At 35.5% G+C, this 72,089-nt stretch overlaps 1 pseudogene; it reads left to right on the plus strand.

The window, feature by feature from the left end:
• Window positions 1–27,757: 27,757 nt before the first annotated feature.
• On the plus strand, window positions 27,758–46,710 carry LOC116568734 (annotated as a pseudogene).
• The last annotated feature ends 25,379 nt before the right edge of the window (window positions 46,711–72,089 follow it).

Raw genomic sequence — 72,089 nt, forward strand, 5'->3', positions numbered from 1 at the left:
CTATATTTTACTTTTTAGTTATAGCTAAATGCTACCTATAGAGATAATTTCTCACTATCTGTTATGTTTATGTTTTGCTTAGGAATGAGCTCCCTATTTCTCAAAATAATTCATATCTATATGTACACACACATATATAAATTGTGTAGTTCTCTCCCAACAATGACCCAATATTCCTTTCCAAGACTGTATCTTTAATGACTATCAGGAATCCCTTTTCCAATACATATTAATCCCAGGATAATTTAAATATGACAATGGACGTACAGTAAAATTCAGAAGATTATTTGGACAGTAGGAAAGATAATGATTATACTCTCACAAGCCTCTTAATTTTACTTTGCTCCAATCATCACGTTGAACTCAAAGACATGTAGTTGGTATTATATTGTTGTTTGGTGACTTTGTACACCTTCATCTTTGAAGAGGACTTTGCCAAAAGTTTACTGAGCGGATGACTGGGTGTTGTAGAATTTGTGATGGGCACAATGAAGTCAATTTAAAGCAGTCTATTGATTAAACAGATACTCATCATTCACCAAATATTGGTCATCCAAATTACCTTGCAGGTTGGACTTTGATAAAGGGTGTAAAACAAGATTTCTGCTTTAATTTTTATTTGTTTTTAAAGATTTTTATTCGTAAGAGTAAGTGAGCAAAAATAAGCAGGTAGGGGAACAGCAGAGACTGAGGGAGAAGCAGGCACCACGCTGAGCATGGAGATCCATGAAGGGCTTGATCCCAGGACCTTGAGATCATGATCTGCGTGGAAGGCAGACACTTAATGACTGAGCCATCCAGATACCCCAGTTTCTGCTTTTATTTTAAAATGTATAAACATCAGGCATTTATATGTTAATTAGTTCTTCTCACTATATGGTAAATGCCTTTGAAATTACTTTATCTGCAAATGACTTATGCCTAAACTTTAATAGAAAATATTGTCATTCATATTTACAAATCGCACATAAGTGTTCACATTTTTCAAATATGAGGATATTAATTTATTCTTGTCCCGAAAAAAATATTAAAATATAAAGCTTGCCAAATCTATATAACACAGATCTAAAATATTCACCTACCCACACACATGCCATGTTAACTCTTTAAAAATACTTCACAGTTAATATTAAGCTAATTCTGATGTCTGGATATTTTTCTCAGAAATAATAGGTCACATATAGGGTATAAATATTCTATGTGCAGATTTAAGAAATGTTTTGTAGTAAGTGTGAACTCTGTTTAAATAACCACCTAATGTTCAGTTTAATTTACTTAAAATTCTTACTAATATATCCTTATTGAATGCCTCTTAAATGTTATCACTTAGCCAAGTGAGTCTAACCTTGGGTCAGTCGTGTCTCCTTGTGAAGTGTTTGGTTTTGTCTGGAGACATTTTTGATTATCATGTTTGTGTGGCTGCTATTGGCATCTAGCAATGAAAGAGTCAGGCGTGCTATTAAACTCTTTATAATATATAGGAAAATCCCCAGAGCAAACAATTATTCAAACCCAAATGTCAATATGGCCAGCCAGGTTTGTGAAATCCTTATTTGGCATTATAAAAAGGAAAATGTTCTTTGAGGACTGAGGAAAGCTATTTTTCTCTCTTTTTATTTAGTTATCAAAGTGATACACTTTTATATCATAACAGTGCATTTCAAAATATGACACAGATCAATGACTATGCAGCATCAGAAAATGTGCTATTTACAAGTTAGTAAATAAAAATCTAGTATTTTAATATTGGGGATTTTCTTTTTAACATTAGTTAAAATAATCCAATTGAAATATTAAACTTGGCTTGATGATACTTCTTAGCCACCAAAAAAAAAAAAAAAAGAAAGAAAGAAATCTTGCCATTTGCAACAATGTGGATGGAACTAGAGGGTATTAAGCTAAGCTAAATAAGTCAGAGAAAGACAATCACCATATGATCTCACTCATATGTGAAATTTAAGAAACAAAACAGGATTGTAGGGGAAGAGAGGAAAAAATAAAACAAGATGAAACCAGAGAAGGAGACAAACCATAGAGACTCTAAGTCATAGGAAACAAACTGAGGGTTGCTGGAGGGGAGGGGGTTGGAAGGATGGGGTAACTAGGTGATGGGCATTAAGGAAGGCATGTGATGTAATGAGGACTGGGTATTATATAATGATGAATCACTGAACTCTACTTCTGAAACTATTAATACATTCTATATTAATAATCGAATTTAAATTTTTTAAAATTGGCTTAATAAGATTTTCCTAATAAAAATTCCCCATGTTGGGGCACCTGGGTTGCCCAGTAGGTTAAGCATCTGCCTTAGGCTCGGATCATGATCCTGGAGTCCTGGGATTGAGCCCTAAATGGGGCTCCCTGCTCTGCCGGGAGTCTGGTTCTCCCTCTCCATCGGCCCCTACCCCACTCCACTCATTCTCTCTCATTCTCTCAAATACATAAAATCTTTTTTTTTAAAGATTTTATTTATTTATTTGACAGATGGAGATCACAAGCAGGCAGAGAAGCAGGCAGAGAGAGAGGAGGAAGCAGGCTCCCTGCTGAGCAGAAAGCCCGATGTGGGGCTTGATCCCAGGACCCTGGGATCATGACCTGAGCCGAAGGCAGAGGCTTTAACCCACTGAGCCACCCAGGTGCCCCAAATAAATAAAATCTAAAAAAAAAAATTCCCCATTTGTTTTCATCAAATATTTTTCTCTCTTTCTCCAAACTATTTTTTAAATGTGCATAGCTAGTATTATTTTACTCCTGGGCTATACTCATCAACTGGTAAAGTAAAATGCTTTAAAGAGAGAGCTTTAAAAACTGAGCAAATGGTTTATAAAAAGAAGTGAGCAGACCAAAGGGATAATAAGTACAATATAGAAATTACTAAGTGCCATTGATTAATCAAATCATCAATATTTGAGACAGGATAGCCAGATGCTAGAAACAACCTCAAATTCACTAAGAATTACATTTCATATAAATTTTATACTCTTTATACTTTATACATGCAGTACACATTAAACATAGGATTGAACGATTTAGTTCAAGTTATTATACCTGTGTTCTAATCTTTCTTTGCTCATTAACATTTAGCATATTTATTTTTTAATTTTATCAAAGAATGATTTTTCCCTTTCACAAGAAATCTTGACATTACCAGCCAGTGGTCAAAATGACACATCTGTCCCTTAGGCTGCCATTTCTAATTCTGCTTTCGAAACCCTGTAGCGTTATGGCTTCAACTGAAGTACACGTTCTTTTCAACATGTAAATTGCACCCTCGTGGACAACATTCTGTACGGTATCACTTGCATGAGTTGATTGTGATCTGTAGCTACAGTGATTTTCACAGAGGTGAAGGTCTTATAATGGCCTTTCAAATGTCAGAACTTAACCCGTGGCCGTGTGTTGTTGACTAATGATCCTGGAAGAAAAAAAAAAAAAAAGTTAAAAATCAGAGACAAGAGAGCAGTTTTTCACTTGAAAAAAACAAAAAACAAAAAACCTTCCACTTATGTGAAATCTGTGATTGATCACAAACCAAATAGTATACTTTATGCTTCTCCTTCTTTCTCTTTTTAAAATTAAAGCATCAGAAACCTATTTCTGACATAGCTCACGTCGCGTATAGATCAGCACTACAGCATCGAGGTAGGTGATAACCAGTTAACTCACTAAGGAAGCTTTCTACACAGATTCTACTTTACAGATTCTACTTTACAGATTCTTTACAGACTCTACTGATGGCAGTATTCCTAATTTTCTTGGCTGTACAACATTCCAGAGGAAAGGCCCTCTCAAGTCCCGAATGTCGGGTAATTGCTACTTACATGGACCTTTTGGTGTCCTGTATATTTTAGTCAGATATTTTCAAGCAGGTTAAATCATTCTGAAGTTTCTGCTGCAATGCGTTCGTTATCATCAGACTGTTTTACCTGAGTGTAAAGAAATGCCCCAGATCAGAAGATGTCTGTGAAAAATGCTAACGAACACAAAGCATTTTTTGATTGTTCCCTGGAAACCCCATGTAACGACTTAGCTATGTAGTTTTTATTTTTTCATTTCCTCCATCCTTTTATTATCTTTAGAGGATATATGTTGACATCAAACAAATAGTGAACAACCCAGTCTGCTGGGTGGCACTTCAAAGAATCTGATTTTGTAAAGTGAAACACTCCAGAAATTATTTTCTCTGAGGCACTGTGCTTGCGACTTGAATAATCCATTTCTTACTGACAGTGGCTCATCAAAACAAAACCACTGCCCAGGTAGCTACATCTGTGTGAGCTGCCTCCCCGGTCCGCGAGACACAGCACTTCTGCACTTTGTCATACCTCCATTTTGTCAATGGGATATTGACAGAGTGACACTTTGTCAATTTGGCAGAGGCATTAAGAGTTTTCACATGCTCCTGCTTATCTGCTTGGACTTGTGTGACCTATAAAGAGAAAACCCTGCTTTAATTAGCTGCTGCTCCCAGGAGACTGTGGAAACCCGTGGGAACCCAAACTAGAAGCCTGCATCCAAGACGAAATGCAGCCTACATGAAAGCCACTCAGACCACACACAGTGTTGGAGGTAATCCATTTGCTGTTTCAAGTTACTGAGTTTGGAAGAGGTTTGGTTGTGTGATAACTGGAACAATAGGTGACTAAGACGTGCCCGTTAAACCAGTCTGTTTTAAGTATAAAATGTACAATGTCCTAGCAGCTTTGAATTACAAATTTTAAAAACAATTTATCTTGATTAAATTTACCCTGATAATAAGGAAACTCATTATCATGGAACTCACTTACCATTAATGTACTTAATTTGAAAGAAAATGATGTATCTTATTTATATGCTCTCTCTTTAGTAGGTGTTACCTTCTAAAAGTGTATGTTCAGTCTCACCCAAAAGATCCTAAATTTGAGAGTAGGATTTATTTTGTCCATAACTAATGACAGGCTTTATAAACAAAATAAATATAACAGATGTTCCTGAACAATTAATTTAAATATATATAAAGGATATTGATCATATAAAATGATCTCCTATTTAAAATTGTAGAGGCAGCTGGGTGGCTCATTCTGTTAAGCATCTGCCTTCGGCCTAGTTCATGATCTCAGAGTCCTGGGATCCAGTTCCACATCAGGCTCTCTGCTTGGTGAAGAGCCTGCTTCTCCCTCTCCCCCTGCTAGTGCCTGCTCACTCACACATGCGCATACTCCCTTCTTGCCAAATAAATAAAATCTTTTAAAAAAATGAATAAATGTAGATTTTAATAATTTTTTAAAGTTAAATTTTAAAGATAAATATTTACAAGCAGGGACATATTTTAATATGCTACTATTTTTCTCAATAGCTTTGGTTGAATTGCATCATAATCACTAATATACAGGTACAATCATAGTAATATGTAATTACCATATATGTGTGTGTATATATATATGTATATATATATATATATGCACACATATCTTGAGTGTTTTGGAAAACTACATGATTTAAATTCAGATCAGCATAATTTGATTAAAAAGTATTTTCAAAATTATAGCATTTGTAAATAAGCATTTGTTTATCAATGCTATCTGACAAATGCAAATGCATCACTAAATCCTTAAAATTGTATTTCCAAATTTAAACTTTCATTCTTCAACGTTAAACTGCAAATTTTCAGTGGTTTTAGAAATATAAAATTTGTCATTTTGCCAATTTTTTTGCTATCTGAGAAAAACATTATTTTTAGAGCTGCATTTTATTTTACAATAAAACATTTGAGCTGTGACTTTAATAGAAGCATTCTTCATATGTGTAATTTGATGTGAACCTATCTTACAGACAAAAATAAACAAGAAACCTGAGATCTAGATGAATGACACGTTGGAATAAAACATATATTTACATTGCTTACTCTCCTGGGAGCAAGCAGAAAAGCAATCATAGGTACTTGTCTAGGTTACTTTAATAATATTTTGACCCCGATGAGGAAAAAAATTTTTCTTTTGAGTAATGTGATCTGTAGCAATTCTTTACTTCAGTTATCTAAGATGAAAGTCAGAGTCTTATGTACTGTAATAGAAAAAGCTTAGAAAATCTATTTCATGTTCTCAAACAGACAATCCACAGATAATCACAGTTCAGTGTCAGAAATATTACTTTAACCCACGTTTCCTATATAATATCTTAGTACTATCAAAAATGATACTCTGTAGCAGTCAGGTCTCCAATGATTGTGGTCAGCTACAGGAAGGAAAATGTCTACATGCATTGTCAAAAAAAGAAAAAAAAAACAAAGTGAGACTTTGGAAACAATGTTAAACGATTTCAACAAATGTATAATGTTACAAATCAAGTTTAGCTATAAAGAAAATTGTGCATGTAATGGTTGAAAAAATGTTTAAAGATTTTTCTGTTTATCAGAGAAATAAAATACCAGAAATACAAGTGAGCTATTGACAGAAAATAAACACTAAAAACCTTGTGGAATCAAATGCTGAAAAAATCCAAAGTAAAGAGATTAAAAAGTGATCAGTTTAAGCTAAGTGAGAATCACTATGAGTTAGGACAGAATAAATTCATTATGAATTAATTAATAAATATTTTCCATGGATGGAAACTTCATTACAATGAATGTTTTAGAACAAGTATTTTCTAGGTGGGACGGTTTTATTTTTTCTTGCTAGGTAGAAGGATTTCAGTTTCTCTACTATGCAAGATCACATATTAAGAAAGGTATCCTGCTACAAATATATGTACATCCTAACAAATGGGAAAAAAAAACCTTGTAATTTAAGTCAAAAGGTATTTTATAAAGCAAAGAATGAAGAGAAGAAAGAGAACACGAGGAAAAGGAAAAGAAATAAAGCAAGAAAAAGAGGTGGAGGGAAGGAGGAAAAGAAATCTAAATTTCTAAATTTAATCTCTTGGTGAACAAAAGTAGCAGTGTCCTTAATTGCACTGACCCTAGAGCCATGCACATAGGAAGTAAACTAAAAGAATTGAAGTAAACCAGGTGTACCATCATACATAGATGTAATCCCAGAAGAAAAGATAAATGCAGGACAATATTTTCAAAGCAAATGAGATTATAAGAATGACTTATTTGATAGCTTTCTTCAAGTCCATTCAACTCCACTCTCTTGTGCGAATTCTCTCCTCTTCCACAATTAGTAGTGCACCCCGTTTTGTAATTTATTTGGCAATTAGCCAGTCTTTTTAGAATTGCCATTATTCAAATATGTAAGTACTGGAAATACTTGAGTAGTATATGCAGACATTCTCTCAGGAACTATCTGATATAATTGTCTTTCCCTATGCCTATACCATACATTGCAGACTGATCATTTATTGACAGAAACTTCTTTGGCATGGGGGAATAACTTGTGACCACTATTTTTTATGAGATTGTGTTAGTTTGCTAAAGAGAGATGACCAGCATCTTCAAAAATTTTCTACTTGGAATATGGTTTACTATAGCTAATGGAAATATTTAAAGGTTTATTTCATTCATCCTTCAATGGAGCATGGCTTCCTTTGCACATGTTCAAAGGAAGGAGCCTCGGGGCCCCTGGGTGGCTCAGTTGGTTAAGCATTTGCCTTCTGCTCAGGTCATGATCTCTGGGTCCTGGGATTCAGCCCTGCATCAGGCTTCCTGCTCAGCAGAGAATCTACTTCTCTCTCACCATCACTTATGCTCTCTCTCAAAGTAAAAAAAAAAAAAAAAAAAAAAAAAATTAACAAAGGTGGAGCCTTGGTAAACCTTCCAAGATGTCTGGAAGAAGAGAAGGAAAGAAATGGCTGAGGGAAATTTCAGTGTGTGGTGTTTGTGTATATGTATGCATATAAACAATATCCAATTGGGAGACACAAATATGTTCAAACTGATGTTAATGATCTGGTTGATATTTGGGAAAGCAATTGGTGAGAATAACTTGCACTTATTAAGAGTGGACCGTGCATAGTGCCTTTCCTCTAAGGAGCATAACATGGAAGGGGAGTAAAATAGAGAAACTTCACAGTGAAGAAACTGATACACACTACATCAGCCTGGGGTTCAAAATCAGCATCAACATCGTTAAGTCATGTTGATAATAGACATCTTTGATGTGATGTGATGAAAATGACATTTTGACTCTGTGATCTTCGTCCCCCAAGCCCATAACCCACCACTTTCATCATGAGAAAAAAACATGAGCCAAATTCCTCTGAGAGACATTCTATAATTATTACACCTGACCTGTACTCCTCAATACTGTCAAGGTCGTTGAAAAGAGCAGTGTGAGAAAGTGTCATAACAAGTGAAGCCTAAGGAGAAATGATGAGTAAATGTAACGTATTGTGGATATTAAACAGATACTGACATTTCACTTTTTCCTTTTGAGGTAGAGCTGACATCAACCTAAAAATGAGACTGGATAAAAATTTTATTATAACGTTGAATTTGAGAACAAGAATGCTTGTGCAATGTAAAAATGCTTGACAAATTTAACAAAGTAATAGGCTATATGGGATAATCTGAAGTTGCTAGCCGTAAAAGTAGGGTGCCTGTTGTACTAAATTATGTAGATATGCAGGCCATGGAACAGTCTTGAGACATGTGGGAGGCCATATAAGTTTTGGATGTGTGAGTTGTATGAGATTAGAATTTAGTGTTTTGCAAGAGTAATATCAATATGATGGAACCAGAATAAGAGAAAAATGTTTTTAGTCTAACATATATTGCTATCCATCCATATCAACAATGTATATTCCTAAATTCAGTGAATGTTATTGAATACTTCTCCATGCATTCAGCAGCACTGAGCTGTAGGTTTATTTTTGGTACTTTGCTAATCCTAGGTACCATAGTCTTTAGTTTGCTTTATCTTGGTTACTGATAAAGTAGCCAAGATCTCCATCCCTTCTAAGACCTACTAGTATCTCTTTTTCAAAGTTTTGAGATCTATTATTCAAATTTTGATAAGGTCTCTTCTAAATTTTCCATGTAAATCATAATTGGGATTTTAGGTGATTTGGTGTTCCATCAGCCCTTCCTCAGTCAAATTCATCTGCACTAGAGTATACATTATTCAGAGTGTTTTTGGCATGTGGCTATCATTCTATGTTTTGTTTAGTCATTTTACAGGTAATTTGTCACATCAAAGAAGTGGACTAAAAAAATATCCTACACAAGTTTCTGTTTTCCAGATTTCACAATAAAACATCATTTTGAAAGTTCTGACCAGTGTTATATATCAAGTGTAATTATGAGAAAGTGGGAGATACAGTTATCAAACTTGTACTTGATAACATTTGAATCCAAAAGTTTTATTGGAATTAATTAAAATATTCAGTTAGGTATGAAGTAAACCTAAGCACATTCATAGATTATTAAAAAATTGATAAGAATAAATTCATATACCTGGAGGGCCATGGGACATAATCTGTGTGTAAATGGAGTAGTAAATCCCGAGTATTTTGCATAAGCACGTTTCAGAGCAGATGAGTCACAGATTATGTGACAATGTCAAATTCTGTGATCGAAAGCTATATAACCACTGGGAGTTAATACAGAAATGTTTTAAGATATAATTTGTAGTCCAAGGAAGATTCAACAGCAAGCATAAAATAAGGTTGTGTCAGATGATAGAGCTTATTGATCATGTTGAAGATTATTAGGAAAAAACTGCTAAAAAACAAAACCCAAAGGATTTAATAATGCAGAAACGCATATTTCTTGGTGGGCACACTGAATATAGTTAAGATGTAAATTTTTTTTTGGAAAATAATCAGGTTTAGGAGATTTTGATACTTTTTGAGAAGTTTTGTAAAAATGTTGGATTCTTCCGGGAATGCATTAACACAAAGTTACTTTTTATTATAAAGTAATCAAGATATAAAAGCAACTGTAATATATTGCAAATAGAGGATAATTAAAATAATTGGATTATCCTCAAACATACAGAGTGATAAATATAACTGAACCAATAAAACACCTTAAAAGTAATGAATGTGCTATTATGTTGAAAGGATTTGTTATTCAACAACTGATAAGAATTAGGTAATTGTATTTTTTTATCTAAACCATTATGAAAATATATTTAAAAGGATTTGAAAGTTACCTATTAGTTGTGTTTTGTGTTTGGCTCTCACCCATTATTTAAGGTGAGGGATCCTTTCCTCAGGAGTGAATAAAGGATTCAAACATACACCAACTTTTATAATGCTTCACCAGTAAAAACGGAAAGGGATATAAAAGTATGTGTTAATAAAGATATTTGAGGGGCACCTGGGTGGCTCAGTCATTAAGCACCTGCCTTCGGCTCGGGTCATGATCCCAAGGTCCTAGGATGGAGGCCCGCATTGGGCTCCCTGCTTGGGGGGAAGCCTGCTTCTCCTTCCTCTGCTTGTGTTCCCTCTCTTGCTGTGTCTCTGTCAAATAAATAAATAAAATCTTAAAAAAATATATTTGAAATGGAATGAAACTTAAAGTTTTCAATAGGCGTCATGCTGTATCTTAGACCAAACTAATTACATCAGGCAACAATGGAAACTGAAGATATTTTGATCATTTTAAATTCAAACACCATGAGTGGCTATTAATAAGCTTGATACAATTTACACTATTTCTTCTGCTTATTTTCAGTTAAAATTAATATAGGTGGATTCTTCATATGATGCTGAAAAAAATATACTCTGAAAATTTGATTTCAGAGAATAAATAAAATGTAATTCTACAAGATTAGTTTTAAAATTGTTATGTGATTCTCGTGCCTGGGGGGGTGCTCAAAGTGTCTGCCTTTGGCTCAGGTCATGATCTTGGGGTCCTGGGATGGAGCCCTGCTTTGGGCTCCCTGCTCAGCAGGGAGTCTGCTTCTCCCTCTGCCAGTCCCCCCCACTCGACTGCCTCTTGCTCTCTAGTGTGTGTATGCACATTCTCTCTTTCCCTCAAACAGAAAAATAGTTATGTGATTCTATATTTCATACAAAAATTTAAATTCAGTTTTAGTTACTAAACATTTCTTCATAAAATTGGATTTCAGAAACAAGTGAACAATGAAATGAATCAATTTTTACTTGGTTTTTTCTTTTTAAATTTCCAGTACAGTTAAATTTTAGAGTATACTCATTTCAGATATGATTTGGTGATTCAACAATTTTGTACCTTACTTAGTGTTCATCATGACAAGTTTACTCATAATCTCCTTCACTTATTCACACACACATCCTCATACCCCCAGTAACCACCAATTTGTTCTTTATAGTCAGGAATCTGTTTTCTGGTTTATCTCTTTTTCCTTTGTTTTGTTTCTTAAATTCCACAAATGACTGATATCATCATATTTGTCTTTCTCTGAATAACTTATTTCCTTTAGCATCATACCTGCTGGATCCATTCATATGGTTGCAAATGGCAAGATTTCATTCTTTTTTATGGTTGAGTAATATTCCATTATATGTATATACCACTTTTTCTTTATCCGTTCATCTGTCCATGGATGCTTATATTGCTTCCACATTCAGGCTATTGTAAATGCTGCAAAAAAACATAGTGATGCATATATCTATTTGAACTAGTGTTTGCACACTCTTTGGATAAATACATAGTAGTGGAATAACTGAATCATGGGGTGATTCAATATTTTGAGGAACCTCCATGTCTTCTACAATGGCCACACCAGTTTGCATTCCCACTAACAATGCAAAAAGTTCTTATTCTCTACAACCTTGCTGATACTTGTTTCTTGTGTTGTTGACTTTAGCCATTCCGACAGGTGTGAGGGCATATCTCCTTGTGGTTTTGATTTGCATTTCCCTGATGAGGACCGATGCTGAGCATTTTCTTCACATGTCTATTGGACATCTGTGTGTCTTTGGAGAAATGCCTGTTCATATTTTTCTGCCCATTTTTTAATTGGGTCATGTGTTTTTGGGGTACTGTCTCCCAAGATTCTGGATGATTGTGTTTTCATTTTTATTTGTTTCCATGTATATTTTGATTTCCTCTTGGATTTTTTGGTTGACCCATTATTTAGAAGAATGTTATTTAACCTCCATGTATTTGTATTGCTTCAGATTCTTTTCTTGTGGTGATAGTTAATTTCTATTTTTATATCACTGGTTGGAAAAGATGCATGGTATATCTCTGATCTTTTTTAATTTGTTGAGATTTATTTTGTGACCTATCATGTGATCTGTTCTGAAAAATGTTCCATGTGCACTTGAGAAGAATATGTATTCTGTTTCTGCGTGGAATGTTCTGAATGTATCTGTTAGATCTATTTGGTGATGTATTATGTTTTCTTTGTGTCTTGTTGTAATCTTTATTTTAAAGTCTATTTAGTGTGATAGAAGTATTGCTACCCTCACATTCTTTTACTTCTATTTGTATGATAATTTTTTTTCTATCTCTGCCCTTTCAATCTACATGTGTCTGTAGGTCTGAAATGAGTCACCAGAAGGCAGCATATAGAGTGGTCTTGCTTTTTTCATTCATTTCGTCACCCTATTTTTTTTTTATTGGAGCATTTAGTCCATTTACATTCAAAGTGATTACTGATAGGTATGTATTGATTGCCATCTTGTTACTTGTGGTTACCATTAGGCTTATATGTAATATCTTCTGCATATAGCAGTCTCTATTAAGTTGATGGTTACTTACGTTTGACCCTATTCTGGGGTGCCTGGATGGCACAGTTTATTGAGTGTCCAACTCTTGGTTTTGGCTCAGGTTGTGATCTCAGGCATGAAATTAAGCCCTGGTTGGGCTCCTACTCAACACAGAGTCTTCCCATCCACCCCACACTCATGTTCTCTCTCTCTCTCTCTTTCTCTAAGAAATATTTTTTATAAAAAATTTGAACCTATCCTAAAGCACTAAATTTTTATTCCTTCCCCTCATCCACCCATGTTTTAGGTATATGGTATTATACTGTATATCCTTTTTAAAAGTCTATATTTTTTGTAAGAGAATCTCTTAGGTGATTTTTGTGAATATACTTAATTTTACTGCTTTGTGCTTCTTAATTTTCTTACTCCTTTCTACTCAGAGTTCTCTTGATCATTTCTTACAGGATTGGTTTAGTGGTCATGAATTCCTTTAACTTTTGTTTGGGAAACTTTTTAATCTCTCCCTCTATTCTGAATGAGAACCTTGCTGGATATAGTATTCCTAGATGCGGGTTTGTTTTGTTTTGTTTTTCAGCTTTATGAATATATTGTGCCATTTTCTTGTGGCCTGCAAAGTTTCTATTGAGAAATCAGCTGATTGCCTTATGAGGTTTCCCTTGTGTGTAACTGTTTTCTTTTCTCTTGCTGCTTTAAAAATTCTTGTTTTATCATTACTTTGCCATTTTAACTACTGTATCTTGATGTGGACTTCCTTGGGTTGATTTTGTTGGGGGCTCTGTGTGCTTCGTGGATCTGGATATCTGTTTCCTTCCCCAGATTAGGGAAATTTACAGCTGCTATATCCTCAAATACATTTTTTTTATCCCTTTTCTCTCTCCTTCTGGGAATTCCTATAATGCAATGTTATTACACTTAATGGTGTCACTGAGTTGCTTTAATATATTATCATTTTTATTAATATTTTTTCTTACTTCTGTTTAGCATGATTGCTTATTCTGTCCTCCAGGTTGCTCATCCATTTATGCTTGCTTTAGTCTACTATTTATTCCCTCTAATTATATCTTTTAATTATATCTCTGGTTCTTTTTATGTTTTCTGTCTCTTTTTGAGGTTCTCACTGAAGTCCTCCACTCTTAAGTCCAGTGTCTATATGACCATTATTTTATATTGTTTATCAGACATATTATTTCTGTTTCATTTAGCTCTCTTGCTGTGATTTTGTCCTGTTCTTTCATCTGGAGTGTAGTATCCTGTTTCCTCATTTTGTCTTACACTGTGTCTCTTTCTTGAAAGTAGTCACCTCATGAAGAAGAGGTCTGGTAGTGCAATGTCCCTGGTTCACCAGAACCTGGCACATCAGTGGTGTTTTCTGTGTGTACCTTACTATTGTGTCTGAGTCATGCTTGCCTTCAGTCTAGTTAACTGAAATGGTTCTGTTTGCCTGTTGCAGGCAGGGTTTGGCCCTTGTGTTGTTAATGGGACAGTCTTGGGTTGCTCTGGGCTTAAACTAAGTCAGACCAGATGTTTGCCAGGCCTGTGGTACACTGAACTGCAGGGCACTCTTCCTGTTTTGTCCCCTGAAAAGATTTCACTGGTGTGTGGGGCCTGAAATAAGACAAGATGTCTTCCCTCAGCCCACTGCTGGGACTGCAGTTAAACTGGTGTGTGTGGTCATTTTCCCCTTTCCCTGTGGCCAGAGTTATGTTAGAGTGGGGTTGGACCCTCTTGGTGTTGTCTGCACAATGCCACCCTTGTAGTATTACTTTGGATGGACTCTTGCTGAGAGCAGATTGGGAGGGGGTCAGGTCTACAGGAGAACACAGGAATGGGGCATGCAGTGTTAGCAAGATTTGCACTAGTGTACATTGGGAGAGGGTACCCATAGCTGTTTTGAATATATTCCTGCTAAGTTCACAGAAGAGTGCAGGAGTGTGGCATACATTGTTAGCAAGGTTTCTGCAGATCTGCCATGGGAGGATACCTGGCACTGATTTGGAGAGCTATTGAGGTTGGGTTGAAGGGGGCTAGTCCACAGAAGAGCAGGAGGGTGGGGTGCATTGCTAGCAAGCTAGGTGAGGAGTGGTCACTCTGTGCTGATGCTGTGTCTCCATTCTTCCTACTGTTTTTGATGTGTCCTCTCCTCTAGTTTAGCTATGGAGAGTCTGTTCTGTCAGTCTATGGGTTGTTTGTTGTTATTTATACTGATATGAGTGTTATCTAGTTGTATCTGTGGGAAGCATGAGTTTAGGATCCTTGAATTCTACCATCTTCCCTGGACTTCAGTAAAATGAATTAAGTCTAAGTTCCTAGAAGCCAAATTTAATTGGACTGCTTTGTTGGAAGCTGCTAAAATGTGTCATTATTGTGTATTATAAATATGCTATAATGTCTCTGTAAGTAATCAGAAATGTTTCCATTTATTAGTATGCTACATAGTTTAATGAGTTGCTATCTGAATTAAGATCAAGTTAATCACATATAGGCCTAAATAATCACTCAGCAGTTTTTGGTTGTTCATTTCCTGCTTTGAAAGTATACATAAATTACAAAGGATATTTCCAAACTTATACATAGCAAGTAGATATATACAAGTAAAAGCTTTCTATGTGAATCATAATGAAGCTGGTAATGAGTTCTTTACTTTTTTGTATACATTTGTATATGTATTGCTTTTCTGATATACAAAGATATTTTAAAAATGAAAGTTAATACAGAAAATAAACTAGGATAACAGCCATTAAATGGTAGGGAATAAAGGGGAAATATGTATATTTGTGAACAGTTACTTCTATCTACAAATTATTAATTTACTAGAGAAAAGTTAGTCTTACACTTTGTCATACATTTCTTGTGAAATATTAATAGCATTGTTAAACATTTCAGATTCTTAAAGCATAAAGCACAATACTTCTTTGAAGCTCACCTATATTATACACTTTAGCTGCCATTATGTACTTTCAACAGATTTTTGCAAGATATGGAACTTATATGAGACAAAAATTAAACTACTAGACTCTTTTGTAATACATTTTTAAAGGCATACTTCCCTTTCCATTTTCATTCCTAAGTTTATAAATTGCTAAAGATAAATCAGAACAAAAAAAATCTTAAAAGATAGGTTAAATTTAAGTGAGTTGATATCAAATCATTATTAAGAAATAAACCCAGTGGGGGGCACCTGGGTGGCTCAGTGGGTTAAAGCCTCTGCCTTCAGCTCAGGTCACTATCCCAGGGTCCTGGGATCGAGCCCTGCATCGGACTCTCTGCTCAGCGGGGATCCTGCTTCCCTCTCTCTCTGCCTCCCTCTCTGCCTGCTTATGATCTCTGTCCGTCAAATAAATAAATAAAGTCTTAAAAAAAAAAATCCAGTGATCTGTAGAATGAAAGGCCGAAGCATCTGAAATATTGCATAAGCAGAAAAAATCAAAGAGTACAGTGGATTGCCACATTTATATAATTGCATTAAATAAGATAATAATAAAATATTCATGCACATCTATTCTCAAGAGTAGCTATAATTGCCATACAACTGGTTTGTCATAAAGTCAACACATAAACCTAATTTTTAAAACTGTTGATTATCACATTTCACTACACTGTCTTCATAATTTCCAATACTTACTAAAGAGCTGAAGCATGTAAATCTTTCATATGAAGTACTAGCCTAGGACATTCAAGAAAAAGCTAAATGTTATATATCCTCTGCAATCTCTTTTAAGGAAAACTGAAACAGGTGGACAAAAGACATAATTTAGCATATAACTGATATGAAGAAATTTGTCTCATTTTTTATTACAGAAGACAATTCCAAAAATATTTTTAATAGCTTATTCTTTGATGTGCCAGATGCTGTGCTGAGTAGGACAGAACCACAGATGAACAACAAAGATCTAGTCTCTACTGGCCGTCACATTCCTTTAGAATCTATAGAGTTACGGAATTAAGGTATCTGGAGGTAATGGGTCCTGTTATTGCTTCAATAAAACATACCCCAGATGATCAGTTTACTGTTCTAAGTGCATCGCAGCCTAGCCATCCTTTCATTGTTCATCCTGACCCGATTCTGCTTTCTATCCCAGGTTCAATCTTGGATTTTGCTTAGGCTTTTAAGTTTAATAGTATGCATTGCATATAATATGGTATGTATAAACATGGGGGTAATTTTTCAGTGTTCTATCAGTTTGATATTTTAAAAAAATTAATTCTACTTGAAGAACCAAAGGTTACTTCACTAGGGTCTGGCCAATGTAATTTCATTACGTAGCATAACTACTTTCCTCCAAGGATCATAGCTTTAAAAGCTCCCACCTCAGAAGACTAAGAAGCAGCTCCTGTTTAAATACTCTTGAGAGTGAAAGGAAGTTTACTGCCCTCATTTCAAAGCGTCATTATCACCAAGTACTGAACAGAGTCCTGCAAAATTATGTGCTGAGTAGGTAGCAAAACAACCACAGCAAAGCATTCAGTGGAAGCCACAGCACGTTTGTGAAACTTCTAGATAAATACCTTATTTCTCTGAAAGCATAGCAGTTATACCACTACTGTGACAAATTTATCTTTTCACTTGTCTTCTGTTCAGAAGTATATTTAGTGACTGTTTACTATTGGGTTCTCCACACACATCTGTCTCTCCTTATCTCTTTGTAATGTTCATGAATATAAGTTTGGTTTACTAGGAAATACAGTGAGACCCCCCCAGAAAGAAGTTGATGTATTGTTGGCCAAACAATTAAGTCTGTAATCATGTGTCATGAGCTGCTGAACTTACCAGTTGAATGTTAGAAATAACTTGGATAGCATAAAAATTTTGAATATAGTTCTTTTTTTAAAAAGATTTTATTTATTTATTTTTCAGAGCGAGAGAGAACGCACAAGCAAGGGGAACAGCAGGCAGAGGGAGAAGCAGGCTCCTTGCTGAGCAGGGAGCCCAATGCAGGACTCGATTCCAGGACCCTGGGATCATGACCTGAGCCGAAGGCAGATGCTTAACCGACTGAGCCACCCAGGCGTCCCTTGAATATAGTTCTTGTATTTATGATTGCAACTAAACAAATGCATGTTTTTTTAAGTTTGGCATTTTGCCAGAAATTTAAATCACATATATATAATCATCATGCTATCATGGAAATCCTAAGACTTACCGTACTTTCGGGGAAGGTGCGATGGCTCATCAGTCCATATCGTAGAAGTATTCATTAGTGGCTTGTAGTCATGCTGTACTGCTCTCTTGTAAAGAGCTGAGGAATTGGGGGAGAGCGGGTGGGATAACTTATTCTCTTAAAAAAAGCAAGTCATGGAAAAGCAATATGGACACAATCTAAAATCAGCACTAGAAAAATAAATAAGTTTTTCTCTACATTTTATGAAGTGTTATAAGGCTAACAGTGTTAAAATGAAGCCTCTAAAGACAAAAATAAATATCTAAAGTTGTAACAGATTAAAGTAACTCAAAACTGAAAAAATACCATTGCTAAGAGAGTAACTTCTTTTTTCTTATTTTAAAAAAATGGGTCCAAGCACTGCACTAGCCACCATTCAGACATAGCACAGTTAATAAAATAATATTTCTTGGGGCGCCTGGGTGGCTCAGTGGATTAGGCCGCTGCCTTCGGCTCAGGTCATGATCTCAGGGTCCTGGGATCGAGTCCCACATTGGGCTCTCTGTTCGGCGGGGAGCCTGCTTCCCTCTCTCTCTCTCTCTCTCTCTGCCAGCCTCTCTACCTACCTGTGATCTCTCTCTGTCAAATAAATAAATAAAATCTTAAAAAAAAAATAACGTTTCTTTTCAGACATTCTGTTTAAGGGTAGCATTTTCTGTGAACTTGGCTTATTCACTTCAGATTTTTAAAAATTCAATATTAATTGAGACCTTGTCCTTGGTGATAAAGAGAGACTGACTAAATTTCAGCTCATGTCATCTGGAGGAAATGTTTTTTTGATGTCTGTCATGCTTTTATAAACCTCTATGTATTTCCTTGTTAGACAGTTATAATGAAGTATTAATTTGTATATCTTTTTGTTATATTTTCTTTGGGACAGGGTAGCATTGGTTGAATGAATAAAATTTAATGTGGGAAAATCACAGTAAGAATAGCCCAGTTTAGGTAGAGACTTCCAGAATATGCAAGAGAACAGAAAAAGGAAGGGCTCAGGTGGGATGAGGTAGGGTGGGTGGAGAAGCATTGTGATCAAGTTTGAAGATTTTGTTTAATACCAGAGTTTTCCAGGAAAGATGAACACCAATTAATTGTGTGTGAGGACTGAGTGTAAGGAGGTGAATGAAGGGGAGAATAATTCTGGATATGTTGCCTAGGGACCAATTATGAAGGGATTTTTGTATACCTTGGGGCGCCTGGGTGACTCAGTGGGTTAAGCCTCTGCCTTCAACTCAGGTCATGATCTCAGGGTCCTGGGATCGAGCCCCACATCAGGCTCTCTGCTCTGCAGGGAGCCTGCTTCCTCCTCTCTCTCTGCCTGCTTCTCTGCCTACTTGTGATCTCTCTGTTAAATAAATAAAATCTTTAAAAAATAAATGAATAAATAAATAAATAAATAAATAAATAAATAAATAAATAAAGGCATATTGGGAGATTAGTATAGCATTTAGGAATGCTAACGTTGCTGCAGTACTGAGACTGGACAGAAAATATTAATTGCTTAGAAAGTTATTTCAATTCTCAGGCCAGAGATTTTGAAGGTCTGCATTTAAGACCACAGACCAGACCAGAGACAGTGTATTTGTGAATTCATCTAGGTTTAGAAATTAGCTGGGGAGGTATGACAAACAAACGTTGGAACTAATTTCAGGTAGTAAGGTTGTGAAATTTATGACCTTAGGATAATGCACGGAGGACATGAGTTGAAGAGGAAACTTACAGGAAAAGTTTATAAGATAATGGATAATAACAGTGGAATAATTAGATAAAGCGATATTTTGTATCTTGATCTTCTGAGAAGGTTGCAAACGTTATTTTTGAATCTTAAATATTAAATTCTTTTCCTTTACTATAGAAGGCCACATATCACAAAGTTAATGTGTGATCAATTTGTACTGTAGCAAGCTTTTTAAAATTTTAAGTCAATAAGATCTCTTTTGGATAAGACAATATTTCAACCTGCTGGTCATTCCATATTTTGGGGCCATTATGTACTACTTGTGTATTTGCAAAATGTTGTAAAAACCACTGAGCTCCTGGGGGCAGTTGCCTCAACATCTGAAGAATATATTTTATTTAAATAAACCTGGATATTTGTTTAGTTCTCTCAAAACAATTTTTAAATGTAATTAAATAGCAATGAGCCTGGCTGTAGTAGCTTGGGCAGAGATTGAACAACACGAGGGAAAGTCACAAATATAAAGCAATGCATAATAAAAACTTAATTTTGAAAACTAAACAGGACAAGGAGATTGACTCAATCTACTGAACTCATATTCTGCAAATAGAAACATTTACCAAACATACAAGAATTAGAAACTCTATTTCTTTCTTTCTCTCTCTCCCTGCCCCAACCCCACCTTTCTGTCTGTCTGTCTGTCTCTCTCTCTCACAGGCACACGCACACAGAAAAGGTCCAATGGAGTGGACTGACTGAGGGGTACTGTAGGCAGAAATTAGTAATCTCTGAGATTAGATGCAGTATTGCACATTTGGGTAACTGCAAGTCAATTTTAAGTGTTAAAGTGTGGGATGAAAACAAAAGGGGACTCATTAGCCGTATTAAGGAATTTGGCCAAAGAGAAATAGGCTTAGAGAAAATAAACAATCATTGTAGGGTTTTAATCAGAGGATGGTATAATCATATTCATGCTTTCAAAGGATAATTGGGGACTGTGTATTCTGCAGTGGGTATTTCTAGAGGTAGAAAGATCTGGTGGGAATCCAAATCCAGAAAGAAAGGACACTGAATCTGAACTGAATGACACTTCCAATGGATAAAATTGGATTGTTTCAAAGTTAATTGGATGTTGTAAACGAGGGAAATCATATGTGCCAGACACCCTGTACAGGCAATTCTGTGATTCTTCACTCTCATTATTTAATGTAAGATAATGCAAAAGATAAAGGAATTTAGAGATAGCATTACAGTAGCAAATTACAGTTTAGGAAGCATTAATTGTTCAGAGCTCTGTTGTACTTCCAAGTGGAAATGTCTAGAGTTAGCCTCATATGAGCTCAAGTTCCATATTTAGTCTCAATAATAAATACTTTCATAGACTCCATATTTATTAGGCTTAATTTTGTGTGTAAGTACTTTTTTTTAACCATGGTTTTCCTAAATTACCTTCAAATATTTGAGTCATTTATAACATTGGAAACCTCTTAGAATTATTATTTACAGTAGTTAAATATGATTAGTAAGAAGAAAGAAGCAACAGTTCTAGAATCTTTTTCATACTTCTCAGTTTGCATTGAAAGCTTTATTTTGTCCTACTTTTTCTTAGTGGTACTGTTGTTTCTTGTGTATCTTTCAGTTTTCAGCCTAAGTATCCTTGATGATATTTTTGGATGCGAAATAGATTTTTGTCTATACATCAAAATATATAATTAATTATATATAATTATAAATTATATATAATTTAGTGACCCTGAATTAATTCATTTCTATTTCTATAATAGTTATAACAACTTTTACATCCTTTAATAATATTGATGGTATGTATAAAATAGATAATTATAAATATATAATATATAAATATATATAACTATAAATAAAAACTATTTCAGAATTTGAAAGTAAAATGCTCAATTTCTTACGGAATAAAGTCTAAAAAATCAATCTTATTCTGAAGATATCTAAAAATAATTATTTTGGAATTTTCATAATGAAAAGAATTGCTTATACTCACTTTATATATAAATATACTTTAAAGTATCACATAAAATAATATCAATACATTATAAATAACTCATTGCACTTATAGACAATCAAGAAATGCAAATGCTGTTTTAATACTGAAACATTTAGGAAATAAATATGAGAGTGAGGTGGATAATTTTTTTTTTAGAGATTCATGTATACCTAGATCCTTAGTTGTCTCAGTCATCCCTACTCTTTCCCAGGGTCAAAGAGAGGATATCAACCTGATGTGGATCAAAGAATAGCAAAATGACATTTTATTTTTAGCAGGGGATATAACTGAGTAGTTGGGACCCCTGGTGCTTCCCTAACTAACAATGTAAATGGCAAACTGATAATGGCTGTTGGCAGGAAACTTCAGATCCTTACCTCACAGTTATTTTGACAGGGCTTTGTGCCCTCACCAGGAGGCAGCTGGCTTCACCAGAGTGAGTGACCCAAGAGAGCAAGGTATAGACTGTAATGTCTTTTATGAAGTATATTTGAATGTCCCAATTTGTTGTTTGCATGATACTTTATTCAATATATGAACCCTATTCGGGTTGGAAGGAAACTACACAACAAGATGAACACCAGGAAGTATGAATTTTGGCAGCCATCTTAAAGACTGGCTACCAAAAGGTCCCTACTTAGATTCTAAATTAGGTACTTTGGAACCAATGTGTTGGTTGTATTTTGTTTTGTTTTGCATATCTCTAATTTTTATGTATAACTTTATACAACATCTGTTCATTCTCTAAGAGAGGAGGACTTACATAATTCTTTGGGATATTTTCTACTTCACTTTCAATTCTTAGCAGATGAATAACACTTAATAGTTTAATGGGATTCTTAATTCCTGTTATCTTAAACTGTTAGAAAATGTACTAACTCCTTGTTTTTTTCTTTATTGTTCTCTTGATTACCATCTAAAATAAGAGTAACAGTTCTACATTATACTCCACTTTTAATTCTGTGTCTTCTCTTACCTTTGCATTTTAAAGATTGATGTCATTTACCTTCTAATCTAAAAACAGACACGAAGATGTATATGCTCTGTCCTTAGGCTAATTCAATTTTTTTAAAACAACACATAGCATTTACATCATTATGGTCATGGAAAAATTAAGCCAGTAATACGCATTTTTTATGTGGTCAGTGCCTCTAATCAAATACTGCTGTAAGTGGGATTAGTGTAGAATTAATTTTAAATAGATTCACTTTTCTTGGCATTCTATCGGTTGCTAAGACAGGGCACATTTTAATTTGCTTTTTCTTTGGCCTATAATTCTTTTGTAAATTCCCCTTCCTCTCTGAGTTTCCTTTCTTCTTTATTAAGTAATAAGCCTTTATATCCTGAAGTTATGGGATCTATGAAACTCTACTTTTTTATCCCGATTACCTATACGACCCACCCTCCTCACATCCTCCATTTCTAGTTATTACCTAGACTGCCATCCCTCTAAACCTTCTGCAGAATGGCTAGCCGAGGATATCTTGTCTTTGCTTTCCTGAGCTGGATTCTGTATTTCTACCCTTCTTAGTTTCTTTATTGACACATTTTTAGAAAATTACTCCTCAAATAATTCCTAAAAAGTGTATAGGGCTGTCTAAAAATGTGTTGCTTTTATTATGTCCCTATATCAATAATAATTTCTTAGTTTTATATCATTTTCTTCAAAATATTGAAGGATGTGGAAGGATTACTGTAGTCTATGTTCATTGTTGCTGATAACAAGTCAGAACAGTCTGATTATAATTTAATTATTTTTGATCATTTAAGTAATTTAAAATAATTTTATACTTAAATTCATTGAATTATTTAATACTTTAGCTATCTTAATTAAAATAAATGAAAATCAGAGTTGCTTAACATCTTCATTCATACATGATATTTTCAGACTTCTTCATTTTCTTGGGTTTAAACACTCCTTATAATAGCTTAATATTAAAAGCTATCTCACTGTGGTTTTTTTTTTTTTTAAAGATTTTATTTATTTATTTGACAGAGAGAGACCACAAGTAGGCAGAGAGGCAGGCAGAGAGAGAGGAGGAAGCAGGCTCCCTGCTGAGCAGAGAGCCCGATGCGGGACTCGATCCCAGGACCCTGAGATCATGACCTGAGCTGAAGGCAGCGGCCTAACCCACTGAGCCACCCAGGCACCCCCTCACTGTGGTTTTAACTTCATTTACCCAACATATATTTATTATTCATTTATGATTTGTTTCTTCTTCCTAGACATATCTCTTGTCTTCTTCTAAACACTATATAATAAGCATTTTTTCCCATTTAGTGGTAGATGTTTTTTATATATTTTAGATATTTTTCTGTATGTGTTCCAAGTAGTTTATTCACATGTTCATAGGTTATCTTTTTATTTTTCTTATGATGCTTTTTAATGTAACAGTTGGTACTAGTATATATGCTTAAATTTTAGGTAATTGGGCATAAAATTAAGCTCTGGAGTTGAGATAATCTCACCCTTTTCTTTTCCCTGAGTAGCCACTCTATCATGTATACCAATCATTTCTAATAATAAGGAATTAGTGTAATGATAGAGAATATATAGTAAGGGACGTATTTTCCATTAGGACATTGTTAAGAGGACACTTGGGTGGCTCAGTGGGTTTAGCGTTTGCCTTCAGCTCAGGTCATGAACCCAGGGTCATGGGATGGAGTCTCACATCTGGCTCCCTGCTCAGCAGGGAGCCTGTTTCTGCCTCTTCCTCTGCCTCTCTCTCTTTCATGCATACATAAATAAAATCTTTTTTAAAAACCCTAAAAAACAAAAAAAGAACATTATCAAGATGGCAGAAGAGGAGTATATTTGGTGCCTTTAAAAAGGTAATAAATACAGACTTCTAAAAATATTTATGGCCAAAATGCATTATAATGGTATTGGAAGTGGCTACATAAAACATCATATTTTGTTTGCACAATTCAGTTGGGTCAGAAATTAACATGACTTTACAATCACCTAAAATCTTCCAGAAACAATACAAATATCAAGTCTTAGCCATTGTATGGGAAGGCAGATGTTGATAAAGGGGAAGAAAAGACTTTTTATGAAATACTACAAGTTAATGTTTAAGGCTTGGTATATTTACATTGATCACTGTTATTTGGGAACGTCTTTTCCTCTGTACATAACAGTTTTTTATTAAAATAAAGTACTTGAGCTTTCCAGGTGAAAGTACATTCCCCGTACCTCAGTACTTCATATTCCCTGAGTCCTAGTCTTTAGAAATTTCATGACATTTTAGTGAAACTTATTTGTATCTAGTGAAAATGTAACTGTCTACTTGAAAAACAAAACAAGTTTCATTCCTGGTCTTCTATAAAAACATGTATATAATTGATGCTAGATCATTTTTAAAAAATGCTTTACATGTGATCTAGTTAATGTCATTCATTAAAGTAATGAAGGGGTTTGAAAAAGAATATCCATCTAAAACTCATCATGGGTTTTGTTACAATCTAGCTTAACTGAATTATTCATAGTAGAATTGGGATTTTTTGTCCATTGTTTATGCTATTGCCAACTTGTTGGCTTTATTATTTCTGTTTATCATTTTACCATGAGCAGCGAGTTTCTCAGCACATTTTTTTCTCTTTTTCATGAAACTTACAGCAATACGGTCTCTGAATCACATGGGATGTCCATAGCAGGTCTCTGCCACTCTCCAGGGGATCTGTCCTTCTGCACGGTCTTCGTGCCTGTGTCTTCACAACACAAGACCTTCCTGTACCACATGATATGGGAATGGTAGACCCTGAGCATCAGAGGACATTCACAGCCCCATGGAAGTGACATATGACACTTTTGATAGAGTTTTTTCTGGATGAAGGCAGGTACTTATACCTGCTGAACTGCAAAGGTGTTAAGTACAGTTTTCTGAGTTCAGGAAAATGTTTTAAACACATGGCATTATCTCTGCCAAAGCTTATTCAAAGGAAGACTGCCATGGGATATTCAAATTTACAAGGAAATGAAGTATAAATTAGAAGACTAATTAATTTAGCAAGTGAGTTCTTCCCTGTGAGCAGATTATTTACTTGTATCCCTGGTGAAACTCTTTTTTTTTTCATCAAGGCAAGATCTGAAATACATAAATTACATACCCACACATGCAGACACTCTCCTTCTAGTGTCTGGTCTTGGGGAAAAATGGAGGCAAATTTCCATGAGAAACATCCAGGCAATATTGAAGGTGAACAATGATGCCATGATTCACCACCTTGTTAAGGGGTCTACTCTGCCCAGTAGTGGTAGAAACTGCCAAATTCTTGCTCTCTGGACTCGCTTCTCAAGAACACCTTGCAAACCTTTTTCTATAGAGCTTTGTCTTTTCTGTGTTTATATCAACGAATATAAACGGATTTCCATTCCGATGCAAGGAAGTCATCCTACTATCCCTAGTTTTGTTCTTATTTTTTATTTTTGAGCAATTCATCTTTTCATACTAATTCTGCAGATAGAATTTTGTAGATCTGATTGTTCTTTTGCTTTAGTGATGCCTAGTTCTTGTCATCTTTATTAGCCAAGGCTATGATCACCTCCACATTTGTAATCCCTTCTATTTCTACAGCCTCAGTGAGGGTTAGGAAAGGCAATTAATTGAGCAGATAATTTCCCATCTCGGCAGAGTGGAATGAAGTAACCTTGTGAAAGTTTGATATGTAATCACTGGGTTTGTGGTTTTAGAAACATGTAACATAAACCAGTTTGGGGACTCTCTTGGGTTTAAACACTCCTTATAATAGCTTAATCTAAGAATGAGTTTCTTAAATATTTTCTATGAAAAAAATATTTCTAAAATAGGAAAATTGGAAGAGAAGAATGCTGGTATAATGAATAGGGACCTATGAACAGCAACAACTTAAGATTTCATTGTTTTCTGTTGCTTTTATTTTAGCACCTCATTTTAATTCAGGGAAAAGGTGAACAGACTTTCAGGCTGTTAACCTCTCGTCTTCAAGCTACTTTCTCTCTTCGAAGGAATGAACTGAAGCACACGTCCTTAGGTATTTATCACTTGATTCTGACATCTCAGCATTCATTTGATAGATTAATGGGCAAAACTGCCAGTGCTGATTTCTTTCTTCCCATGACTTTTGGCACAAGCAGATAATTTCAGAGACATTTTCTACAGCTCTTGGAATAATTTTAAGAAATTTACTGGTAAGGCAGTCGGGGGGAAGATAGCTTCTTCAAGGCTAGTTTTCATGCACCTAAAACCCTGAAAGTTTTTTGATTGTCCAGCAGACTCTCAATATTAGACTACTGTAGAAGGCTGCTGTGCTTAAGTTTCCTCCATTAATATGATTCTTTTTTTGCCATTTTAATATGCTGTGGTTGGCTAAATATAATGAATTTTTATAATTGAAGTGATTTTTGAGTTTGGATATAAAGGTGAGCTAATAGAATCAACCATATTTTAAAATACAAATTTTAAAGCAAATATTAACTTCATGACATCCAAACATAGATTTTATACATTGATTTCCATGAGTACAGGATGACGACTTTTTATTTTTTTTATTTGTTTTAGAGGGAGAGAGACAGGGGTGTGAGGAGAAGGGGGAGAGGGAGAGAAAGAATGAATCTTAAACAGAATCCACATTACTTTTTCAAGCTTACAGTCCCCAGTCACTATCTCACATCTGGCAGATACAGTGTACTTGATAATTGTTTGAGGAAGGAAGGAGGGAGGGAGAAAGGAAGAAAAGATTCAGGGCAGACCCCATACTGAGGAAGAAGCCGCTTCCATTTTTTTGCTGAACTTCAAGTTTAGGAAATCATTGAAAAATTTTATAGCTCTTTAACCAGGACGTAGCTGTTGGATAACTACTCTTGAATAAAATACAGTAGAAGCCAAAATATGAGCTGCATGTATTATTTTCTATTAATGCATAAGGAATTACCATAAACTCCACTTGAAACTGATTTATTTTGTAATCCTGTGGGTAAGAGATCTGGATGTGGGTAGACTAGATACTCTGCACAGGGTCTGACTGGGTTAAAATCAAGGAGTCAACTGTGGTTGTGGTTCCAATGTGAGATCAGGATCCTCTTCCAAACTCACTGGTTTATTTCCTTGAGGTCGTAGGATGGGGGTTATTGTCTGGCTAGGTATAAGCCGGGCCAGCTCTCAGCTACTATAGGCTGTTCCTTGCCATGTGACCCCCTGCCATAGACTGAATTGTGTTAAATTCAGATGTTGAAGCTCTAACCTCCAGCGTGGCTGTCTTGAAGATAAGGCTTTTAGGAAGTAATTAAGATTGAATGAGGCCATAAGGGTCAGATCCTAAACTGATAGGATTGGTGGCTTTATGGAAAGAAGTGAACTGGCAAGCCAGGAGGAGGGCTCTCACCAGAACCTGACTGTGAGCTTTGATAGATTTCCAGCTTCCAAAACCGTGAAAAACCTTTCTTTAAGCCACCTCATCTATGGTGTTTTGTTATGGCAACTTGAGGTAAGACACTCCCACGGGCATTTCACGGCAAAGATGTTTGCTTTTTTTCCCTGGCCAGCCAAAGAACATCTCTGATGTCCTCTTCTATGAGCAAGCAAAGGAAATTAAGGGTTCATGTAGTAGGTCAAGCAGACGTGGGGTCTTAATTAACTACACCTGTAAGATCCCTTCAGAGCAACATCTAGATTGTTGCTTACTTGGATAACAGGAAGGTGTATGTATACCAGAGGCTGGGCTCTTGGGGGCTATCTTAGATGTCAGCCTGCTAGAGTACATATATTTTTCAGATTCACATTTTCTAATAGCCATATTACAAAGTAAAATGAGACAGGTAAATTCAAATTTAATAATATGTATTTTAACTGATATACCAAAATATTTCAACATAAAATAAGTATCAAATTTTTAGCAAGATAATTTATATTCTTTTTTTCTTGCAAGATGTTAGAAATCCAGTGTGTATTTTATACTTAGCAGTGCATCTCAATTCTGACTGTCCATCTTTCAAGTACTCATGACCATAAGTGAGTAGTGATGGCCTATTCAACAACATAGTTCTAGATAATTAGAGATATAATCTAGGTTAATTAAAATTATAGGTTAACTACATTAAGAATTTAAGGAAGAGGGGTGCCTGGGTGGCTCAGTGGGTTAAAGCCTCTGCCTTCAGCTCAGGTCATGATCCCAGGGTCCTGGGATCAAGCCCCGCATCGGGCTCTCTGCTCAGTGGGGAGCCTGCTTCCTTCTCTCTCTCTCTGCTTGCCTCTCTGCCTACTTGTGATCTCTGTCAAATAAATAAATAAAATCTTAAAAAAAAAAAAAAAGAATTTAAGGAAGAAAGAATGGCATCCCAACATCTTCTGCGCCTGGGAGTTTACATTGAAAGTAAACTCTAGGAGGGGGGCGCTCCTGGGTGGCTCAGTGGGTTAAAGCCTCTGCCTTTGACTCAGGTCATGGTCCCAGGCATCTGGCTCTCTGCTCAGCAGGGAGCCTGCTTCCTCCTCTCTCTCTACCTGCCTCTCTGCCTACTTAGGATCTTTATCAAATAAATAAAATCTTAAAAAAAAAAAAAAGTAAACTCCAGGGGTAAGTGCAACCATCAACTTTACTGAATATGCTTTTCTTTTTTTAAAAAAAAATATTTTTAAAACATTTTATCTATTTGAGAGAGATAGGGAGAGGGAAAGAGCACGAGAAGGAAGGAGAGTCAGAAGCAGACTCCCCACTGAGCAGGCAGCCCGATGAAGGGCTCGATCCCAGGACCCTGGGATCATGACCTGAGCCAAAGGCAGATGCTTAACTGAGCCACCCAGGTGCCCTGGATATACTTTTCTTTCAGCTTGAATTTAGGCTAAATAACAAAGTAAACTGAAATTAATTTAAAAAGAAAAAATGTAGTTCACAAAGTTCAAGTAAAAAGTAAAATTTTGTTAAAGCTCTTAAAGTTTCTTCTCATATTTAAATCTTATGTATAAATAATTTATAAGTAACTCCAGTTTTAAATTCCTATAGTTTTAAATTTCATCCAAATTCTACTTTAATAGCATCATTTCCATAATTAGTAAATATTTAATTTACTAAAAATTTGAATATAGATGTGGCCATTGCTTAACATAAACTCTAGCGAACAGGGAATTGTTTCTTTAACTTGTACAGAAAGCGGCGAAACATCTTTGTATATTTTAGTGGTTTAATGATATTTAAGTTTTAATCCTCAAGTAATACGTTATCCTATTTTGTAAACAGCATAAAGACTGAGTTAAATAACATGCATTTATGTCGACATCCTTTAAATGCAGTCTGAGTTGCAATGATAAAAACAGAGAAGACTATGTTTATTATTGAAACTACATTCTTTTATATTTCATGTGATAACAGTATTTATTTTCCTGAGGGAGAAAATCAGTTCTAACAAAGACTAGAACACCCAGCACCTGTGTTAATAATCACTACATGATAATTCCTACCAATAGAATTTAAATATTATTAAACAAAGTAATTTTGTAAACATGTGATATAGTCTTAGTTCTTAAATAGCATTTTACCAATCTGGGCACTTTACCTTTTAAACTGAAATAATACCAAGCAGCTTCTTGGTGTCATTGACAGAAATATATAATTAATATTCATAGAAATGTAACTGTCCCACTCACAAAATTTAAAATGTTTATAAGTTTTTGCAAAGCATGCCATTTAATTGCTTCCCGTAAACTGTTGTATCATTTGACCACATGTTTGGAATAGTAAAGGCACTTCACCTCATAAATGTTCCTACCTGGACTGCTGAGAGAATTTCTTGCATTGATCTTACTCTACATTCTTTACCACAGGCTGCTGACTGGATGTTTTGCTGCATTTGGTTTGATTTTTGCTTAAATTGCATTGTGATTGTGTCCTCCACATTCCAGATTGTTGACATATATGCCTACCTTAAAATATGAAGGAAAAACATGCTACAAAATGTCTTCTACTCACACAATTGTTCTTTTGGTTTGAGACTAGTGGGTGAGTTAGAATAAGTGGGGAAAGAAAAAAAAAATAGAAAAGGAAAAGGATTGGAACACTACATCAAAGACTAATGAAGTATTGTGTGGTGAATCTCACAAAACAAACTGAGGGTTGCTGGGTGGAGGGGGTTTGGGAGAAGGGGGTGGGATTATGGACATTGGGGAGGGTATGTGCTTTGGTGAGTGCTGTGAAGTGTGTAAACCTGGTGATTCACAGACCTGTACCCCTGGGGATAAAAATATATGTTTATAAAAAATAAAAAATTAAAAAAAAAAAAAAAAGGAATGAGAAAGAGAAACAACACATAGTGACGAACAGAAGGAATACCGCCGTGTGTGTGTGTGTGTGTGTATATATAGTATATTTTATTTCTTTTTAAAGATTGTGTTTATTTGTCAGAGAGAGAGCGAGCACGCGCACAAGCAGGGGAAGTAGCAGGCAGAGGGAGAAGCAGGCTCCCAAAATTTTCAAAAACAAAGCTAGTTGCCTATTCAGTCTCTCCATTGGGCTAATAGGCATGTCAAGCACTATTGCCAATCTGGTTTAGGCTACTCTACTATCTGCTTTAACTGGTCTCCAGGCTCCAACTTTATCCCTTCTTGTAATTTCTCTACATCAATGTCAGAATGATCTTTTAGAAATGAAAGTCAATATTTGAAATCAAAACCTCATATGATTTCTCATCTTACGTAGAGTAAAATTCAATGTTTTTCTCCTGACCTACAAAATCAGAAGTCACTGTCCCTTGATTACACCTCCAATTTTCACTCATATTGCTCGAGTCACACTGGATTTAGTGCTGTCTTTCTTCTCCTAGATACCTGCTTGGTTAATGTCATGTTTTTTAGGCTTCTGCTTTTATCACCTTATCAAAGAGATCTTTTCTGATTAATTTTTGTAAAAAGCACACCTACATAAATTGTCACTGTTAATGTCCTTTTCCAATTTCATTGTCTTCAGAGAATAAATCAAACCCTGACATATAGAATTCTTCTTATTTCTATTTGCTATGGTTTCTTTTCTTTCCTTTTTTTTTTTTTTAAAGATTTTATTTATGTATTTGACAGAGAGAGACCCAGCCAGAGAGGGAATACAAGCAGGGGGAGAGGGAGAGGAAGAAGGAGTCTTCTCATTGAGCAGGGAGCCTGATGTGGGTCTCAATGCCAGGACCCTGGAGCAGGGAGAGCCCAATGTGGGGCTCAGTCCCAGGACCTTGGGATCATGACCTGAGCCAAAGGCTTAACAACTGAGTCCCAGGCACCCCTTACTTATGGTTTCTCGTAAGGTCCATGAGGACAGGGATTGTCTGTTTTATTTTGTTTTGTTTTGTTTTGTTTTGTTTTGTTTTTCATTGCCAAGTAATTTCAACAGCTGGAGCAATGCTTGGTACTCAAAAATATAATTGAATGAACCAAAGTGAATATCTACTTAGTCATTGATTTACTGATAAATATGTATTTCAAGAAATTAACATGAAATTCAAACAATGCTAAGATTATAAAAGGAAAAGGTAATTAAGATAACATTTCTTTTTGGGGTGTCTGGGTGGCTCAGTGGGTTAAGCCTCTGCCTTTGGCGGCTCAGGTCATGATCTCAGGGTCCTGGGATGGAGCCCTGCATCTGGCCCTCTGCTCAGAGGGGAGCCTGCTTCCCCCTCTCTCTCTGCCTGCCTCTCTGCCTACTTGTGATCTCTCTCTCTCTGTGAGATAAATAAAATCTTAAAAAAAGATATTTCTTTTTATTTTAGCAGATTTCTATGTGTTATGTACTATTTTGTCTTGTAAATAGTTTTTACATATAGAAGTTAAAATTTCCATAGTATTTTGTTTCTGAATTCCCGTGAGTGATTACGATTTATTCACTACTGTCTGGGCCAAGCATTTGATTGCTTTAAGCCTTTGTTATTACTCTCAGGTGCATGGTAATCCCTGTGCAGCATGATAGGCAATATTGGGACAGAGCCATGAAATCACTCCCAGTACCTCCTGCATGCCAATGTTGATGCCGTCAAGATCTCTGTGAGGTGGGAGCTATGAGGAAGGCTCGGAGAATTTATCAACATGCATGTACATTTATTGTAATCTCCTATTAACTTATCAGGAAATTGATCCAAATCATCCTTAGATTATAATTGCTCTTCTGATCATTGAAACAACAATGACTTGAGAAAAGGTCAATTAGGACTTTGGAATTAGGAGTTGGAAAAAAGTAAAAAAGACAATAATTCTTTTTTGCCACAATTGATTATTTAAGAAATCGAGTTCATTAAAGAGCTAAAAATTTATAAATGGACATGAATAAACTATAATTTGAGTGCTATGCATTTCTTATATATTACATAATTTATTGTTATAAATTACTATTATATAATAATATAACATATATAAAACATGTAATTTTAAAATTTTAATACTAAAAACATATATCCTGCAAAAGTAAATAAAAAAATATGTAAGGAAGAAAGGTAACCATAAATATAAATATTTGGATGAAAAGATCTATTTAATACCATTCTACTGTTACTCAGAGTTATGTGACTAGAATTTCCTCCAAATAACATAATTCTTACCTCAAAAATACACATAGCACTGTACTTACCTATGGAAGAGCTAAGGGATTAGAATGACATATGTTATTACGCTAGATCTTAATGTTCAATAAAATATTAGTGGATGTTATTAATCACGGTTATTTACATGCAAATTAAGTTTTATTCTCCATAAATATAATACAAATTAAGTTAAAAAATAGAACTCTTGAAGGAAAAACACATACTTGCCACATGATGTGATTTAATTTTAAGACCCATGTGTACGCATGTCATCACCAAATTATAACTTCGTATCTGTCCTCTGCTGTGCTTCATCCTGCTCCTACCCTGCTCCTTCCCTTGTGCAGCTCTCAAAATGCAGTACTTGTCACAGTCAGGATAAGTAAAACCTTTCAATCATGGTAGCATTTTTGTAGTTACTTGATTTATTGAATTCTTATCCCTATCATATTATAATATAATGCAATATTACATGTTATGATTATGTAGAATAACTCTAAAAATTGTGGCACACGGGTCAGTCAAGCATCTGCCTTAGGCTCGGGTCATGATCTCAGGGTCCTGGGATGGAGCCCCACGTTGGGCTCCCTGCTCTGTAAGGAGTCTGTTTCTCCCTCTCCCTCTGCCCCACATCATGCTCTTTCTTGCTCTGCTCTCTCTCAAATAAGTAAATAAAATCCCAAAAAAAGTAATGCTTTGCATATTTTTTTAAAAAATAAATACTTTCATATGTTATATTAACACAAAATCATGCAATACATAGTTCTAAGGATAATTATCTTTAAGCTACAACTTTACAAACTATACAATGTATATCTTTATAGATAAATATGGTAGAACTTCCAAATTTAACAATTATGTACACACTTAGGAAAGCATGATATTTTAAAAATCCATTGCCTGTCAGTATAAATGTTCATTATAAATAGAGTATTCTCATATCCATTAGATAGTTACAATTTTATTGGCTAGGTGATCAAGAGGAAAAAAATCACACCCAGCTGATCTTGAGGAAATAGAAACAGTTAAATAATATAGAGATGAAGCTCATTATATCTCATATAATATTCATAGCTAGCATTTCTCTTACCTATTGCCTGTTGCCAAAATGATTTATTAATCATATAAACAAGTTAAAAACATAAAAAGAATCATTCTTACCATCTCCAACAACTCACGCTGTTCTCATTTTCCCTGCTGTTCTTTCAGTCTTCATCCAAATGTGAACAGAAATTTTACAAAACCATAATTATAATTTATATAATTATGATAAACCTATGCTAAATTCCATGTTCTACTTTTTTTACACATTATATATTTGATAAAGCTTACATTCATTCAATATCCTGTACACATTAACTGGGCACGCCTACCATCTTCCATGAATTGTCCTAAACGAGGTGGTCAAAGATTAATGAGTTTTTTTTGTCTTCTAAGTAGCTCCAAGTATAACAGGGAAATTGACATGTAAACAACATGTAGATTTTTTTTTTATAACAAAAGCTATATTGTAATATACACATTGCAAAGGTAATAGAAACTGGAGAATAATCAATTCTGCCACATTTATAACTGAGTGTTTTAAAGAATGCTGGTTATGCTACTGAACACAACTAATGAGCAAATAGCTCATTTTACAAAAACTGAATTGAATTGCCATGATCTAATAATTAATATCCTTACACAAAATAAATTAGATATGTTAAATTCTAATGTCAGTTTCAATGACTAGTTTAAAATAAGGTGAGGGTGTTATGGACAGAATATTTATGTCTCCCTCAAATTTATATGTCAAAACCCTACTTCAGAAAGTGATGATGTTAGGAGGTGAGGGCCTTGGAAGTTGATTAGATTTACGTGAGGTCATGAGGGTGGGGTTGGTGTCCTCATAAAGAGAAAAAATAGAGCTCTCTCTCTGTCTTTGCCATGTAAGGACATAGTGAGAAGGTGGTCCCCAGCAAACCAGGAAAAGGGCTTTCGCTAGGAACTGAATCAGCTGGTAACCTTATCTGACTTCCCAGCCTCCAGAATGCTGAGAAGTTTTGTCTGTTGTTTAAGCCCCCCAATTCCAGCAGTCTGAGCTAAGATAGGGGTTTAATAGTGGGATAAGTTTGGGGGAGGACTCCTTTAGCCATTGAGTACGTATCTACACAGTGTATAGTGAAATGCTCAGTATTCTCGAATCAAGAGGATTAATTTATAGTTACATGCTGTTTAAGTGCTGAACAAAGCTGGGAATGGTTGGAAGAACAGTCTATTCAAGCAACATACCACAATGGAGTGGCAGTATTTGAAGTGTCACAGTTCTGTGTCATGGGTTTCCCTTTGTTCTTTGGAAAAGAAAACGCCCTGTTCTCGTGTGCCTAGAAACTGAGCTTAGATGACACAGAAGGGGGCAGCTCCAGTGTCTACCTGTCAATGAGGCTGACAGGCATAAATGGGCTAGGTTCCCAACCATTCTCAACCCTGATGCAGATTCCTGTCAAGCCAGGGAACAGGAACAAGATACATTGACAGATATCACCAACGGGAGGATACGAACAATCCCCCACAGGCCATACACTGTCTGTCACAACTCCTCGAAGGAAAAAAAGATGGAACTAGCAGGCATGGCAAATCTAATCTACTTTACGCATTAAGACATGGTCACCTGGGCAAACTATTTGTGTCCAAAACTCTGGAGTTATCTTTGCCAGAATAGGTTTCCTACCTCATTTCTCTTCCCTAGCCTAACAAAAGATTTTCCCTAATTGACAATACCTGTATCAAAAATCCCATTCACTATAATGGCAATACATTTAATATATAAGAAATAAGGATTTTCCTTCTCCAAGACCAAATTAAACTTAGTTTATATTTCAAACCATGTAAAACCATTTGCAATTAAAATTTTTTTAATTAAAAAAATTTAAAAAAATTTGAACAATGGGCTATAAAAACAGCATCAAGGAGAAGCTGAGAAATGCTGATAACATATTGCAATTTATTCTTTTGTATTCTAACTGGATTAAAGATTTCACCTTCTGCTGTTCTTCAGTACAGAAGGATTTTTTTTTTTTTTAGGTAAAAATGAAGTGTTTGAAGTTAATAATGCAATAGACCTCATTATTTTTAGAGAACAATGATTTGTTCCCAAATTATATTCTGAATCTATATTTGCTGTTATATATGGAATAAAATCTCTAAATCCTTTAGATGAAAGTCTGTGACCCTTTGAAATAATTCCATCAACATACACTTAAAGAATTACAAAATGTGCATATCAGAATAACTATGATTTAGTTATGATTTATTTATACTTTCCTTTTTTATCTGATTGCTTTATTATAGGACGATATTCTCTTCAGATAGCATTGTTCAGCTTCTCTTCATGCATAGAGATATAAAAGACCTAAAACCAAACCATAAATGATTTTTCCCTTTTAATTTTTTCCTGTATTTTATGCAACTTTATGTGTGTGTGTGTGTGTGTAGATAAGTAAGTAGATCTGCCCCTCCAATATCCAAATCATGTAATAAAGTGGAAGATAATGGCATTTAGAATCAATAAAAAAAAAAAAGAAAGAATCAATAAAATATGTTAAATTGGCATAGCTTCCTAGTTCATGATGTTGAATAGGTAGAAAATAAAGCACCGTAGTTACTGGTTTTTGTAAATATAATATACTATCTTTCCATCTTTGAACGGATCATTTATTCATCACTTAATGCAGGCCTCAACTTAAGCTCTGTATCATTTAACTTATTAAAATAAAGTTCAGGGGCTGCTGGGTTCCTCAGATGGTTAAGCATCTGCCTTCAGCTCAGGTCATGATCCTAGGATCCTGAGATGGAGTCCTGCATCAGGCTCTCTTGCTCAGCGGGGAGAATGCTTCTCCCTCTGCCTTCCACTACTCTCCCTGCTTGTGCTCTCTTTCTCTCTCTGTCAAATAAATAAATAAAAGTCTTAAAAAAAAAAAAGTTCAGTATCCATTAAGAACACCATTCTTCACCCCATACAATTTTCAGTTTTGAGTTTTTTTCCTAGGAAGAAAATAAAGTGGGTGGGAAGATATTGGCAATAGTGTTTCGTTAGTGGGATGGTAGGAATGTCACTTACGTATGGCAGGATTTAATTTGCTTTTCTGAACACTGTCTTTTTCATTTCTTCAGTGTAGTGATTGATATTTTTAGTCTGTAGGAGATTTGAAAGATAAAACTGATCTAATATATGTGCACATAAAAACTGATTTCGGGGCACCTGGGTGGCTCAGCTGGTTAAGGGCCCAAATCTTGGTTTTGGCTCAGGTCGTGATTTTAGGATTATGGCATCCTGCCCCCTATGGAGTAACATGCTCACTGGGGAGTTTGCTTGAGGTTCTTTCTCTGTCTCTCTGTACTTCCCTTGCACGTGCATGCTCTCTAAAACAAATATTAAAAAAAAAAAAAAAAAAAAAAAGATTTCATCTATATTTATATGTTTTTACTTCTGTTCCATAACTATACCTAAACACCTATTTATATGCAATATTTTATAAGCCTCTGTTCCCATTTCCCTTCATTATATTCTAACCGGGTGATGGCAAGTTAAACCGATGGTAATCTGTCTTATGCTACCAGCCTCTCATATGATCATTTTAACTCTCCAGTTAGAAGAAACGGGTGAGTGATACTAAACAATGAGGTATGATTTAAGTAGGGTCCTGCATCACTTTGAGATGGCCTGAGAACAAATAGTCCCTCTTCTCAAAGTTTCTGCATAATTTTTTATTGCGAAATGTGTGATCTTTGCAAAATTTAAGGTGCTTTTTCTAGGTCAATATACAAAAATGAAATTAGGCGGGAAAGAGTGCTTTCCCATTCTGGATGCAGACTTTTTAAACTTTAAGATTGGTACCCTGACATAATTTCCTGGTGCATTCAAAGTGCTGTCAATGATTTCCTAGAATATTAAATATTAAGAATATTTCCTAGAATATTAAGGTATACTACCTTTGGTCATTTAATTAAGTTTTATCAGGCAGAAACTATGCATAACATATTTAGCATTAAGATATAAAGACCAGATTATCCCCAAGACAATAGATATCAACCCTGTTAGAACAATATTATTCTTTAAAGAATATGTATTCTTTTATATCTCATTTTCCTTCCTCTCATAGATAAAGAAATTATCCTCATCTGAAATTGTGTAGTTTAGTGGCTTGTTTTAGATCTATACACACACACACACACACACACACACACACACACACACATATATATACACACACATATATACACACACACATATATACACATATATATATACACACACATACACACACACACACACATATATTGGATATATATACCCATACACATGTACACACATATATATACACACACATATATACATACATATATATACACAAACACATATATATACACACATACACACATATATATGTATATATACACACATATACAAATATACATATAGACATAAATAATTTGGGGTCTTACCCCTACAGAACCTAAGTTCCATAAAAACAAAGGCTAATAGGTATTTTATAACTTCTTAGATGGCCAACTTAATGATTTTGTAACTTTATGATGGTGCGAAAGCAATGTGCGTTCAGGGGAAGTGTTCTTCAAATTCTGAATTTTGATCTTTTCCTGGGCTAGCAATACGAAGGACCATAGCAATATGGGAGCAGACACAGCTCCCAATCATCCACACAATCACAGTGGTAAACAACCAATAATCCTTCAACTATTTTGTACTGGCACAACCATTCTCTTTTTCAGATACTATAAATAACATGAAAATTATAATTGACATGAAATGTTCACTATTTTATTAAAAAATTGTCTTTGTCTTAGATGATTTTGCTCAACTGTAGGCTCATATCAGGGTTCTGAGCACTTTTTATTTTTTTATTTTTTTTTAAAGATTTTATTTATTTATTTGACAAACAGAGATCACAAGTAGGCAGAGAGGCAGGCAGAAAGAGAGAGAGGAGGAAACAGGCTCCCTGCTGAGCAGAGAGCCCGATGCGGGACTCGATCCCAGGACCCTGAGATCATGCCTGAGCCGAAGGCAGCGGCTTAACCCACTGAGCCACCCAGGCGCCCCTGAGCACTTTTTAAAAAGAAGATTTTATTTATTTGAGAGAGAGAAAGAACGTGAGTAGGGGGAGGGGTAGGGGAAGAGGGAGAGAATCTCAAACTGACTCCATGGAGTCTGGCCTGGGGCTCAATCCCAGGACCCTGAGATCATGATCTGAACCAATATCAAGAGGGACACTTAACCAACTGAGCCACCCAAGTGCCTCTGTTCTGAGCACTCTTAAGGGAGGCCACACTAAGCAATGAGGTTCAGTAGGTTAGGTATATTACATATATTTTTGATTTTCTATATTTTCAGTTCATGATGGGTTTTGGGGGAATGTAACACTGTTGTAAATAAAGACATGTAATCTTTACCTAAAGTAGCCAGTTGCTAACATGTGGCCCAGTTGCTTTATCATTTATAGTCTCTCTTCTCTGTCTCTATCATTACATTTTAGATGCAAGCTATGCACTTTTGGCATGGAAAGCACATAACTAGTGTTATGTCATTCTCAGTGCATCATGTTAGGAAGAAAATGACATAGGTTTGTCTGAAGAGGTATGTTGACTTTGGTTATGATGGAGCCACTGGTTTTCTTTATAATCAAGTCTATTTTCCCCATTTGGAATTAATAATAATTTTTAGAGAGATGGTGAGACTATGTTAAATATCCTATCTTCATTAATTTTCACCCAAGAGCTTCTAGCTTCCTTTAATCAATGTTAAAACTTCATCATTCCAGTTATATATTTTAATTAGCACCTTGCTGAAAGATTTTCCCCTCTATTCTATTTATTTATTCACTCATTTATTCATGACAGCATAAGCCTAGAGATTGCTATTTTATGCAGTGAGTTATAATTTATTTCCATCATTATTTACTTTAATGTTCAAAATGTCCTACTTTTGGTCAGTGGAAGTTCCACTAAGCTAATCCTTATGTTCATTTTTGTGTACCAGTCATTCTCAGAACCCTTCTTTATTTTCTGATAGGACAAGATATTCCAGGCCAACCTAACCCTGGAATTGGCCATATGTCCAAGGAGCTTATTCCTTATAAAAACTACATTTAGCAACCAAGATCTTGGTGCTAGATTTCATTATTTCTGATTTTTTAAAATTTTATTATTTATTAGAGAAAGGGGGAGAGAACAAGCACAAGCAGGGGGAATAGTGGGCAGGGGAGAAGCAGGCTTCCCGCTCAGCAAGGAGCCCAAGGTGGGGCTCGATTCCAGGACCTGGGATCATGACCTGAGCTGAAGACAGCTGCTAAACCAACTGAACAACCCAGGGGCCCCAGATATGGTCATTATTTCTGCTGGGTCACTGTTTGGGGGCAAATTTAGCAGACAAAATTGGGAATAAAAAAAAATACATCACTTTGTATCCTGCCACGTTGCTGAATTGCTGTATGAGTTCTAGTAGTTTGGGGGTGGAGTCTTTTGGGTTTTCCATATAAAGAATCATGTCATCTGCGAAGAGAGAGAGTTTGACTTCTTCGTTGCCAATTTGGATACCTTTTATTTCTCTTTGTTGTCTGATTGCTGTTGCTAGGACTTCTAATACTATGTTGAACAAGAGTGGTGAAAGTGGGCATCCTTGTCTTGTTCCTGATCTCAACAGGAAGGCTGCAAGCTTTTTCCCATTGAGGATGATATTTGCTGTGGGTCTTTCATAGATAGATTTGATGAGGTTCAGGAATGTTCCCTCTATCCCTATACTTTAAAGCATTTTAATCAGGAACAGATGCTGGATTTTGTCAAATGCTTTTTCTGCATCAATTGAGAGGACCATGTGATTCTTCTCTCTTCTCATATTAATTTGTTGTATCACATTGATTGATTTGCGAATGGTGAACCATCCTTGTAGCCCAGGGATGAATCCCACCTGATCATGGTGGATAATCTTTTTAATGTGCTGTTGGATCCTGTTGGCTAGGATCTTGTTGAGAATCTTAGCATCCATATTCATCAGTGATATTGGTCTGAAATTCTCCTTTTTGGTAGGGTCTTTGCCTGGTTTGGGGATCAGGGTAATGCTGGCTTCATAGAAAGAGTCTGAAAGTTTTCCTTCTGCTTCAATGTGCAGAAACCAGTGGTTTTCTTATACACTAACAATGAAAATACAGAAAGGGAAATTAGAGAATCGATTCCATTTACTATAGCACCAAGAACCATAAGATACCTGGGAATAAACCTAACAAAAGAGGTAAAGGATCTGTACTTGAGGAACTACAGAACACTCATGAAAGAAACTGAAGAAGACAGAAAAAGATGGAAGACCATTCCATGCTCTTGGATTGGAAGAATAAACATTGTTAAAATGTCTATACTGCCTAGAGCAATATATACTTTAATGCCATTCCGATCAAAATTCCACTGGTATTCTTCAAAGAGCTAGAGCAAATAATCCAAAAATTTGTATGGAATCAGAAGAGACTCCGAATTGCTAAGGAAATGTTGAAAAACAAAAGTAAAGCTGGGGGCGTCACGTTACCTGATTCCAAGCTTTATTACAAAGCTGTGATCACCAAGACAGCATGGTACTGGCATAAAAACAGACACATAGACCAGTGGAACAGAGTGAGAGCCCAGATATGGACCCTCAACTCTATGGTCAATTAATCTTTGACAAAACAGGAAAAAATATACAGTGGAAAAAAGTCTCTTCAATAAGTGGTGCTGGGAAAACTGGACAGCTATAAGTAGAAGAATGAAACTCGACCATTCTCTTACACCGTACGCAAAGATAAACTCAAAATGGATAAAAGACCTCAATGTGAGACAGGAATCCATCAGAATCCTAGAGGAGAACATAGGCAGTAATCTCTTCGATATCAGCCACAGCAACTTCTTTCAAGATATGTCTCCAAAGGCAAAGGAAACAAAAGCGAAAATAAACTTTTGGGACTTCATCAAAATCAAAAGCTTCTGCACAGCAAAGGAAACAGTCAAAAAAACAAAGAGGCAACCCATGGAATGGGAAAAGATATTTGCAAATGACAGTACAGACAAAAGGTTGATATCCAGGATCTATAATGAACTCCTCAAACTCAACACACACAAAACAGGCAAACATATCAAAAAATGGGCAGAAGATATGAACAGACACTTCTCCAATCAAGACCTACAAATGGCTATCAGACACATGAAAAAATGTTCATCATCACTAGCCATCAGGGAGATTCAAATTAAAACCACATTGAGATATCACCTTACGCCAGTTAGAATGGCCAAAATTAACAAAACAGGAAACAACCTGTGTTGGAGAGGATGTGGAGAAAGGGGAACCCTCTTCCACTGTTGGTGAGAATGCAAGTTGGTGCAGCGTCTTTGGAGAACAGTGTGGAGATTCCTCAAGAAATTAAAAATAGAACTTCCCTATGACCCTGCAATTGCACTCCTGGATATTTACCCCAAAGATACAGATGTTGTGAAAAGAAGGGCCATCTGTACCCCAATGTTTATAGCAGCAATGCCCACGGTCGCTAAACTATGGAAAGAACCAAGATGCCCTTCAACAGACGAATGGATAAGAAAGATGTGGTCCATATACACTATGGAGTATTATGCCTCCATCAGAAAGGACGAATACCCAACTTTTGTAGCAACATGGACGGGACTGGAAGAGATTATGCTGAGTAAAATAAGTCAAGCAGAGAGAGTCAATTATCATATGGTCTCACTTATTTGTGGAACATAACAAATAGCATGGAAGACAAGGGGTGTTAGAGAGGAGAATGGAGTTGGGAGAAATTGGAAGGGGAGGTGAACCATGAGAGACTATGGACTCCAAAAAACAATCTGAGGGGTTTGAAGTGGTGGTGGGGGGAGGTTGGGGTACTGGGTCGTGGGTATTATGGAGGGCACGAATTGCATGGAGCACTGGGTGTGGTGAAAAAATAATGAATACTGTTTTTCTGAAAATAAATTAATTTATTAAAAAATACATCATACACATATGTAGTCATTTTTTCTTGTGAACCTATTGTAAATACCACCAGTTCTAATTCATGGCTCATGGAGCACATGGTACAATCTGGCTCTCTGGTTTTCTTTATGTGTAATTCTCTTTGTGAGTAGTGATATATCTAGATCCCATTTTCTACTATGTCTGCTTAACCTCAAAAAATACAGGAAGTGTTTTAGAATTCATAACAAAACTGAAAATCATGCCTTACTAATTAGAATTCGATGTTTGCTTGCAGATTTTCTTTGATATAAAATGTAAGTACTTTAAAATACATATCTCCAGTGTTTAATTTCATATTTTTCATAACTGGATCTGAATAACTCCTATTCAGATATAGAATATTTCATCCCCTCTTATTATTCTCTTGTTTCTTGTTCTTGACAAATATCTCCTCAGAGGTGACCATTTTTAAAAACTTTCTGCACAGATTATTTTTATCTATTCTAGAAATTCCTCTGAATGAAAATGTACATTATGTTCTCTTTTGTTCCTAGCTATTTCACACATCATAAAGCCTTTGATAATCATCCATTTTGTTTTATGGATCAGTGATTTGCTAATTTTTACAATTAATATTCCATTGTATGAATACAGCACAATTAGCTATCCATTCTGCTGTGGGTGGACACTTGTGTAATACTAAGTTTAAGAATATTATAATATTATGGGTAAAGTTGTTATGAACTTCCATAATCAGTCTTTTTGTGGACATCTGTTTCTCTTGGATGAACATGTAGGACAGTACTTTCAAAGTAATATGTTGTCAGGTTATTTTTGTTAGAAAGTGCCCCCCCACCAGCAATATAGGACAGTTACATTTGTGTTTTATCCTTACCGACTTTTGATGTCCATCATCCTCTCACCCTTCTGGTGTTTGAGTAGTGCTACCTCATTATTGTTTTAATTTACATTTTCCTGATTTGATTCATGTTTATGTGATTATTGTTACTTCCCTTTTGTTAGTTTGGAAAATGCATGTTCAAGTCTTTTGATCATTTCCTTATTGATTTTTTTTTTGTCATTTAACTGTTGAATTGGGAAAGTTCCATTATGTATATGATAAGAGTTCTTCATCAGATATATATGTTATATTTTCCCCTCTGTTAATACCTTGCCTCATTATTTTTTTAATAGTGTATTTTGATAACAGAAAGGATTTAATATTTATATAGTTTAACCTATCAATTGTTTCTTTTGGGTTATTTCAAAGAAAATCCTTATTTGTTTCTGATTCATGACTCTATTTTCTTGTGTCCTCTCCTAGAAGCTTTATATACCTAGCTTTTACATTTAAGTCAATGATCACATCACACTAATTTTTGATAGATGATATGAGATGGGCATGTGAATTATTTCCTGTTTTTGTTTTCCCAAATGGATATTCAAGTTTTCTGGCATCATTTGTTTAAAAAGTTTCATTTCTCCATCAAGTTGCTCTGACACTTTCTTAAAAAGTAAACCAACCATATATGTGTGAATACATTCCTGTTCCATCTGTTTATTTTATTGCGTATTACATTATTTAGATTACTGTAAATTTCCTGTATACTTGATGCCCAGCTTTGTTCCTCATTTATTTTAGGTCCTTTGCATGAATTTAAAGTTACTTTGTCTATTTATATTGAAAAACATACTGGTATTATGATTACCTTGAATCTATAGGTCACATTGAGAAGAATGGACATTTTAATGCTAAATATTTTAATGATAAATATATTTATATAAGTTCAGCATATTTCTATTCTTTTTTTCCCTCTGGCTTGATATTTCTATATTTCTATTAAAATAGGTTTCTTACATGGATTTTTAAATATATTTTCCAATTTGAATAAGGCAGATTAGATAAAGCTCTTATTAGCTGCATATTTATTGAAGTAAGGTCTGGAAAGATCTGAGCTGTATGTAGCCATAAGGGACATGTGTTTGTGGGATATGTATGTACAGATGTTTGTAATGGGTATGGATGGAAAAGTGAGGAAGATGGATGTTGAGGACACCTTTATTCAGGCTTCTGTTAAGGAATTTTAGAAGATGTGGAAATACAAAAAAAATAAACACAAAAACACAAGAAACTTTATTTTCTACATTCTGGGCTCTCCTAATGAGACAGCAGGGAAATAGACTCATTAAGAAAGAGAACTACTGTATCTGACAGAATTTTTAAATAAATGAGGAATGATCTGATTGTTGATGTGGAAAAATCAATGAGCCTCACAATTCACACATTAATGATATTTTTCACTAACAGCTATTATAACAGATATTCTTTAAGATTTTAATTGTTTATTTGACAGAGAGAGAGTGAACACAAGCAGGGGGAGTGGCAGCAGAGGGAGTGGGAGAAGCAGGCTCCCCGCTGAGCAGGGAGCCTGATGCGGGCCTCGATCTCAGGACCCTGAGATCAGAACTTGAGCCAAAGGCAGATACTTAATTGACTGAGTCACCCAGGCACCCCTATAATAGATACACTTGTTTGTGTTGTGAATTTTTATTAGCAGATGAATTATTGCATATAATTCCTTACAATAGCAATTCCCCCAAGAAATTAGTCCACACTATCAACAGCAGAATAGGATAATTTTCCCTATATGTTTATTCTTAGGAAAAGTTCATCATGGGGGCACCTGGGTGGCTCAGTGGGTTAAAGTCTCTGCCTTCAGCTCAGGTCATGATCCCGGGATCCTGGAATCGAGCTCTGCATTGGGCTCTCTGCTCAGCAGGGAGCCTGCTTCCTCTTCTCTCTCTGCCTGCTTCTCTGCCTACTTGTGATCTCCGTCTGTCAAATAAATAAATAAAATCTTTAAAAAAAAAAAAAAGTTCATCACAGGACCCTCCTGAATTCACACCTCTGCAGGAGGCTGCAGCTGGACCCAAGCCAGAACTGTGTCTCACAACAAACTGTGACAATAATGTCACAGTTTGGAGCCCTCAGGGCAGGATTCATCAAATTGAGTATGCAATGGAATCTGTCAAGCAAGGTTCGGCTGTGGTTGGTCTGAAATCAAAAACCCATGCAATGTTGGTTGCACTGAAGAGAGCACAGTCAGAGCTTACAGCTCATCAGAAAATACTTCTCCATGTTAACAACCATATTGGTATCTCAACTGTGGGACTTACTTCTGATGCCGGACTGTTATGTAATTTTATGTGCCAGAAGTGTTTGGATTCTGGGTTTGTATTTGACAGACATCTTCCTGGGTCTCATCTTGTATCTCTAATTGGAAGTAAGACCCAGACACCAACACAATGATATGGCTGGAGACCATATGGTGTTGGACTGCTTATTGCTGGTTATGATGATACGGGCCCTCACATTTTCCAAACCTGTCCATCTGCCAACTATTTTGACTGTAGAGCCATGTCCATGGCAGCCTACTCTCAATCATCTCGTACTTACTTGGAGAGACATATGTCTGGGTTTATGGAGTGCAATTTGAATGAACTGATTAAACATGGTCTTCATGTCTTACAAGAAACACTTCCTGCAGAATAGTACCTAACTACAAAGAACGTCTCCATTGGAATTGTTGGTAAAGACTTGAGTTTACAATTTATGATGATGATAATGTTGATGATGATGTATCTCTGTTCCTGGAAGGACTTGAAAAAAGACCAAAGAGAAAGGCACAGCCTGCTCAATCTGCTAATGAACCAACAGAATATGAAGTTACAAACCCATCTATATGTGTATTTTCAAATATGTAAGAATGCAGGAACACATACTGATGGCAATAATCTATACTTTGAACCCAAAGATGCAAGGTGGTCTTAGGGTGTGTTTTAGGAACCAGTCCAGGTATGTTTTCCCAGCAACTCATCTGAAACCATATAGTGATGTGCATTTTTCTTTGAGAGGGTCTATATAATCATTTTCTAGAAAAATATAGTTATCTGTACTAATGTTTCTAGATGAAGAACATAGTGTCTTTGTGGCTTTAAAGACAACTGTGAAATACAATTTTTTACCTGCCACACCCCCCTCCCCACAAAGTTAATCATAAAGGAAAAAGGGGAGATAGTTTGTATTTTAAAAATGAGGTTTTAAGGATTGACCACCATTCTCAGAAACCGTGCTCTTCTCTTTCATTTAGGGAATAGCTGAAGAGAAGAGCCCATGAGGTTTTCTATAGAAAAGGCCTGCCAAGTCTAAGCTCTGTCCCTTTGTCTGCTGAATAAATATGTGCTAATCTGCTTGTAGCTTGCCACCATCCTTTCACATTTTTTATGTTCCTTGGCTGCTTGATTTATCTCCACAGCCACAGATATTCTTCATACAAATTTTCATTGACTGAAGTGATACCTGTTCCTAGGCACAGTTGTTGACACACTGCAGGGCTCACCATCATTGTCAAGAGTCCTAGGGATGCTAATGGCTCCACAAATGTAGTTTGCATTGAGCTAGAAGAATAGGGGAGATAATATCCATTTCCTTCATCTCTCCAGGGAGTCAATAGTAAGATTGCAGAGACCCTGATCCAGAATACTCTTTTTGTGCTCCTCTTATGCTTTATGGTTCCTGACATGAGCAGGAAGTTCAGAGTTCAGGTTGAACAAAGTGACTTCCCTGACCTCAAGCCTGTAGCATTCATCTTAGGACAGTGAAAAATAATTGAATTTTCTATGTAGAAGCATCTGGGTAAACTGCTCGTGAGTTGGCTTTGAAAATGAGAGTTATAGGGGTGCCTGGGTGGCTCAGTGAGTTAAGTGTCTGCTTTCAGCTCAGGTCATGATCCCAGGTCCTGGGATTGAGCCCCACATCGGGGTCCCTGCTCAGAGGAGAGCCTGCTTCTCCCTCTGCCTGCTGCTCCCCCTGCTTGCATGCTCTCTCTCTTCCTCTCTCACTCTATCTCAAATAGATAAACAAAATTTAAAAAAAAAAAAGAAAAGAAAATGAGAGTATAGAACCCTCAGAGGTATACTGGGAAAAAATATTTTTAAAATCAGGAATAGTTTCTACTTAGTCATACATAGTAGCAGCTTACCATTTCACAATTAAACTCTAAGTGGTTATTAACTAATTTTTATATTTATAAATGTACCTTCTTTTTAAAAAATGAACTGACATTTTTACTTGTGGTGGCTATAGACCAAAGAGGACGGCTGTGTTTATAGCCAACATACAATCAATAGTTTGAATACACCTTGATTTTCATTCTATTTTATTTTATTGTTTTTAGAATTATTAACTTAGATACACGACTAAATGTATTAGTTTGCTAGGGTTGCTATAATAAAGTACTACATACTGGGTAGCTTAAAAAGAAGTTTTATTTTTTCACAATTCTGAAGCTAGATGACTGAGATCACAGGTGGTTTCATCGGAAGTTTCTCTCTTTTGCTTACAGATGGTGCTCTGTGTGTGTACATCCCTACTGTCTTGGTTTCTGTCTGAATTTCTTCTGCCTATAAGGACACCAGTCAGATTGGATTACAGCCCCCCCAATGGCCTCGTTTTAACTTAATCACTTCTTTAAAAAGCCTATCTCCAAATATATTCATATTCCAAGGTATTTGCCGTAGGTCTTCAACATATAAATTTGGTGGGGAGAGCAAAATTTAGCCCATAACACTTCGTTTAAAAACTAATAGAAGGATGGAAACAAAGAAAGGATGTCTGCATTGCATGTTTCAGAAAGAATCTTCAAGGGATATTCTTGAAGTTGAGAGGCATTATTGTTGGATAAAACCTCAATTCCTTATTTTTAATAGTAAAGAGGGAGAATACAGTATAGTGAGAAAGACTCACCTGGCTAATTTAATCCTGGAAGGAGAGAAGACAGAACTAAACAAGGAATCACCTAGAAAACTACATTTTCGGGAAAACCAGAAGAGTTCGAAGAAATCCACTTTCAATAGTCTCTCTGCCTTGGGTGGAAAATACAAAACACTAAAATCAGCATAGTGAAAGTCTAGCCCCTCTGAGTAATGACTGGTATACTTCCCCAACAAAGGTCTCCAGCAATTAACTTATCCAAGAATATGCAACAAACTCAAAGGTTATTAACACCAAGATTATAGGTGCAGACCATATGATAAAAAGTAAAAAGGAACAGAATTGGCAAATGGCAGTTAAAAAATATTTACCTCCAAATTTTGCCTGGGGACAGATAAAGAAAATGTCTTTATAGAGTAAGAGAAAAAAATTAGAAATGCTTGAGCATATAGGAAAGATTGCACTAGAAAGAAGTAAAACATGAGTGGGCTGAACTCAAGAATATAAAAAATTAAAACTGCTAGAAAAGAGATAAAACTGAGATGGACACAAAAGAGAGTAGACACAAATGAACATAGCAAATGATTTGGAGGACAGGAATGAGAGAAGCAAGTAAAAGAAAATAGTCATAACTATATGTTAAGAAAAGAATATTACAAACTGTTGAAATCAGGGAAGGGAAATCAGCCATATGTTTCACTAATGTCCTTGATTAAGAACACTAAAACCAATACCATAGAAAAAAGAAATATTTAAAATTATAATTTAGCAAAATTTCCCTGATTAAATGTTTGAAACTTCACATTGAAATTCTACCTATTCCTCAAGTAAATTTGACCAAGAATGGTGAAAGAAGGGATATTACCCCTTTAAATTTACAGTGGATAAATGAAAAACAAAAAGTACTTATAGGAATTATAGCAAACATGTCAGTTATAAAGGTATAATGGTGGAAAAATTAGGCTGACAGACATCCTCAAGACACAATCACTGAAATACCCTAGATTTACAAGAAACTAAATTATGTTCCAAGGGTTTACACACAAAGCATTTTGGGAAGTATAACAGTAGCAGTTAAACAATTTTAAATATGCAAACATTTAAAAAATGTTTTTGTGAATTCTTCTAGAAGGATACATACCTAGGGGACAAACTTCAGCAAACCCAAGAAATACTGGGAAAATGTTTTCAAAAAGAAAACCAATAAGCATCAGATACAATTTTCTTTCTGGTGGGGGAAAGACTAAATAAAAATCCTGGGAAGCAGTATAATGTTTATAATGTAAGCTGATAAATCAAATTATGTAACCTCAAATATTGTGGCAAAAAGGGAAAATATTAAAAGTGAGGAAATTCTATCTTAATAGCTAGAGTCAAATAATATCATATATGGATAGCAAATTAAGTGATGAAATTAGAAGTTTATTGAATAAGAAAATGCAAATTTAATAATTTCAAACTGAAGTCACAGTAGAGGACAAGAAGAGCCGGCCTAACTTTATCATTCTTCATATGAGGGAAATAATAGAAACTATCACAAGAATTAGAGTTTTAGGGACTTGAGTAAGAAGTGACAGGAAAACCAATGTTGACTAAAAATATCTATGTAGTGTTATTTAAAATATAAATATAGTGGAATGAAAATAATATGGAAGATGTCTTTCAGTTTAATATGTGTCAATGGGCTTAATTCACTGGTTGAACAAAATGCTAATTTTCAGATTAGATGATAAACCAAAATCAATTCAGTGCTATAAAAGAGAGATGTAGGTAGAACAGTATACTTTAGAAAGCATGTAATGGGAGGAAATGAATACACCATTCAAATGTGCCACTTTGGCATATGGGTAGTTTTGAGGCTGAAGGTAATTAAGACCAGGCATACTTGGGAAAAGCTTTTTCATCTCCCTTAACTGCCTAAAAGAAGTTAGCTGTATGTGTGATGTGTATGGGTGGGGGCAAGGGGTGTTCTGTATCAGGTAGAGAGCTACTACCAGAGATAACTTCTTATATCAGAAATACTTGTGTGACATGGCAAACACTTTTTGACCAAACATTTGTTCTTTTCATCTTCCTATGAATTGTTTCCCTCCCCTTTGAAGCTACAGACTCCTATCCCTTTCTTCTTAGCTCAGGATGGTATGTAAGCCACAATTGCCTGACTGCTTTTGTCTCATATTTTTATGGAACTTCTGTATATACAAAATTTGTTTTTCTCCTGTTTATCTGGAATCTAGAATTGTGAGCTCTCCAGCTTTTTTTTTTTTTTTTCCCTAAGATTCCTTTGGCTGTTAGGGGTCTTCTGTGGTTCCATACCAATTTTAGGATTATTTGTTCTAGCTCTGTGAAAAATATTGTTGGTATTTTGATAGGAATTGAATCTGTAGATTGCTTTGGCTAGTATGGACATTTCAACTATTAATTCCAATTCATGAACATGATTTTTTTCCCCATTTGTGCCATCTTCAATCTCTTTCATCAGTATTTTTTGGTTTTTAGAGTATAGGTCCTTCACCTTCTTGGTTAAGTTTATTCCTAGGTATATTATGTTTTTGGTGCAATTATAAATGCAGTTGTTTTCTTTCTCTTGTTGCTACTTTCTTATTAGTGTGTAGAAGGGCAAAAGATTTCTATACATTAATTTTGTATCCTACAAATTTACTAAATTTAAAAACCATGGTTTTTTTGATGGGGTCTTTAGGGTTTTCTGTTTATAGTATGTCATTTGCAAATAGTGACAGTTACTTCCTTACCAATTCGGATGCCTTTGATTTCTTTTTCTTGACTGGTTGCTATGGCTAGAACTGCTATACTGTGTTGAATAAAAGTGGTAACGGTGGACATTCTTGTGTTGTTCCTGATCTTTAAGGAAAAGTTCTCCATTTTTCACTACTAAATATGGTGTTAGCTATGAGTTTTTCACATATGGCCTTTATGTTGAGGTATATTCCCTCTAAACCTACTTTGTTAGAGTTTTTATGAATAGATGTTCAATTTTGTCAAATGCTTTTTCTGCAACTGTTGAAATCATATGATTTTTATACTTCATTTTGTTACTGTATTGTATCATATTGATTTGTGGCTGTTGAACCACCTTGCATTCCTGGAATAAATTTCACTTGATGGTAGTAAATGATTATTCTAATGTATTGTCGAATATAGTTTGCTAATATTTTGTTGAGGACTCTTGCAAATATATTCATCAAGAATATTGGCCTGAAGTTTTATTTATTTTTTTTTTTTGTAGTGTCTTTATCTGGTTTGGTATGAGGGTGATGCCTCATAGAATGTATTTGGAAACTTTCCCTCTATTTTTTTAGAATAGTTTTAGGAGAATAGGTATTGACTCCCCCTTTAAATATTTAGTTGAGAACTCACCTGTGAATCCATTTAGTACTGGACTTTTATTTTTTGTGAGCTTTCGATTACTGATATAATTTTGTTACTAGTAATTGAACCATTCAGATTTTTCTATTCTAGATTCTGTTTTGGAAGATTGTATGTTTCTAGGAATTTATCTGTTTCTTTTTAGGTGTCCAGTTCATTGGTATATAATTTTTCATAGTAGCCTCATATAATCCTTTGTATTCTGTGGTATTGGTGTTACTTCTCTTTCATTTCTAATTTTATTTGGGTCCTCTCTTTTTTTCTTGATGAGTCTTGCTGAAAGTTTATTAATTTTATCTCTCCAGAAAAACAGCTCGTCATTTTGGTTTTTTTAATTGAAAAATAGCTTTTAAGTATTAGCTTTCAGTATTGATAAAATGGTAGAAAAAGATTACAAATATTGTTAAAAACCTGTATTGTAAAAATAATTCTAAGTATTTTAGACATAGATGTGAAAAATATGAGACTCTTACATAGCTTTATACCTAGAAATACCTGTTACAAATTGTCTAAATAAAGTTATCTTTGGGTCACCTAGATGATTCAGTTGATTAAGCATCCAACTCCTGATTTTAGCTCAGGTCATGATCTCAGAATCCTGAGTTGAGCCCCAAGTCAGGCTTCATGTTGGGCATGGAGCCTGCTTAAGATTCCCTCTCTGCCCCTTCCCACCACCCCCCTCAGTCTGCTCCCTTTCTCTCTTAAAAAAAGTAAAAGAAAAAAGTTATTTTTGATGCTTATAAAATTATAACTATAAAGATGTTTCTGAAAATAAAAATAGGAAAAATGTTTTTGATAGAAATACTTTCAACAGTGGAAAATGTAATATGTTACTAATAAAATACTAAATGCCAAATGTTTGACACTTTGACTTTTAAACTATAGGTAACAAGCACTTGGCTAATAAGGTGACCTTTGATTTTAAAAAATCTACACTTAAAAAATTCCCATTAGTGACCTGTTAAACTGTTTGAACTTACCTACCTTGATACTTCCTTGTTCTTTCTCAATTTAGTCTCCACTAAATTTGACTTCATTTGATCATTTTATTTCCCTATTCCATACAGATTGTGAGTCCTTTAAAACAGAAAACTTAAGAAACAAAACAGAGGATCATAGGGGAAAGGAGGGAAAAATAAGACGAAAGCAGAGAGGGAGACAAACCATAAAAGACTCTTAACTATAGGAAACAAACAGTGTTGCTGGAGGGGAGGGGGGTGGGGGGAGATGGGGTAACTGGGTGATGGACATTAAGGAGAACACGTGATGTAATGGATACTGGGTGTTAAATACAACTGTTGAATTATTGAACTCTACGTCTGAAACTGAGGATACACTATATGTCAATTGAATTTAAATAAGATTAGAAAACTAGAAAACTAATTAATTTCTATACAACTGTCCAGCAGAAGAGTTAGTACACTTTAGACATTAAGTGAGTTAAATGAGTAAATGGAAAATCAAATTCTAAAGCTCAAAAGAAGAAATACACAGTTCAGTTTGGTGATGAGAAATTGAATAAAGGAGATAAAACCCACATTTTAAAATTGATGAAGTTTATGAAAGGTAAACAACAGAGTCATAAGAATTAGAATAACTACCAGTATGGAGGATTGACTCAACAAATGACATTTGATAGCTCACTTAATTGTCTCTACAATTGAATGATGTAGGTGCAAGCTACAGGCATTAGAACCAGCTTTTAGGTGAAGAGTCTGTGGCAAAGGGGAATTTAAAGATTTACCCAAGGTCACAAGATGTGGCCATGGAGCTGGGATTTGTACCCAAGCAATCCGGCTCTAGCATCTGGAGTGCTAAAATTCTTAGAAAACATTCTAGACTGTGGGACAAAGAAATGAGTTACTATGCAAAGGCACAGAAGCATAAGGTGTGTAAGGGGAGAATTCAGAGCAGATTCCAGAGGCACTTACTGAGTAGCTCCTTAATGAGACACACAATTCTGTCTACTGGGTAATACATGTGGATGCAAGACAACAGAAATTAGAAAGGCAAATTGAAACCTTTGGAGATTTTAAAAAACTAATAAAATGAGACATTTGAAAGTGGGAGTGAAGTAAAATATCCAAATGCATTATGTAAAATTATACCTACACATAAAATTTGCATCTGCCAAAAAATAAAAATTTCACCGAGATTAAAAGTAATTTAACATTTTGAAAATTTCCAAAAGAAGTAAAAGGAACAAAACTGCGTGAACAGATTGGGGCATCTGTTGAACTTTTAATTAAAGCTTTTGATTTTGAATTTTATAAACATGTTTTTTCTCAATATTTTCTCACTATTCATATGTTTGCACATCTGTTTGTCATCTGCTTTTAACACTATACATGACACAAATATTGAATTGAATTACAGAAGCAGATCACATATAATACATTTATAAATGTCATTTATACCAAATGTCAGGGAAAATGAAGTAAATGAATGGTTGAGTAAATTGTATGCTTTGCATCTTTATATTTGGTTCGAATGCAACATCCATAGAGATGGGAAACAAGTTTAGGATAACTAAGTTAACTATCTTAGATCATTTTTTATAGAGGTCTATGTTTTAAGAAATCTTTTATCTGACATAAGCAATGGCTAGAACCAAAGGAGAGTAATTAACTAGGCTAACCTGTAAGTGGAAATTTTTTTGCAACTTCAACTTTGTATTTAAAATAATAGATACTCCTTTAGTCCCAATCATTTACGGGGCATTAATTATCATCACACCCCTGTTTCTGGGTTCTGGTCCCTGTTCTGATATTTACCAGCATCCATGACATGACTGGTTAAATTCTTAGTAGCAGTGTAATGTTGAATAAGTCACTTTATATTCTAAGCTTTGGCACAATTTTATGTAATATGAGCATATATTACACATTCTTTCCATTTTGAGATGATCTGATGCCTTCAAATACCTGCTTTAAGAGGATGGATGAGATTTTCCTAGTAATAGTAATACTATCTTAACAACTTTAAGTGTTTGTTCTACTCAGACCCTTTCAGTTGGGTATTTACTCTGCTGATATTGTCACACATCCAACTTGAAGTGAAAACATAATAGTTCTGTACCTTCATTCTCTAACAAATGAATTTATAAACATAAATTTATAAAGCGCTTTACATAGAGGACACATTGTTCTTTAAGATATGGCCAAGATACGCTAACTCTATTATTAATCTGGTATCCAGAAACAATTCTTTTTTTTTAATATTGTATTTATTTGACAGAGATCACAAGTAGGCAGAGAGGCAGGCAGAGAGAGGAGGAAGGAGGCTCCCTGCTGAGCAGAGAGCCTGATGCGAGTTCTATCCCAGGACCCTGGGATCATGACCTGAACCAAAGGCAGAGGCTTTAACCCACTGAGCCACCTAGGTGCCCCCAGAAACGATTCTTATAAACTCTTAAAACTTTGGTATTTGCTGGGAAAAGTGACTATTATGCCATGTGTGCACCCACTCTGTTAGAGGGATCTCTAATTAGTGACTTCTTATTTACAAAATGGTTTATTTGCAAACCATTTGTGTCAGCTGCATTTTGATACTGAGACTACCCCCACCAGGGAAATGTGAAATCACTATGTGAAAGTAGTAGTGAATGCAATATAGAAATTGGCATAGCAAGCACCTTGTCAATCTGACCCTGACAGTCCAGACATATTGATTGGCTAGTGCTGGCAGAAGATTAAGCAGCCAGGACAGGGAGGCAAGTGCCGGCCTGGATAATACAATCCATATCTAATGTTTCTTTCTTTAAATTATGCACCAATCTGCAATGACTGCTGTTTGGGATTGTGAGTTGAACTCACAGCAACTGTAAAATGGAAATTGCCTCTAAGTCCCTCCTAGAAGTAGCAATAAAGTTACATTAGGCCTAAGGTATCAGAGGAAAAATTGCTGTCACCAGTAATACAATTTATAGCTATCTTTGCCATGGCAGATAAATCCATGTTTTTGACTTCGTGACCACTGAAACATAAAAATTAAACCTTTTAACCATGGTCAGGCCTTTTGTCCTAAAGAGTAAAAGCCAGCAATGATTGCTATCAGGAAACTATTTCTAACCATCATTTCTTGGGGAAAGAGACAATTTTTAAGCATGTCTGGAGTTTTATTTACAGTTAATTGGATACTCCATAGTAAAGACATCATGAATTGATTTACGAAAAGAGCTTCCAGAGAAGGCCTGTGGCTCTGTGCCTTTGATCTGAGTGTACTTTGTTTTTATTATTGTTGCTAATGCATTAGATGAGGACACTTTTGTTGATAATAAGCTTAAAAGACATTTACTTTACTTTACTTACATGTTCTTAGAGGATGTTGGAACAGAATTTTGCTGAATGCCTTGGCTACAAATCAAATACAGCATCAAATGCTTCCTTGAGACTCTTCAGGGAATTTAGTAGAGCAGTTAAGTACAACTGAGCTTAAGCCTCAGTTGAAAAGCCAAAGAATACTACCATTCTAAGAAATTATGTCCTGTAAGTTATTATTGTTTTGCCAAAACAAATGAAAGAGACCCTGAGATGATTATCTAGATACTATATACATATTTTTTTTTCCTCATCCCTTGAATAGGGGGTTCTAGTTAAAATTGGGAAGGATTAAAAGATTATTTAGTGTGTTTTTCCACATAAGTGTCAAAAGAAAATTAGGAATGCCTGTCAGAATGCCTCAACAATCTGGGTGATAACCAGGAATAAACAAAATGAAGGCTATATATGTCCAAATTTTAATTCTGAGCATGACTTTTAAAATCCTTCAGCTCTTCTTAAAAACAATGAAATTGGTCTTTGAATCTTAAAGCATTTTAGTTTTCCAGAGGGGAAAATATGAAAATAGGAAAGGATAGCAGGACACATGTTTAGTGATGAAAATTTTGCAACATTGGGAGAATTGACATGAATGCCTAGGGGCTCAGGACATAGATGTAGAGAAAATCCTTAGCTTTCATACAATCCACACTACATTCCTTAAAAAATGATATCCTTGAATAGCTCTTTTATATATTTGCCCTAAAGACTCTTCTGTGCTACTATACATTGAAACCACCTGAATGTGATTGACTTTGAGAAGCATTTCCTTTCTTTCTACAACAGGATATGAACAAAATGTTTGCTTATTTTATTATACTTTGCCCAATTTGCTTTATATTTAAAATATATAGGAACTCCTGGCTCAGTTAACCATCTTATCTTTTGGGAAAAAGCATGTACAAAAGGCATATAGAAGAAACAATAATACTTTCTGGTGGAAAATAAGATTAAAAACCACAGTCGTGATCTGGTGAACACAATTACGAATACTGGGCTGTTCTCTAGACTGATTTGCTGCTTCTACTAGTGATTATAGAGACAAGTTACAGATTCCTGTAGAGTAAAGCCCTGATAGGTTTTGTTTCGTTTGTTTGTTTGTTTGTTTGTTTGTTTCTCTTTGTGATGTAAGTGCCTGACCGAAGCTTTGATTGCCTGGACATCCATATCATAGAGGCATCCATTTTAAAGATGGCTGACTTGAATAAACACATTGCCCAGCCACTAGACTAGATAAAGAACCAATCAACTCCTTGCACTGAGGCTCCCCTGTTTTAGAAATCTTGGTTGATTTTTGATAACCCATTTGGGCCACTTACTTTTTTTCTTCCCACACTTTAAATTCCTGCTCTTATGTTTCACATGTTAAGAGTAAGGCCATGAAACTCTAGTCCCCCACCCCTGACCCCGGGACACACAGGTGCTTGCTGTCACATGCACCCTGCATCTCTCCATCCATGACCTCACTGTATGGCCACAGGTGGCTATGTGAGTTCCAGGTCTTTAATTTTTTAAGGTCCTTGGTGGTTGTTGCTGAAAAGCATCTTGCATCATAAGAACTACAAAGGTTGGTACAGTTTTAACTTCGGTTTGGAAAGGGGAGATATCTGTGGGAAGCTCATCAGGGCCCAGGAGAGTGCTCCCAGGCATTCCTAGCGGATAGGGGATAGGGTTACTACTGATAGGGTTGAAACCTGCACAAAGCAGTTCCCTATCACTTCTAAGTTCCTGTCCATTCTTCCAAAGAGGCTCCATTGAGAGAAAATCCTGTGTGGTGAAAATCAGTCTTTGGAATCAGCCTTTGTTATGGAAGCTGGTTTGCTGGTTTGCTGTCTATGCACCCTGGATAGTTGGATAGTTATCTCAACTTCTCATGTTGTGATTTTTTAATATATTTGAAAGTGTGTAAACACTTAGTAGTCTACTGAGAAATGTTGATTTTATTTTTATTTTGCCAAAAATCTGTTCATTAGCTCTGATTCATTCCTTACCCCAAACTTCCAGACCTCATCTGACAAACCCTGTCCTAAATCAAGGCTAAGACTCTACCATCTATTCAAGGGTACAGGAATTTGCTATTTATGGTGGGAGCCTGCCTACATTTCCACCATTAAATGCTGCCAAAATGCCTATATGACCTGACATTGCTTTCTGCTTGCATTCCATTGGAGCCTCAACTTCCTTCAGATGGTTCTAGTTTTCATTCCTGAATGTCTTCATCTAATCAGTTTCTGAATCCCACAGTTGCATGCTTAGACATATCTCTTTTTTTTTTTAAAAGATTTTATTTATTTATTTGACAGAGAGAGATCACAAGTAGGCAGAGAGGCAGGCAGAGAGAGAGAGGAGGAAACAGGCTCCCTGCTGGGCAGAGAGCCCGATGCGGGACTCTATCCCAGGACCCTGAGATCATGACCTGAGCCGAAGGCAGCGGCTTAACCCACTGAGCCACCCAGGCGCCCCTTAGACATATCTCTTAAAGTAGGTTTTTTGGCCACCTGAGCCTTGGAGGAGGTAGAAGAAGGTTGATAAAACCTGAATGGGTTTTATATATAATCATCATCATATGATGCTAATCATATATATGATAAATACTTTAGCATATATGATATGATCATATATGATTAACATGTGATATTTTTTATGGTTTTCTTTTTATTTTTTTCCTTTTTATTTATTTATTTATTTATTTGACAGAGATCACAAGTAGGTGGAGAGGCAGGCCAAGAGAGAGGAAGAGAAAGAGAGCGAGAGAGAGGAGGAAGCAGGCTCCCCACTGAACAGAGAGGCTGATGTGGGGCTGGATCCCAGGACCCTGAGATCATGACCTGAGCTGAAGGCAGAGGTTTTTACCCACTGAGCCACCCAGGCGCCCCTTGATGGTTCATTTTATTAATCTATTTTCCATCTGTATCACAAACACCTAGTGTTTCTGGCACAGGAATGATAATGACCTTCGGAATTACAATGCAAATTCACACAAAGAAAAATCTTGAGTGTTTTTAAAGTAGCCCTCGTTATTTCATTATAGGCTTACTTAATCTCCTGCTTAAATGAAATATCTTTCAAACAGGTATTTTATGAAAATGACATTTTGGCATGTGTATATTCTCATTTTCTCTCATCTGACATGTTCTGCTCAATTTTTAAATCAAAACATGTCTTTGCAACTCTCCAAATCTTAGGTTCAATGTCATTTATGAACTTGAAGTTTTTCTTTTTTTCATTGTTCATCATTGTCAAAAGAAACAGATAACTTTAGAATATCAAATTTAATGAAGTTCACCCTGAAATTTCTTATTCCCAAGAATAGGGCACAGGCTGTATAAAACAAGAACGTGACTCTTCTAAAGTATCGGTCAAAGATGAAAAACAGCATAAAACCCATGATATCAATTATAGCCAACTTAATGCTGACTTTATAGAGAGGTTTATTCTATCTGAGCATTAATAGAGGACAGTCAGATGCAAAGTGTAACCAAGGTGGATCCAGCGGTCCATTTCTCGAAAGAGAGCTCTTTGGCATGGAGAGTGACTTGATTCTAAAGGAAGAACCTCAGTTACTGCAGTGACATTAGTATCACTTGGAAAGATTTTTTTTTTTAATTTCTCATTTTAAGAAATGACGTATCTTTTTCTTTCCAAAGCATTATCCTTTTCACACTTACTTAATTTCTTGATGAGCTAATGAAAGAACATAACACATGACTATCTCACCTGCTTTTGAGGTTAAGTTTCTTACCCTGGCATTGGAATTGAGAGTCACATCATTTTTAAATGTGGCTTTGCTGCTGTTGGAAAGGCTGAGGGTGTAAGATAACCAGATCAGGCAACTAAGGCATAAAAATAGGGCATAAAAATAGAACATCAGACAGATGGAATGGTTCAGGAGCCCAAATTTGCCTGTTACATCATACTTCACAAGAAAATAATTCATTAGCATTAAATAGCTAAATTTCTTCAGGCTTAAGTTGGCAATAATTAGATACTGGGGATTCTTAGCAATGTTATCAATTTTTAGAATTCTCTATCTCAAAAATGTATTTATCAGCATAACTGACTTAAAAAGCACATTTCTGATATGCTATTTTGGGTGACTAAAGTACTTAGTTGGCACTGCTTCTCCAGAATATTATATCAGCAGTAGTGATGGATAGCCCTTAGTCCTATGATACTGTATGATTTTTGTAGTCTATTTTACTTTTTCATTTACATTTCATTTTAAACAGTGGGGAAAATCAGAGAATATGCCAAAACTTCTGTATTCAACAGTGACATTTTTAATCTTTTTTTTTAAATTATAAGACACATGTTTTAAAAAAAATCCAATGTATAACTCTTTCCATCCATACTTGTGTTTTTATATTTTATGTTAATTAATCCAAAACACTAACTTACAGACTTCACCACAGTCTAAATGTTGCTGATTGCATACTCCTGATACAGCTCAGTATATTTCTTTGCCATCTATTTGCCCTGCAAATTGGTAGCTTCATCTAAAGGCTTGAGCAAACCTCAGATTCAACATCTTAATTTTGGACCTCAAGCCTTCAGAACAGTAAGACCCCCCAAAATGTTTCAGCAACCCAGTTTGTGTTACTGGTTTTTTTTTATAACAGCTCTAGGAAATGAAAATACCTCTTTAATTAATGGCATGTTAGAAGTTTGGAGTGTTGATATCAACATAGGTATAGTAGCCTATGAGTGACCTGTGACAAAAGTAGTTCATGGAGACCAGCAGTAGATTCTCAAGGCTTTAATAGTACCATGTATAGCATCAGGAGTCCTTGATATGATTTTAACATTGCAAAATATACATCGGTCTAAAGGAAAATGGTATTCAGGATGGAATTTGCAAATAATTTTTTCCCTCCATCTCCATCTTGGAAATGAGCCAACAACAGTTTGCTTTCATGTGGGAATGATCCCACTTTGCATTTATTGTATTCACAGGGTTTTTTGAATTTACCTACTGTGCTTATATGAGTAGAAGAGTATTGGATTTAACAGAGTCTGAATGTGAAAATATACTATATTGGTGATACCACGATAGTATCAGAAAGTGACCCACATGACTAACAGAGGCCAGTTGAGAAATCCAGCAATTAATAAATAAAGACCACGGTCTGCCCAAACCGTGAGATTCTTTGGAAGAATCTGAGCAGGAGCCCATGTAACTTTCCAAAGGTTAACCCCATCTACTATTGTTGCCTCCTTTTGGAACTAAATGACAGGCAGAGCACTTGGTTGGGTTGTTTGAATTTCGAAAATGTATATTTCTTGAAAACATTGCTGGCTTAAAAACTGAGCTTGATTGAAATATTTCCATCTTCTATTGATAAACCTACCTGAAGTTCAGATTTGTGCAGAGGTCTGAAACAGCACAGTGTGTCTGACTAGCAAAAAGTGGTGGCTCAGTGACCACAGGACTGACCACCAGTTAAAACCCTGGACACCAAGGCTCAGATGAGCTTTCCTGATGGAGAATATTTCACAAATGTTGACACACATTGTCAGGAGAATTAAGCCTATCTGTAGAAGTTTTCTGAGAGAGGACACCTGGAAGTTTGTGCCTGGTTCTTCCTGGACTTCTTCCATGTGCCTTTCTTCCTTGGTAGATTTTAAACTATCATTTTTCTCTAAATAACTGTAACCAAAAGTGTAGTGGCTTTTTGAGTCCTGGGAGTACTTGTAACAAATCATCAAACCTGAGGGTGTTTTCTGGGGACCCCAGAAACAACAGTCAGTGGTCTCTTAAAGATAGTTAAATTATAAGAAAATAATCCCATTGAACTGACATTTGCAACATCTTTATTCCTTTATTCTCTTCCATCTGGTATCATTTTTCTTCTGATTGAACAACTTCCTTCACTGTTTTTAGAATGTGAATATATGGGAATTAATTTTTCAGTTTTTGTAGTTTTAAATAAGTCTTTATTTTTCTTCCAGTTTTTGAGAGATTTTTTTTTTCCTACTTGGTATGGAATTATATAGGTTGACAGATTTTAATGAATCTACTTTAAGTATATTGTTCAATTATCTTCTTACTTACATTATTTCCATTGAAAAATTTGCTATTATCCTTATCTCTGTTCCTCCCTAATAATGTGTCTTTTTCTCTGGCTGCTTTAAAGATTTTATCTTTATCACTGTTTTTGAGCAATTATGCTGTGTCTTGGTATATTTCCTTTGTGTTTGTTGGCCTTGGGTATTGATAAGCTTGTAGCCTCTGTAAGTTAATGGTTTTCATTAAATTAGGAAAAATTTCAGCCACTTTCTCCTCAAATATTTCTCTGCTGCTGTTCCTTCAGGGATTACAATTTCTTACGTATTAGGCTGCTTCAAGTTGACCCGTAGCTCACAGATGCTCTCTCTTTTCCATTTTTTCTTTTTCTCTCTCTTTTTTTATTTCTCAGCTCTGGTAGTTTCCTCACTCAGCACTCAGATGAAATCGTTGGCAGTTCCTTCTGCAGATCTCCAGATCTCTCTCTGCATAGCTGTCTCACTTCTAGTACTCTGTCCGGTAAACTATAGATATTTGGACCCAAACCTCAGAGCTCTATCTCCTCATCTACCGTATTCCACTGGGCTCTGCCTACAGTCCTTTATCTTTGCACCATGACCTTGAAACTCTGCTCAGACTCAAAGGATGCCCAATCATAGTGTTCACCTTGTTTGTTTCTCATGTTTCAGGAATTACTATCCTAAGTTATAGATGTCCTAGTGTCTTAGAAACCATTGCTTCATAGATTTTATTGTTCATTTATTAGTTTTCTTTTTTCAGGTGGGAAATTAAATCCAGTTCCCATTACTATATCTCAATCAGATGGGAAGGTCTTCCCCTGACACATTTTGGACAGAGTCCCTCTCACTGACTTATTGTTCTTTGCTTTCTGGAACAAGTAGAGTTCATTTTGTACTTTTCCTGTGTCAACCCAGGGTGAAGGAGCCCTGGTTCTGTTAAGTAGAGATGGTAATAAAAAAATCTCACATTAAGTGTTCTTACTTCTTTCATAGTGTTGTTGTTTACAAACTCTCAAGTGGACTGAGCTAGGAAATTTTTGTATTATGTATTTACATATATACAATAGCAACAACATGTTATATTGCTCCATAAATATTACAAAAATATCTAGAATTACAATTGTTCTAACTAATCAAATAACCATAAATAGTACATATATTTAGCAAATGTTGACTTTTTCCTTAGTGATGTTGAATCTTAATAAAAATATTTAACAATTGATTTTGTGGTATAGTTAGCATAAGTTCAAGATGGGAAATATGTAAAAACTCATTTTATTTTGTGTCCTTGCACTAGTATTGTGCCTGATCTTTTCCCCAGGAGAAGTACGTATTTTTCTGAATATATTTCAAAGTGAGTCATGAGAGGGGATCGGGTATTATGATAACTTCAATTACCTCAGCTCCTATTAAAGTATGTTTTTCTTATGTTTAAAAACTCTCTTTGCAAAAATGAAAAGAAATAAATGAACAAAACCTTACTATCATTCATAACAGGTTGCCTAAGGCACACTTTAGCTCTATCCATATCAGTTTCTAATATTTGGTTCAAAGACTCCTTTGTTTCTTTCTACAGTGATTGGGGAATGGAGTAAATCATTTAAAGAGAACCTGGACCCTGGCCCAATCACTCCATAACTTCACACTATATAGTGCTATTTAAATAAAAACGCAAGTTCGATATAATACTATGAAGAAAGTTGCCTTGACGGAACTCCACAAAAATAGTAGCTAGAAAAAAACCAAAACTGAGTCATTCTTTTGTTAAAAAATACAAGTAAGAAAAATACAGAAAATGTAATTTTTGAGATATTTACAATTCCTTAGGGTTGTAGCTCTAATGTTTTATTCACAATATAATCATAGTCATATGAAGTTATGGAAATTAGATGTCTAAAGGAAGGTTGCATTTAATTCAAATAACTGCAAATTTTAATATGTTTGAATTTTAAAAAAATTATTTATCATCACATTTGCTTTTAACATCCAGGTGGTAGAAGTTAAATTTCTTTCCTTCAAAAAGTAAATTTCTTTGCTCCATAAACATTTTTGATTAGCTGCTTTTATTCAGTATTAAGACTTCTATAAGATACATTATGTGAAAAGGAATAAAAAATATGAGTTTAGTTGAAATAACATTCAAAAATAATAGAAATATAAATAGATCTATTGGCCAAAGATGGATAATTTTCCAGGTGAGGAGCCATAATTATGTATGGTTACTTGGTGAATCATCAAATTTAAGGAAAGTGAATTTTGACTTTTATGATTATCTCTACTCCTTTTGACAATTCTCCTTTGCCCTCTCATTCCCCATCTCTGTTCAGGAGAAAGAAATGTATAAATAGAAATATGAGTAGATGAGTAGATAAGTCTCTACTTTTTTTTTTCCCCCTCTAACATTGTGACAGTGCTGACCACTGTGGATTTTTTTAAGACACTAAATCAGGTAGTTCAAACTACTCTAAAGCCAAGCATTCCCATATGGATTTTTCTTTTACCGTTTGTTACAAAGGGGTAATGGTGGCATTGTCAAGCCTTATTTGCTCTTGAGTTTGCAGAGTTTCACATATTGATATTGTTTCTATTTTCTCAGCTGCCCTCCAGCTGGGGTCCAACTCCACTTGTTTCTGAACCAAAATTTAACATGGTACCTTCAGTTGCAAAATTCTGTGTCTTCAGATGTTAGTTTATAACTTACTTGTGGTACTTTCTATGATGTCCCTAGATCCTGTTAATTTGTTCCATGTGTTCATGAGTTGCAGGAAACATTAGTAGACTTCTTCCATGATCTCCCTCCAGTTTTTGAAAACATCACCTCAGATATCTTCTTCTTCTAAGACTTTATGTCAAAATACCTGTCACAACAGAGGGTGCATGAGTATTTCTCATTTAAATTAGATACATAATTTATTTAGTAATGCTGGCTGAAAGTCCCTTTGGGACTTCAATCACTACCCTGCTGATGAAGGATAAGCCTTGAATCTTGCAATTGCTTATCCTGCGCTTAAAAGAATTCTTTCCCTGCCTCCTGTCTGCCTCCAAACAATCTAACAACCACTGCAAACAGTTACACCTTTTTGGGGAGCAGGAAATATTTTGTTTCCTCACTTTCCAAAGTTGGTATCCTATTTATTACCATAGTAAACAGGGCTCACCTCGGTCTTCCCTGAAGAAGAGGGTTTTTTCCCCCACTTATTTTTCTTTTACTTGAAAATGTATGCTAGGTACTTGGCACCCCCTATCTCCCTGAACTGTTTGACAAGTTGTAGTTCTTTAAAGATGCCTTAATCAATTATACCTCCAAGCTCTTTTTCTCTTTGTCACTCCTTCAAATAACCTTAAAATGATTTAGCCTAAGAAAAAGCATTCTTTGAAAATTCTTCTCAAATATCCCTTGCTATGAAAGTTGCTTTATCTTATTTAGTTATTGGCATATAAAAGGAGTTGTTTCAGTGTAGCCTACTAGAAAAAAAGAAATGGAAATCTGAATCCCAACTGTGCCACTTACTGGTCTTTGTGAGCATTTAAAGAGTCAATTACTGTCACTAAGCTTTAGCATCTTCAATAAAAGCTGATATTAATCAACAATTACATTGATTAGTTATCTTCCATGAAGACAAATCCAGGAAAAAAAAAAAACAAAAACAAACAAACAAAAAAAACTTAGCTCTGCCACTGGAAATAAAGATCATAGGAAAATTAAAAAAAAAAAAATCCTATATCCTACCAAACCAGGTAAAGTCCAAATAGCAGACATGATATTTTAAGATTAAGTCCAGATGAAGTCCCAAATTAAATATTCCATTTCCATTTCTCCATGGGTAAAAATGTAATATTGCAGTGATTGCAGACTGCACAGGTTTACTGTGGCATAGAGATTAGAAGACTTTAGTGTTATTTTTAAGGCACATCACTTTATCAGCAACTTCTATCTCTATGTCAGTGACTTGTTTTGCATTTTACAAGTGACTCATTTTTGACAGGAAGCTGAAGTCCAAACATATAAATGTGGTATGAGTTTGATACCTGTTTTAAAGTGACTCTGTGAAAACAAGACTTAAAACAAAAGTTAAAGCTTCCATGCATAACTTAATCATTTGGAGTTTGCATTTTATGCACAAAATGATTAGCAGCATAAAATAAGGTCATTAACAAGTCATCATGGTTCAATTACTCATAATTTAGTTTTAATTATTATAGTCTCTTCTCAAATGAAAATATTAAAAGATAGTGTTATGTGTGACTTAATTTAAAATTGCATTGTCATTTATGCAATAGAAAAATAGGCTATGAAGTCACACTGTATCTTAGATATGATTTTTTTAGATAAGAATTGATTTATCTAGCAAAACCCATCTATATGTTGCCTCCAAGAAACTCATTTTAAGCCCGAAGACACCTCCAGATTTAAAGTGAGGGGGTGGAAAAGAATTTACCATGCTAATGGACATCAGAAGAAAGCAGGAGTGGCAATCCTTATATCAGATCAATTAGATTTTAAGCCAAAGACTATAATAAGAGATGAGGAAGGACACTATATCATACTCAAAGGGTCTGTCCAACAAGAAGATTTAACAATTTTAAATATCTATGCCCCCAATGTGGGAGCAGCCAACTATATAAACCAATTAATAACAAAATCAAAGAAACACATAAACAATAATACAATAATAGTAGGGGACTTTAACACTCCCCTCACTGAAATGGACAGATCATCCAAGCAAAAGATCAGCAAGGAAATAAAGGCCTTAAACGACACACTGGACCAGATGGACATCACAGATATATTCAGAACATTTCATCCCAAAGCAACAGAATACACATTCTTCTCTAGTGCACATGGAACATTCTCCAGAATAGATCACATCCTCGGTCCTAAATCAGGACTCAACCGGTATCAAAAGATTGGGATCATTCCCTGCATATTTTCAGACCACAATGCTCTAAAGCTAGAACTCAACCACAAAAGGAAGTTTGGAAAGAACCCAAATACATGGAGACTAAACAGCATCCTTCTAAAGAATGAATGGGTCAACCGGGAAATTAAAGAAGAATTGAAAAAAATCATGGAAACAAATGATAACGAAAATACAACGGTTCAAAATCTGTGGGACACAACAAAGGCAGTCCTGAGAGGAAAATATACAGCGGTACAAGCCTTTCTCAAGAAACAAGAAAGGGCTCAGGTACACAACCTAACCCTACACCTAAAGGAGCTGGGGAAAGAACAAGAAAGAAACCCTAAGCCCAGCAGGAGAAGAGAAATCATAAAGATCAGAGCAGAAATCAATGAAATAGAAACCAAAAAAACAATAGAACAAATCAACAAAACTAGGAGCTGGTTCTTTGAAAAAATTAATAAAATTGATAAACCCCTGGCCCGACTTATCAAAAAGAAAAGAGAAAGGACCCAAATAAATAAAATCATGAATGAAAGAGGAGAGATCACAACTAACACCAAAGAAATACAAACTATTATAAGCACATACTATGAGCAACTCTACGCCAACAAATTTGACAATCTGGAACAAATGGATGCATTCCTAGAAACATATAAACTACCACAACTGAACCAGGAAGAAATAGAAAGCCTGAACAGACCCATAACCAGTAAGCAGATTGAAACAGTCATTAAAAATCTCCAAACAAACAAAAGCCCAGGGCCAGACGGCTTCCCGGGGGAATTCTACCAAACATTTAAAGAAGAACTAATTCCTATCCTCCTGAAACTGTTCCAAAAAATAGAAATGGAAGGAAAACTTCCAAACTCATTTTATGAGGCCAGCATCACCTTGATCCCAAAACCAGACAAGGATCCCATCAAAAAAGAGAGCTATAGACCAATATCCTTGATGAACACAGATGCGAAAATACTCACCAAAATACTAGCCAATAGGATTAAACAGTACATTAAAAGGATTATTCACCACGACCAAGTGGGATTTATTCCAGGGCTGCAAGGTTGGTTCAACATCCGCAAATCAGTCAATGTGATACAACACATCAATAAAAGAAAGAACAAGAACCATATGATACTCTCAATAGATGCTGAAAAAGCATTTGACAAAGTACAGCATCCCTTCCTGATCAAAACTCTTCAAAGTGTAGGGATAGAGGGCACATACCTCAATATCATCAAAGCCATCTATGAAAAACCCACCGCAAATATCATTCTCAATGGAGAAAAACTGAAAGCTTTTCCGCTAAGGTCAGGAACACGGCAGGGATGTCCATTATCACCACTGCTATTCAACATAGTACTAGAGGTCCTAGCCTCAGCAATCAGACAACAAAAGGAAATTAAAGGCATCCAAATTGGCAAAGAAGAAGTCAAATTATCACTCTTCGCAGATGATATGATACTATATGTGGAAAACCCCAAAGACTCCACTCCAAAACTGCTAGAACTTATACAGGAATTCAGTAAAGTGTCAGGATATAAAATCAATGCACAGAAATCAGTTGCATTTCTCTACACCAACAGCAAGACAGAAGAAAGAGAAATTAAGGAGTCAATCCCATTTACAATTGCACCCAAAACCATAAGATACCTAGGAATAAACCTAACCAAAGAGGCACAGAATCTATACTCTGAAAACTATAAAGTACTCATGAAAGAAATTGAGGAAGACACAAAGAAATGGAAAAATGTTCCATGCTCCTGGATTGGAAGAATAAATATTGTGAAAATGTCTATGCTACCTAAAGCAATCTACACATTTAATGCAATTCCTATCAAAGTACCATCCATCTTTTTCAAAGAAATGGAACAAATAATTCTAAAATTTATATGGAACCAGAAATGACCTCGAATAGCCAAAGGGATATTGAAAAAGAAAGCCAACGTTGGTGGCATCACAATTCCGGACTTCAAGCTCTATTACAAAGCTGTCATCATCAAGACAGCATGGTACTGGCACAAAAACAGACACATAGATCAATGGAACAGAATAGAGAGCCCAGAAATAGACCCTCAACTCTACAGTCAACTAATCTTCGACAAAGCAGGAAAGAGTGTCCAATGGAGAAAAGACAGCCTCTTCAATAAATGGTGCTGGGAAAATTGGACAGCCACATGCAGAAAAATGAAATTGGACCATTCCCTTACACCACACACAAAAATAGACTCAAAATGGATGAAGGACCTCAATGTGCGAAAGGAATTCATCAAAATCCTTGAGGAGAACAAAGGCAGCAACCTCTTCGACCTCAGCCGCAGCAACATCTTCCTAGGAACAACGCCAAAGGCAAGGGAAGCAAGGGCAAAAATGAACTATTGGGATTTCATCAAGATCAAAAGCTTTTGCACAGCAAAGGAAACAGTTAACAAAATCAAAAGACAACTGACAGAATGGGAGAAGATATTTGCAAACGACATATCAGATAAAGGACTAGTGTCCAGAATCTATAAAGAACTTAGCAAACTCAACACCCAAAGCACAAATAATCCAATCAAGAAATGGGCAGAGGACATGAACAGACATTTCTGCAAAGAAGACATCCAGATGGCCAACAGACACATGAAAAAGTGCTCCATATCACTCGGCATCAGGGAAATACAAATCAAAACCACAATGAGATATCACCTCACACCAGTCAGAATGGCTAAAATCAACAAGTCAGGAAATGACAGATGCTGGCGAGGATGCGGAGAAAGGGGAACCCTCCTACACTGTTGGTGGGAATGCAAGCTGGTGCAGCCACTCTGGAAAACAGCATGGAGGTTCCTCAAAATGTTGAAAATAGAACTGCCCTATGACCCAGCAATTGCACTATTGGGTATTTACCCTAAAGATACAAACGTAGTGATCCAAAGGGGCACGTGCACCCAAATGTTTATAGCAGCAATGTCCACAATAGCCAAACTATGGAAAGAACCTAGATGTCCATCAACAGATGAATGGATCAAGAAGATGTGGTATATATACACAATGGAATACTATGCAGCCATCAAAAGAAATTAAATCTTGCCATTTGCAACAACATGGATGGAACTAGAGCGTATCATGCTTAGCGAAATAAGTCAAGCAGAGAAAGACAACTATCATATGAACTCCCTGATATGAGGAAGTGGTGATGCAACGTGGGGGCTTAAGTGGGTAGGAGAAGAATAAATGAAACAAGATGGGATTGGGAGGGAGACAAACCATAAGTGACTCTTAATCTCACAAAACAAACTGAGGGTTGCTGGGGGGAGGGGGTTTGGGAGAAGGGGGTAGGATTATGGACATTGGGGAGGGTATGTGCTTTGGTGAGTGCTGTGAAGTGTGTAAACCTGGTGATTCACAGACCTGTACCCCTGGGGATAAAAATATATGTTTATAAAAAATAAAAAATTATATTAAAAAAAAAAGAATTGATTTATCTTAGAGACAAATATTTGAATTAGTTCTTGATTTTGCAAAGAAAAATTATCAAATAAGGAAGTTTTGACATAATATGTGACACAGTGAATGTTTTTTCACTGTGAATGTTTTGTGTTTTGGTTGGTTGGTTGGTTTGGGGTTTTTTTTAGAGCAAGAGAGTGCAGGGGAGAAGCAGAGGGAGAGAGAATCCTTAAGCAGATTCCCTATTGAGTGTGGAGCCACACCATGTGACTCATGACCCTGAGGTCATGGCCTGAGTCAAACACTTAATCAGCTGAGCCACCCAGATGCCCCCACAATGAATGATTTTAAATATCAAATCAAGGTAAAAAGAATCCTTGTAACTTTTAATAAAATCCAGTAAAAGGGAAAGAGAGAGAGAAACAACCAAAAATAGTCTTTATTAGTGACTAGAGAACGGAGCAAATGTTTTACGATTCATTTTCAGTAAATGCTCAGGATCAATAAGAAGAGAAAAAGAGAATAAAGAATTAAAAATGAAGATTAGACACAAAGGATTTAGAAAGCAAAGGAGAAAAAAAATTTAAAAACAAACAAACAAAAAAAACCAAAAAACAAACACACACACACACACACACAAACCCCAGAATACACGGGAGATAGAAAACAGAAGCAGACTTCCAAAGGAATATTATGGTATATATTTAATTAGCATTTAATTAGCATTAATTAGCATTAAAGCACCTGCAGACATCGGATATGTCTATTATTACTCCCCACCAGATCCTAAACTCAAATTTCAGCTCTTCTTTTCACCGGCTTCTAAGCCTAGAGATTGTGAATCATTCTGGGCCTCAGCTTAATGCTTTGGAAAGTTGTAATAAAGACCACATGAGACAACATTTTGTATGTTGTTATACATACACACTGGGCTTTGCAAAGCAATATGGTCACATGTCAAGGGGTTCAAAATACCACAATATAAGTGAGACATGTCCATGGAATGACAGGCTGTTGAAAATGCTATTTGTATATTAAAACAGATATGCATATTTGGAAGTAACTAGCAAAATGCTACTCTCCCCCCACCACCGATCACACAGAGAATTTTTTCTAAAGTTAATACACATGAAGTAGTGCAAATAGTACCTGACCTAGTAAACACAGTTTGTTACCTTAAAGAAAATTATATGTCCTGGGAGCTTTTAAAAAAATGGAGGTCTCATAATGAAATAGATTTCAGGATAATGGTATGTTGTATCTTATAATACATATGAATACATATTAGCACTAAAGGTATTGAAGAATCCT

The sequence above is a fragment of the Mustela erminea genome, chromosome 11 (assembly GCF_009829155.1).
Source record: "Mustela erminea isolate mMusErm1 chromosome 11, mMusErm1.Pri, whole genome shotgun sequence".
NCBI lineage: Eukaryota > Metazoa > Chordata > Mammalia > Carnivora > Mustelidae > Mustela > Mustela erminea.